This window comes from Cetorhinus maximus, chromosome 3 (assembly GCF_964194155.1).
Source record: "Cetorhinus maximus chromosome 3, sCetMax3.hap1.1, whole genome shotgun sequence".
Taxonomy (NCBI): Eukaryota; Metazoa; Chordata; class Chondrichthyes; order Lamniformes; family Cetorhinidae; genus Cetorhinus; species Cetorhinus maximus.
The window spans coordinates 210,565,526-210,637,614 of record NC_135881.1 but is presented as its reverse complement, the minus strand read 5'-3'; positions in this window follow the sequence as shown (position 1 = coordinate 210,637,614).

The following is a 72,089-nucleotide window of genomic DNA, read 5'->3' as shown; positions in this document are numbered from 1 at the left end:
AGTCACAGTGTGACAGTGCGTACTGCAGTCACAGCGTGACAGTGCTTACTGCAGTCACAGCGTGGCAGTGCTTACTGCAGTCACAGTGTGCAGTGTGTACTGCAGTCACAGTGTGGCAGTGCGTACTGCAGTCACAGTGTGACAGTGCGTACTGCAGTCACAGTGTGGCAGTGCTTAATGCAGTCACAGTGTGACAGTGCGTAATGCAGTCACAGTGTGACAGTGTGTACTGCAGTCACAGTGTGACAGTGCGTACTGCAGTCACAGTGTGACAGTGCGCACTGCAGTCAGAGTGTGACAGTGTGTACTGCAGTCACAGTGTGACAGTGTGTACTGCAGTCACAGTGTGACAGTGCGTACTGCAGTCACAGCGTGGCAGTGCTTACTGCAGTCACAGCGTGGCAGTGCTTACTGCAGTCACAGTGTGCAGTGTGTACTGCAGTCACAGTGTGGCAGTGCGTACTGCAGTCACAGTGTGACAGTGCGTACTGCAGTCACAGTGTGGCAGTGCTTAATGCAGTCACAGTGTGACAGTGTGTACTGCAGTCACAGTCTGACAGTGCGTAATGCAGTCACAGTGTGACAGTGTGTACTGCAGTCACAGTGTGACAGTGCGTACTGCAGTCACAGTGTGACAGTGTTTACTGCAGTCACAGTGTGACAGTGCGTACTGCAGTCACAGTGTGACAGTGCGTACTGCAGTCACAGTGTGACAGTGTGTACTGCAGTCACAGTGTGACAGTGTGTACTGCAGTCACAGTGTGACAGTGTGTACTGCAGTAACAGTGTGACAGTGCGCACTGCAGTCACAGCGTGACAGTGCTTACTGCAGTCACAGCGTGGCAGTGCTTACTGCAGTCACAGTGTGACAGTGTGTACTGCAGTCACAGTGTGGCAGTGCATACTGCAGTCACAGTGTGACAGTGCGTACTGAAGTCACAGTGTGACAGTGCGTAATGCAGTCACAGTGTGACAGTGCGCACTGCAGTCACAGTGTGACAGTGCGTAATGCAGTCACAGTGTGACAGTGTGTACTGCAGTCACAGCGTGGCAGTGCTTACTGCAGTCACAGTGTGACAGTGCGTACTGCAGTCACAGCGTGACAGTGCTTACTGCAGTCACAGCGTGGCAGTGCTTACTGCAGTCACAGTGTGACAGTGCGTACTGCAGTCACAGCGTGACAGTGCTTACTGCAGTCACAGCGTGGCAGTGCTTACTGCAGTCACAGTGTGACAGTGTGTACTGCAGTCACAGTGTGGCAGTGCTTACTGCAGTCACAGTGTGACAGTGTGTACTGCAGTCACAGTGTGACAGTGCGTACTGAAGTCACAGCGTGGCAGTGCTTACTGCAGTCACAGCGTGACAGTGTGTACTGCAGTTACAGCGTGACAGTGCGCACTGCAGTCACAGCGTGACAGTGCGTACTGCAGTCACAGTGTGACAGTGTGTACTGCAGTCACAGCGTGGCAGTGCTTACTGCAGTCACAGCGTGACAGTGTGTACTGCAGTCACAGCGTGGCATTGCTTACTGCAGTCACAGCGTGACAGTGTGTACTGCAGTCACAGCGTGACAGTGCGCACTGCAGTCACAGTGTGGCAGTGCTTCCTGTAGTCATAGTGTGACAGTGCTTCCTGTAGTCAGAGTGTGACAGTGCGTACTGAAGTCACAGTGTGACAGTGTGTACTGCAGTCACAGTGTGACAGTGCTTCCTGTAGTCAGAGTGTGACAGTGCGTACTGAAGTCACAGTGTGACAGTGCGCACTGCAGTCACAGGGTGGCAGTGCTTCCTGTAGTCATAGTGTGACAGTGCTTCCTGTAGTCAGAGTGTGACAGTGCGTACTGAAGTCACAGTGTGACAGTGTGTACTGCAGTCACAGCGTGACAGTGTGTACTGCAGTCACAGTGTGGCAGTGCTTCCTGTAGTCATAGTGTGACAGTGCTTCCTGTAGTCAGAGTGTGACAGTGCATAATGCAGTCACAGTGTGACAGTGCGTACTGCAGTCACAGCGTGACAGTATTTACTGCACTCACAGCATGTCAGTGTTTACTGCAGTCACAGCGTGACAGTATTTACTGCAGTCACATCATGTCAGTATTTACTGCAGTCACAGCGTGACAGTATTTACTGCAGTCACAGCATGACAGTATTTACTGCAGTCGCAGTGTGACAGTGCTTCCTGTAGTCAGAGTGTGACAGTGCTTCCTGTAGTCAGAGTGTGACAGTGCGTACTGCAGTCACAGTGTGACAGTGCTTACTGCAGTCACAGCGTGACAGTGCTTCCTGTAGTCAGAGTGTGACAGTGCGTACTGCAGTCACAGTGTGACAGTGCTTACTGCAGTCACAGCGTGACAGTGCTTCCTGTAGTCAGAGTGTGACAGTGCGTACTGCAGTCACAGTGTGACAGTGTGTACTGCAGTCACAGTGTGAAATTGCGTTCTGCAGTCAGAGTGTGACAGTGCTTCCTGTAGTCAGAGTGTGACAGTGCATTCTGCAGTCACAGTGTGCCAGTGCGTACAGAAGGCACGGTGTGACAGTGCGTACTGCAGTCACAGTGTGACAGTGCTTCCTGTAGGCACAGTGTGACAGTGTGTACTGCAGTCACAGCGTGACAGTGCGTACTGCAGTCACAGCGTGACAGTGCGTACTGCAGTCACAGCGTGACAGTGCGTACTGCAGTCACAGTATGACAGTGCGTACTGCAGTCACAGTGTGACATTGTTTACCGCAGTCACAGTGTGACAGTGCGTACTGCAGTCACAGCATGACATTGTTTACTGCAGTCACAGTGTGACAGTGCGTACTGCACTCACAGCATGACAGTGTTTACTGCAGTCACAGTGTGACAGTGTGTACTGCAGTCACAGCATGACAGTGTTTACTGCAGTCACAGTGTGACAGTGCTCTTCCTGTAGTCGCAGCGTGACAGTGCTTACCGCAGTCACAGTGTGACAGTGCGTACTGAAGTCACAGTGTGACAGTGCGTAATGCAGTCACAGTGTGACAGTGCGTACTGCAGTCATAGCATGACAGTGCTTCCTGTAGTCATAAAGTGACAGTGCATCCTGTAGTCACAGTGTGACAGTGCTTACTGCAGTCACAGTGTGACAGTGCACACTGCAGTCACAGCGTGACAGTGCTTCCTGTAGTCAGAGTGTGACAGTGCACACTGCAGTCACAGTGTGACAGTGCATAATGCAGTCACAGTGTGACAGTTCTTACTGCAGTCACAGCGTGACAGTGTTTACTGCAGTCATAGCATGACAGTGCTTCCTGTAGTCATAGTGTGACAGTGCACACTGATGTCACAGTGTGACAGTGCACACTGATGTCACAGTGTGACAGTGCTTACTGCAGTCACAGTGTGACAGTGCACACTGCAGTCACAGCGTGACAGTGCTTCCTGTAGTCAGAGTGTGACAGTGCACACTGCAGTCACAGTGTGACAGTGCTTACTGCAGTCATAGTGTGACAGTGCTTACTGCAGTCACAGTGTAACTGTGCGTACTGCAGTCACAGTGTGACAGTGCGTACTGCAGTCACAGCGTGACAGTGCGTACTGCAGTCACAGTATGACAGTGCGTACTGCAGTCACAGTGTGACAGTGCGTAATGCAGGCACAGTGTGACAGTGCGTACTGAAGTCACAGCGTGGCAGTGCTTACTGCAGTCACAGCGTGACAGTGTGTACTGCAGTTACAGCGTGACAGTGCGCACTGCAGTCACAGCGTGACAGTGCGTACTGCAGTCACAGTGTGACAGTGTGTACTGCAGTCACAGCGTGACAGTGTGTACTGCAGTCACAGTGTGGCAGTGCTTCCTGTAGTCATAGTGTGACAGTGCTTCCTGTAGTCAGAGTGTGACAGTGCGTACTGAAGTCACAGTGTGACAGTGCGTACTGAAGTCACAGTGTGACAGTGCATAATGCAGTCACAGTGTGACAGTGCGTACTGCAGTCACAGCGTGACAGTGCGTACTGCAGTCACAGCATGTCAGTATTTACTGCAGTCACAGCATGACAGTATTTACTGCAGTCACAGTGTGACAGTGCTTCCTGTAGTCACAGTGTGACAGTGCTTCCTGTAGTCAGAGTGTGACAGTGCTTCCTGTAGTCAGAGTGTGACAGTGCGTACTGCAGTCACAGTGTGACAGTGCTTACTGCAGTCACAGCGTGACAGTGCTTCCTGTAGTCACAGTGTGACAGTGCGTACTGCAGTCACAGTGTGACAGTGCTTACTGCAGTCACAGCGTGACAGTGCTTCCTGTAGTCAGAGTGTGACAGTGCGTACTGCAGTCACAGTGTGACAGTGCTTACTGCAGTCACAGTGTGACAGTGCTTACTGCAGTCACAGCGTGACAGTGCTTCCTGTAGTCAGAGTGTGACAGTGCGTACTGCAGTCACAGTGTGACAGTGCGTACTGCAGTCACAGTGTGACAGTGCGTACTGCAGTCACAGCATGTCAGTATTTACTGCAGTCACAGCATGACAGTATTTACTGCAGTCACAGTGTGACAGTGCTTCCTGTAGTCACAGTGTGACAGTGCTTCCTGTAGTCAGAGTGTGACAGTGCGTACTGCAGTCACAGTGTGACAGTGCTTACTGCAGTCACAGCGTGACAGTGCTTCCTGTAGTCAGAGTGTGACAGTGCGTACTGCAGTCACAGTGTGACAGTGCTTACTGCAGTCACAGCGTGACAGTGCTTCCTGTAGTCAGAGTGTGACAGTGCGTACTGCAGTCACAGTGTGACAGTGCTTACTGCAGTCACAGTGTGACAGTGCTTACTGCAGTCACAGCGTGACAGTGCTTCCTGTAGTCAGAGTGTGACAGTGCGTACTGCAGTCACAGTGTGACAGTGCGTACTGCAGTCACAGTGTGACAGTGTGTACTGCAGTCACAGTGTGAAATTGCGTTCTGCAGTCACAGTGTGACAGTGCTTCCTGTAGTCAGAGTGTGACAGTGCATTCTGCAGTCACAGCGTGACAGTGCTTCCTGTAGTCAGAGTGTGACAGAGCGTACTGCAGTCACAGTGTGACAGTGCGTACAGAAGGCACGGTGTGACAGTGCGTACTGAAGGCACGGTGTGACAGGGCGTACTGCAGTCACAGTGTGACAGTGCATACTGCAGTCACAGTGTGACAGTGCGTACTGAAGTCATGGTGTGACAGTGTGTACTGCAGTCACAGTGTGACAGTGCTTCCTGTAGGCACAGTGTGACAGTGTGTACTGCAGTCACAGCGTGACAGTGCGTACTGCAGTCACAGCGTGACTGTGCGTACTGCAGTCACAGCGTGACAGTGCGTACTGCAGTCACAGTATGACAGTGCGTACTGCAGTCACAGTGTGACATTGTTTACCGCAGTCACAGTGTGACAGTGCGTACTGCACTCACAGCATGACAGTGTTTACTGCAGTCACAGTGTGACAGTGTGTACTGAAGTCACAGTGTGACAGTGCGTAATGCAGTCACAGTGTGACAGTGCGTACTGCAGTCATAGCATGACAGTGCTTCCTGTAGTCATAAAGTGACAGTGCTTCCTGTAGTCACAGTGTGACAGTGCTTACTGCAGTCACAGTGTGACAGTGCACACTGCAGTCACAGCGTGACAGTGCTTCCTGTTGTCAGAGTGTGACAGTGCACACTGCAGTCACAGTGTGACAGTGCATAATGCAGTCACAGTGTGACAGTTCTTACTGCAGTCACAGCGTGACAGTGTTTACTGCAGTCATAGCATGACAGTGCTTCCTGTAGTCATAGTGTGACAGTGCACACTGATGTCACAGTGTGACAGTGCTTACTGCAGTCACAGTGTGACAGTGCACACTGCAGTCACAGCGTGACAGTGCTTCCTGTAGTCAGAGTGTGACAGTGCACACTGCAGTCACAGTGTGACAGTGCTTACTGCAGTCATAGTGTGACAGTGCTTACTGCAGTCACAGTGTAACTGTGCGTACTGCAGTCACAGTGTGACAGTGCGTACTGCAGTCACAGCGTGACAGTGCGTACTGCAGTCACAGTATGACAGTGCGTACTGCAGTCACAGTGTGACAGTGCGTAATGCAGGCACAGTGTGACAGTGCGTACTGAAGTCACAGCGTGGCAGTGCTTACTGCAGTCACAGCGTGACAGTGTGTACTGCAGTTACAGCGTGACAGTGCGCACTGCAGTCACAGCGTGACAGTGCGTACTGCAGTCACAGTGTGACAGTGTGTACTGCAGTCACAGCGTGACAGTGTGTACTGCAGTCACAGTGTGGCAGTGCTTCCTGTAGTCATAGTGTGACAGTGCTTCCTGTAGTCAGAGTGTGACAGTGCGTACTGAAGTCACAGTGTGACAGTGCATAATGCAGTCACAGTGTGACAGTGCGTACTGCAGTCACAGCGTGACAGTGCGTACTGCAGTCACAGCATGTCAGTATTTACTGCAGTCACAGCATGACAGTATTTACTGCAGTCACAGTGTGACAGTGCTTCCTGTAGTCACAGTGTGACAGTGCTTCCTGTAGTCAGAGTGTGACAGTGCTTCCTGTAGTCAGAGTGTGACAGTGCGTACTGCAGTCACAGTGTGACAGTGCTTACTGCAGTCACAGCGTGACAGTGCTTCCTGTAGTCAGAGTGTGACAGTGCGTACTGCAGTCACAGTGTGACAGTGCTTACTGCAGTCACAGCGTGACAGTGCTTCCTGTAGTCAGAGTGTGACAGTGCATACTGCAGTCACAGTGTGACAGTGCGTACTGCAGTCACAGTGTGACAGTGTGTACTGCAGTCACAGTGTGAAATTGCGTTCTGCAGTCACAGTGTGACAGTGCTTCCTGTAGTCAGAGTGTGACAGTGCATTCTGCAGTCACAGCGTGACAGTGCTTCCTGTAGTCAGAGTGTGACAGAGCGTACTGCAGTCACAGTGTGACAGTGCGTACAGAAGGCACGGTGTGACAGTGCGTACTGAAGGCACGGTGTGACAGGGCGTACTGCAGTCACAGTGTGACAGTGCATACTGCAGTCACAGTGTGACAGTGCGTACTGAAGTCATGGTGTGACAGTGCGTACTGCAGTCACAGTGTGACAGTGCGTACTCCAGTCACAGCGTGACAGTGCGTACTGCAGTCACAGTATGACAGTGCGTACTGCAGTCACAGTGTGACAGTGCGTAATGCAGGCACAGTGTGACAGTGCGTACTGAAGTCACAGCGTGGCAGTGCTTACTGCAGTCACAGCGTGACAGTGTGTACTGCAGTTACAGCGTGACAGTGCGCACTGCAGTCACAGCGTGACAGTGCGTACTGCAGTCACAGTGTGACAGTGTGTACTGCAGTCACAGCGTGACAGTGTGTACTGCAGTCACAGTGTGGCAGTGCTTCCTGTAGTCATAGTGTGACAGTGCTTCCTGTAGTCAGAGTGTGACAGTGCGTACTGAAGTCACAGTGTGACAGTGCATAATGCAGTCACAGTGTGACAGTGCATACTGCAGTCACAGCGTGACAGTGCGTACTGCAGTCACAGCATGTCAGTATTTACTGCAGTCACAGCATGACAGTATTTACTGCAGTCACAGTGTGACAGTGCTTCCTGTAGTCACAGTGTGACAGTGCTTCCTGTAGTCAGAGTGTGACAGTGCTTCCTGTAGTCAGAGTGTGACAGTGCGTACTGCAGTCACAGTGTGACAGTGCTTACTGCAGTCACAGCGTGACAGTGCTTCCTGTAGTCAGAGTGTGACAGTGCGTACTGCAGTCACAGTGTGACAGTGCTTACTGCAGTCACAGCGTGACAGTGCTTCCTGTAGTCAGAGTGTGACAGTGCGTACTGCAGTCACAGTGTGACAGTGCTTACTGCAGTCACAGTGTGACAGTGCTTACTGCAGTCACAGCGTGACAGTGCTTCCTGTAGTCAGAGTGTGACAGTGCGTACTGCAGTCACAGTGTGACAGTGCGTACTGCAGTCACAGTGTGACAGTGCGTACTGCAGTCACAGCATGTCAGTATTTACTGCAGTCACAGCATGACAGTATTTACTGCAGTCACAGTGTGACAGTGCTTCCTGTAGTCACAGTGTGACAGTGCTTCCTGTAGTCAGAGTGTGACAGTGCGTACTGCAGTCACAGTGTGACAGTGCTTACTGCAGTCACAGCGTGACAGTGCTTCCTGTAGTCAGAGTGTGACAGTGCGTACTGCAGTCACAGTGTGACAGTGCTTACTGCAGTCACAGCGTGACAGTGCTTCCTGTAGTCAGAGTGTGACAGTGCGTACTGCAGTCACAGTGTGACAGTGCTTACTGCAGTCACAGTGTGACAGTGCTTACTGCAGTCACAGCGTGACAGTGCTTCCTGTAGTCAGAGTGTGACAGTGCGTACTGCAGTCACAGTGTGACAGTGCGTACTGCAGTCACAGTGTGACAGTGTGTACTGCAGTCACAGTGTGAAATTGCGTTCTGCAGTCACAGTGTGACAGTGCTTCCTGTAGTCAGAGTGTGACAGTGCATTCTGCAGTCACAGCGTGACAGTGCTTCCTGTAGTCAGAGTGTGACAGAGCGTACTGCAGTCACAGTGTGACAGTGCGTACAGAAGGCACGGTGTGACAGTGCGTACTGAAGGCACGGTGTGACAGGGCGTACTGCAGTCACAGTGTGACAGTGCATACTGCAGTCACAGTGTGACAGTGCGTACTGAAGTCATGGTGTGACAGTGTGCACTGCAGTCACAGTGTGACAGTGCTTCCTGTAGGCACAGTGTGACAGTGTGTACTGCAGTCACAGCGTGACAGTGCGTACTGCAGTCACAGCGTGACAGTGCGTACTGCAGTCACAGCGTGACAGTGCGTACTGCAGTCACAGTATGACAGTGCGTACTGCAGTCACAGTGTGACATTGTTTACCGCAGTCACAGTGTGACAGTGCGTACTGCACTCACAGCATGACAGTGTTTACTGCAGTCACAGTGTGACAGTGCGTACTGCACTCACAGCATGACAGTGTTTACTGCAGTCACAGTGTGACAGTGTGTACTGCAGTCACAGCATGACAGTGTTTACTGCATTCACAGTGTGACAGTGCTCTTCCTGTAGTCGCAGCGTGACAGTGCTTACCGCAGTCACAGTGTGACAGTGCGTACTGAAGTCACAGTGTGACAGTGCGTTATGCAGTCACAGTGTGACAGTGCGTACTGCAGTCATAGCATGACAGTGCTTCCTGTAGTCATAGTGTGACAGTGCTACCTGTAGTCACAGTGTGACAGTGCTTACTGCAGTCACAGTGTGACAGTGCACACTGCAGTCACAGCGTGACAGTGCTTCCTGTAGTCAGAGTGTGACAGTGCACACTGCAGTCACAGTGTGACAGTGCATAATGCAGTCACAGTGTGACAGTTCTTACTGCAGTCACAGCGTGACAGTGTTTACTGCAGTCATAGCATGACAGTGCTTCCTGTAGTCATAGTGTGACAGTGCACACTGATGTCACAGCGTGACAGTGCTTACTGCAGTCACAGTGTGACAGTGCACACTGCAGTCACAGCGTGACAGTGCTTCCTGTAGTCAGAGTGTGACAGTGCACACTGCAGTCACAGTGTGACAGTGCTTACTGCAGTCATAGTGTGACAGTGCATACTGCAGTCACAGTGTAACTGTGCGTACTGCAGTCACAGTGTGACAGTGCGTACTGCAGTCACAGCGTGACAGTGCGTACTGCACTCACAGCATGACAGTGTTTACTGCAGTCACAGTGTGACAGTGTATACTGCAGTCACAGCATGACAGTGTTTACTGCAGTCACAGTGTGACAGTGCTTACTGCAGTCACAGTGTGACAGTGCTCTTCCTGTAGTCGCAGCGTGACAGTGCTTACCGCAGTCACAGTGTGACAGTGCGTACTGAAGTCACAGTGTGACAATGCGTAATGCAGTCACAGTGTGACAGTGCGTACTGCAGTCATAGCATGACAGTGCTTCCTGTAGTCATAGTGTGACAGTGCTTCCTGTAGTCACAGTGTGACAGTGCTTACTGCAGTCACAGTGTGACAGTGCACACTGCAGTCACAGCGTGACAGTGCTTCCTGTAGTCAGAGTGTGACAGTGCACACTGCAGTCACAGTGTGACAGTGCGCACTGCAGTCACAGTGTGACAGTGCGCACTGCAGTCACAGCGTGACAGTGCTTCCTGTAGTCATTGTGTGACACTGCACACTGATGTCACAGTGTGACAGTGCGTACTGCAGTCACAATGTGACAGTGCTTACTGCAGTCACAGTGTGACAGTGCACACTGCAGTCACAGCGTGACAGTGCTTCCTGTAGTCAGAGTGTGACAGTGCACACTGCAGTCACAGTGTGACAGTGCTTACTGCAGTCACAGTGTGACAGTGCACACTGCAGTCACAGTGTGACAGTGCGTACTGCAGTCACAGTGTAACTGTGCATACTGCAGTCAAAGTGTGACAGTGCGTAATGAAGTCACAGCGTGACAGTGCGCACTGCACTCACATCATGACAGTATTTACTGCAGTCACAGCCTGACAGTGCGTACTGCAGTCACAGCGTGACAGTGTTTACTGCAGTCACAGCGTGACAGTGCACACTGCAGTCACAGTGTGACAGTGCTTACTGCAGTCACAGCGTGACAGTGCTTCCTGTAGTCAGAGTGTGACAGTGCGTACTGCAGTCACAGTGTGACAGTGCTTACTGCAGTCACAGTGTGACAGTGCTTACTGCAGTCACAGCGTGACAGTGCTTCCTGTAGTCAGAGTGTGACAGTGCGTACTGCAGTCACAGTGTGACAGTGCGTACTGCAGTCACAGTGTGACAGTGTGTACTGCAGTCACAGTGTGAAATTGCGTTCTGCAGTCACAGTGTGACAGTGCTTCCTGTAGTCAGAGTGTGACAGTGCATTCTGCAGTCACAGCGTGACAGTGCTTCCTGTAGTCAGAGTGTGACAGAGCGTACTGCAGTCACAGTGTGACAGTGCGTACAGAAGGCACGGTGTGACAGTGCGTACTGAAGGCACGGTGTGACAGGGCGTACTGCAGTCACAGTGTGACAGTGCATACTGCAGTCACAGTGTGACAGTGCGTACTGAAGTCATGGTGTGACAGTGTGCACTGCAGTCACAGTGTGACAGTGCTTCCTGTAGGCACAGTGTGACAGTGTGTACTGCAGTCACAGCGTGACAGTGCGTACTGCAGTCACAGCGTGACAGTGCGTACTGCAGTCACAGCGTGACAGTGCGTACTGCAGTCACAGTATGACAGTGCGTACTGCAGTCACAGTGTGACATTGTTTACCGCAGTCACAGTGTGACAGTGCGTACTGCACTCACAGCATGACAGTGTTTACTGCAGTCACAGTGTGACAGTGCGTACTGCACTCACAGCATGACAGTGTTTACTGCAGTCACAGTGTGACAGTGTGTACTGCAGTCACAGCATGACAGTGTTTACTGCATTCACAGTGTGACAGTGCTCTTCCTGTAGTCGCAGCGTGACAGTGCTTACCGCAGTCACAGTGTGACAGTGCGTACTGAAGTCACAGTGTGACAGTGCGTTATGCAGTCACAGTGTGACAGTGCGTACTGCAGTCATAGCATGACAGTGCTTCCTGTAGTCATAGTGTGACAGTGCTTCCTGTAGTCACAGTGTGACAGTGCTTACTGCAGTCACAGTGTGACAGTGCACACTGCAGTCACAGCGTGACAGTGCTTCCTGTAGTCAGAGTGTGACAGTGCACACTGCAGTCACAGTGTGACAGTGCATAATGCAGTCACAGTGTGACAGTTCTTACTGCAGTCACAGCGTGACAGTGTTTACTGCAGTCATAGCATGACAGTGCTTCCTGTAGTCATAGTGTGACAGTGCACACTGATGTCACAGCGTGACAGTGCTTACTGCAGTCACAGTGTGACAGTGCACACTGCAGTCACAGCGTGACAGTGCTTCCTGTAGTCAGAGTGTGACAGTGCACACTGCAGTCACAGTGTGACAGTGCTTACTGCAGTCATAGTGTGACAGTGCATACTGCAGTCACAGTGTAACTGTGCGTACTGCAGTCACAGTGTGACAGTGCGTACTGCAGTCACAGCGTGACAGTGCGTACTGCACTCACAGCATGACAGTGTTTACTGCAGTCACAGTGTGACAGTGTATACTGCAGTCACAGCATGACAGTGTTTACTGCAGTCACAGTGTGACAGTGCTTACTGCAGTCACAGTGTGACAGTGCTCTTCCTGTAGTCGCAGCGTGACAGTGCTTACCGCAGTCACAGTGTGACAGTGCGTACTGAAGTCACAGTGTGACAATGCGTAATGCAGTCACAGTGTGACAGTGCGTACTGCAGTCATAGCATGACAGTGCTTCCTGTAGTCATAGTGTGACAGTGCTTCCTGTAGTCACAGTGTGACAGTGCTTACTGCAGTCACAGTGTGACAGTGCACACTGCAGTCACAGCGTGACAGTGCTTCCTGTAGTCAGAGTGTGACAGTGCACACTGCAGTCACAGTGTGACAGTGCTTACTGCAGTCACAGTGTGACAGTGCGCACTGCAGTCACAGCGTGACAGTGCTTCCTGTAGTCATTGTGTGACACTGCACACTGATGTCACAGTGTGACAGTGCGTACTGCAGTCACAATGTGACAGTGCTTACTGCAGTCACAGTGTGACAGTGCACACTGCAGTCACAGCGTGACAGTGCTTCCTGTAGTCAGAGTGTGACAGTGCACACTGCAGTCACAGTGTGACAGTGCTTACTGCAGTCACAGTGTGACAGTGCACACTGCAGTCACAGTGTGACAGTGCGTACTGCAGTCACAGTGTAACTGTGCATACTGCAGTCAAAGTGTGACAGTGCGTAATGAAGTCACAGCGTGACAGTGCGCACTGCACTCACATCATGACAGTATTTACTGCAGTCACAGCCTGACAGTGCGTACTGCAGTCACAGCGTGACAGTGTTTACTGCAGTCACAGCGTGACAGTGCTTCCTGTAGTCACAGTGTGACACTGCATACTGCAGTCAGAATGTGAAAGTGCTTCCTGTAGTCATAGTGTGACAGTGCGTACTGCAGTCACAGCGTGACAGTATTTACTGCACTCACAGCATGACAGTATTTACTGCAGTCACAGCATGACAGTATTTACTGCAGTCACAGTGTGACAGTGCTTCCTGTAGTCACAGTGTGACAGTGCTTCCTGTAGTCAGAATGTGACAGTGCTTCCTGTAGTCACAGTGTGACAGTGCTTACTGCAGTCACAGTGTGACAGTGCACACTGCAGTCACAGCGTGACAGTGCTTCCTGTAGTCAGAGTGTGACAGTGCACACTGCAGTCACAGTGTGACAGTGCTTACTGAAGTCACAGTGTGACAGTGCGTACTGCAGTCACAATGTGACAGTGCTTACTGCAGTCACAGTGTGACAGTGCACACTGCAGTCACAGCGTGACAGTGCTTCCTGTAGTCATTGTGTGACACTGCACACTGATGTCACAGTGTGACAGTGCGTACTGCAGTCACAATGTGACAGTGCTTACTGCAGTCACAGTGTGACAGTGCACACTGCAGTCACAGCGTGACAGTGCTTCCTGTAGTCAGAGTGTGACAGTGCACACTGCAGTCACAGTGTGACAGTGCTTACTGCAGTCACAGTGTGACAGTGCACACTGCAGTCACAGTGTGACAGTGCGTACTGCAGTCACAGTGTAACTGTGCATACTGCAGTCAAAGTGTGACAGTGCGTACTGAAGTCACAGCGTGACAGTGCGCACTGCACTCACATCATGACAGTATTTACTGCAGTCACAGCCTGACAGTGCGTACTGCAGTCACAGCGTGACAGTGTTTACTGCAGTCACAGCGTGACAGTGCTTCCTGTAGTCACAGTGTGACACTGCATACTGCAGTCAGAATGTGACAGTGCTTCCTGTAGTCATAGTGTGACAGTGCGTACTGCAGTCACAGCGTGACAGTATTTACTGCACTCACAGCATGACAGTATTTACTGCAGTCACAGCATGACAGTATTTACTGCAGTCACAGTGTGACAGTGCTTCCTGTAGTCACAGTGTGACAGTGCTTCCTGTAGTCAGAATGTGACAGTGCTTCCTGCAGTCACAGTGTGACAGTGCGTACTGCAGTCACAGCGTGACAGTATTTACTGCACTCACAGCGTGGCAGTGCTTACTGCAGTCACAGCGTGACAGTGTGTACTGCAGTCACAGCGTGACAGTGCGCACTGCAGTCACAGTGTGGCAGTGCTTCCTGTAGTCATAGTGTGACAGTGCTTCCTGTAGTCAGAGTGTGACAGTGCGTACTGAAGTCACAGTGTGACAGTGTGTACTGCAGTCACAGCGTGACAGTGTGTACTGCAGTCACAGTGTGGCAGTGCTTCCTGTAGTCATAGTGTGACAGTGCTTCCTGTAGTCAGAGTGTGACAGTGCATAATGCAGTCACAGTGTGACAGTGCGTACTGCAGTCACAGCGTGACAGTATTTACTGCACTCACAGCATGTCAGTGTTTACTGCAGTCACAGCGTGACAGTATTTACTGCAGTCACAGCATGTCAGTATTTACTGCAGTCACAGCGTGGCAGTATTTACTGCAGTCACAGCATGACAGTATTTACTGCAGTCACAGTGTGACAGTGCTTCCTGTAGTCAGAGTGTGACAGTGCTTCCTGTAGTCAGAGTGTGACAGTGCGTACTGCAGTCACAGTGTGACAGTGCTTACTGCAGTCACAGCGTGACAGTGCTTCCTGTAGTCAGAGTGTGACAGTGCGTACTGCAGTCACAGTGTGACAGTGCTTACTGCAGTCACAGCGTGACAGTGCTTCCTGTAGTCAGAGTGTGACAGTGCGTACTGCAGTCACAGTGTGACAGTGTGTACTGCAGTCACAGTGTGAAATTGCGTTCTGCAGTCAGAGTGTGACAGTGCTTCCTGTAGTCAGAGTGTGACAGTGCATTCTGCAGTCACAGTGTGACAGTGCGTACAGAAGGCACGGTGTGACAGTGCGTACTGAAGGCACGGTGTGACAGGGCGTACTGCAGTCACAGTGTGACAGTGCATACGGCAGTCACAGTGTGACAGTGCGTACTGAAGTCATGGTGTGACAGTGCGTACTGCAGTCACAGTGTGACAGTGCTTCCTGTAGGCACAGTGTGACAGTGTGTACTGCAGTCACAGCGTGACAGTGCGTACTGCAGTCACAGCGTGACAGTGCGTACTGCAGTCACAGCGTGACAGTGCGTACTGCAGTCACAGTATGACAGTGCGTACTGCAGTCACAGTGTGACATTGTTTACCGCAGTCACAGTGTGACAGTGCGTACTGCACTCACAGCATGACATTGTTTACTGCAGTCACAGTGTGACAGTGCGTACTGCACTCACAGCATGACAGTGTTTACTGCAGTCACAGTGTGACAGTGTGTACTGCAGTCACAGCATGACAGTGTTTACTGCAGTCACAGTGTGACAGTGCTCTTCCTGTAGTCGCAGCGTGACAGTGCATACCGCAGTCACAGTGTGACAGTGCGTACTGAAGTCACAGTGTGACAGTGCGTAATGCAGTCACAGTGTGACAGTGCGTACTGAAGTCACAGTGTGACAGTGCGTTATGCAGTCACAGTGTGACAGTGCGTACTGCAGTCATAGCATGACAGTGCTTCCTGTAGTCATAGTGTGACAGTGCTTCCTGTAGTCACAGTGTGACAGTGCTTACTGCAGTCACAGTGTGACAGTGCACACTGCAGTCACAGCGTGACAGTGCTTCCTGTAGTCAGAGTGTGACAGTGCACACTGCAGTCACAGTGTGACAGTGCATAATGCAGTCACAGTGTGACAGTTCTTACTGCAGTCACAGCGTGACAGTGTTTACTGCAGTCATAGCATGACAGTGCTTCCTGTAGTCATAGTGTGACAGTGCACACTGATGTCACAGTGTGACAGTGCTTACTGCAGTCACAGTGTGACAGTGCACACTGCAGTCACAGCGTGACAGTGCTTCCTGTAGTCAGAGTGTGACAGTGCACACTGCAGGCACAGTGTGACAGTGCTTACTGCAGTCATAGTGTGACAGTGCTTACTGCAGTCACAGTGTAACTGTGCGTACTGCAGTCAAAGTGTGACAGTGCGTACTGCAGTCACAGCGTGACAGTGCGTACTGCAGTCACAGTATGACAGTGCGTACTGCAGTCACAGTGTGACAGTGCGTAATGCAGTCACAGCGTGACAGTGCGCACTGCAGTCACAGTGTGGCAGTGCTTCCTGTAGTCAGAGTGTGACAGTGCTTCCTGTAGTCAGAGTGTGACAGTGCGTACTGAAGTCACAGTGTGACAGTGCGCACTGCAGTCACAGGGTGGCAGTGCTTCCTGTAGTCATAGTGTGACAGTGCTTCCTGTAGTCAGATTGTGACAGTGCGTAATGCAGGCACAGTGTGACAGTGCGTACTGAAGTCACAGCGTGGCAGTGCTTACTGCAGTCACAGCGTGACAGTGTGTACTGCAGTTACAGCGTGACAGTGCGCACTGCAGTCACAGCGTGACAGTGCGTACTGCAGTCACAGTGTGACAGTGTGTACTGCAGTCACAGCGTGGCAGTGCTTACTGCAGTCACAGCGTGACAGTGTGTACTGCAGTCACAGCGTGGCAGTGCTTACTGCAGTCACAGCGTGACAGTGTGTACTGCAGTCACAGCGTGGCAGTGCTAACTGCAGTCACAGCGTGACAGTGCGCACTGCAGTCACAGTGTGGCAGTGCTTCCTGTAGTCATAGTGTGACAGTGCTTCCTGTAGTCAGAGTGTGACAGTGCGTACTGAAGTCACAGTGTGACAGTGCGTAATGCAGTCACAGTGTGACAGTGCGTACTGCAGTCACAGCGTGACAGTGCGTACTGCATTCACAGCATGTCAGTATTTACTGCAGTCACAGCGTGACAGTATTTACTGCAGTCACAGTGTGACAGTGCTTCCTGTAGTCACAGTGTGACAGTGCTTCCTGTAGTCAGAGTGTGACAGTGCTTCCTGTAGTCAGAGTGTGACAGTGCGTACTGCAGTCACAGTGTGACAGTGCTTACTGCAGTCACAGCGTGACAGTGCTTCCTGTAGTCAGAGTGTGACAGTGCGTACTGCAGTCACAGTGTGACAGTGCTTACTGCAGTCACAGCGTGACAGTGCTTCCTGTAGTCAGAGTGTGAGAGTGCGTACTGCAGTCACAGTGTGACAGTGCTTACTGCAGTCACAGTGTGACAGTGCTTACTGCAGTCACAGCGTGACAGTGCTTCCTGTAGTCAGAGTGTGACAGTGCGTACTGCAGTCACAGTGTGACAGTGCGTACTGCAGTCACAGTGTGACAGTGCGTAATGCAGTCAGAGTGTGACAGTGCGTACTGCAGTCATAGCATGACAGTGCTTCCTGTAGTCATAGTGTGACAGTGCTTCCTGTAGTCACAGTGTGACAGTGCTTACTGCAGTAACAGTGTGACAGTGCACACTGCAGTCACAGTGTGACAGTGCACACTGCAGTCACAGCGTGACAGTGCTTCCTGTAGTCAGAGTGTGACAGTGCACACTGCAGTCACAGTGTGACAGTGCATAATGCAGTCACAGTGTGACAGTTCTTACTGCAGTCACAGCGTGACAGTGTTTACTGCAGTCATAGCATGACAGTGCTTCCTGTAGTCATAGTGTGACAGTGCACACTGATGTCACAGTGTGACAGTGCTTACTGCAGTCACAGTGTGACAGTGCTTACTGCAGTCACAGCGTGACAGTGCTTCCTGTAGTCAGAGTGTGACAGTGCGTACTGCAGTCACAGTGTGACAGTGCATAATGCAGTTACAGCGTGACAGTGCTCACTGCAGTCACAGCGTGACAGTGCGTACTGCAGTCACAGTGTGACAGTGCGTACTGAAGTCACAGTGTGACAGTGCATAATGCAGTCACAGTGTGACAGTGCGTACTGCAGTCACAGCGTGACAGTGCGTACTGCAGTCACAGCATGTCAGTATTTACTGCAGTCACAGCATGACAGTATTTACTGCAGTCACAGTGTGACAGTGCTTCCTGTAGTCAGAGTGTGACAGTGCGTACTGCAGTCACAGTGTGACAGTGCTTACTGCAGTCACAGCGTGACAGTGCTTCCTGTAGTCAGAGTGTGACAGTGCGTACTGCAGTCACAGTGTGACAGTGCGTACTGCAGTCACAGTGTGACAGTGCGTACTGCAGTCACAGCATGTCAGTATTTACTGCAGTCACAGCATGACAGTATTTACTACAGTCACAGTGTGACAGTGCTTCCTGTAGTCACAGTGTGACAGTGCTTCCTGTAGTCAGAGTGTGACAGTGCTTCCTGTAGTCAGAGTGTGACAGTGCGTACTGCAGTCACAGTGTGACAGTGCTTACTGCAGTCACAGCGTGACAGTGCTTCCTGTAGTCAGAGTGTGACAGTGCGTACTGCAGTCACAGTGTGACAGTGCTTACTGCAGTCACAGCGTGACAGTGCTTCCTGTAGTCAGAGTGTGACAGTGCGTACTGCAGATACAGTGTGACAGTGCTTACTGCAGTCACAGTGTGACAGTGCATACTGCAGTCACAGCGTGACAGTGCTTCCTGTAGTCAGAGTGTGACAGTGCGTACTGCAGTCACAGTGTGACAGTGCGTACTGCAGTCACAGTGTGACAGTGTGTACTGCAGTCACAGTGTGAAATTGCGTTCTGCAGTCACAGTGTGACAGTGCTTCCTGTAGTCAGAGTGTGACAGTGCATTCTGCAGTCACAGCGTGACAGTGCTTCCTGTAGTCAGAGTGTGACAGAGCGTACTGCAGTCACAGTGTGACAGTGCGTACAGAAGGCACGGTGTGACAGTGCGTACTGAAGGCACGGTGTGACAGGGCGTACTGCAGTCACAGTGTGACAGTGCATACTGCAGTCACAGTGTGACAGTGCGTACTGAAGTCATGGTGTGACAGTGCGTACTGCAGTCACAGTGTGACAGTGCTTCCTGTAGGCACAGTGTGACAGTGTGTACTGCAGTCACAGCGTGACAGTGCGTACTGCAGTCACAGCGTGACAGTGCGTACTGCAGTCACAGCGTGACAGTGCGTACTGCAGTCACAGTATGACAGTGCGTACTGCAGTCACAGTGTGACATTGTTTACCGCAGTCACAGTGTGACAGTGCGTACTGCACTCACAGCATGACAGTGTTTACTGCAGTCACAGTGTGACAGTGCGTACTGCACTCACAGCATGACAGTGTTTACTGCAGTCACAGTGTGACAGTGTGTACTGCAGTCACAGCATGACAGTGTTTACTGCATTCACAGTGTGACAGTGCTCTTCCTGTAGTCGCAGCGTGACAGTGCTTACCGCAGTCACAGTGTGACAGTGCGTACTGAAGTCACAGTGTGACAGTGCGTTATGCAGTCACAGTGTGACAGTGCGTACTGCAGTCATAGCATGACAGTGCTTCCTGTAGTCATAGTGTGACAGTGCTTCCTGTAGTCACAGTGTGACAGTGCTTACTGCAGTCACAGTGTGACAGTGCACACTGCAGTCACAGCGTGACAGTGCTTCCTGTAGTCAGAGTGTGACAGTGCACACTGCAGTCACAGTGTGACAGTGCATAATGCAGTCACAGTGTGACAGTTCTTACTTCAGTCACAGCGTGACAGTGTTTACTGCAGTCATAGCATGACAGTGCTTCCTGTAGTCATAGTGTGACAGTGCACACTGATGTCACAGCGTGACAGTGCTTACTGCAGTCACAGTGTGACAGTGCACACTGCAGTCACAGCGTGACAGTGCTTCCTGTAGTCAGAGTGTGACAGTGCACACTGCAGTCACAGTGTGACAGTGCTTACTGCAGTCATAGTGTGACAGTGCATACTGCAGTCACAGTGTAACTGTGCGTACTGCAGTCACAGTGTGACAGTGCGTACTGCAGTCACAGCGTGACAGTGCGTACTGCAGTCACAGTATGACAGTGCGTACTGCAGTCACAGTGTGACATTGTTTACCGCAGTCACAGTGTGACAGTGCGTACTGCACTCACAGCATGACAGTGTTTACTGCAGTCACAGTGTGACAGTGTGTACTGCAGTCACAGCATGACAGTGTTTACTGCAGTCACAGTGTGACAGTGCTTACTGCAGTCACAGTGTGACAGTGCTCTTCCTGTAGTCGCAGCGTGACAGTGCTTACCGCAGTCACAGTGTGACAGTGCGTACTGAAGTCACAGTGTGACAATGCGTAATGCAGTCACAGTGTGACAGTGCGTACTGCAGTCATAGCATGACAGTGCTTCCTGTAGTCATAGTGTGACAGTGCTTCCTGTAGTCACAGTGTGACAGTGCTTACTGCAGTCACAGTGTGACAGTGCACACTGCAGTCACAGCGTGACAGTGCTTCCTGTAGTCAGAGTGTGACAGTGCACACTGCAGTCACAGTGTGACAGTGCTTACTGAAGTCACAGTGTGACAGTGCGTACTGCAGTCACAATGTGACAGTGCTTACTGCAGTCACAGTGTGACAGTGCGCACTGCAGTCACAGCGTGACAGTGCTTCCTGTAGTCATCGTGTGACAGTGCACACTGATGTCACAGTGTGACAGTGCGTACTGCAGTCACAATGTGACAGTGCTTACTGCAGTCACAGTGTGACAGTGCACACTGCAGTCACAGCGTGACAGTGCTTCCTGTAGTCAGAGTGTGACAGTGCACACTGCAGTCACAGTGTGACAGTGCTTACTGCAGTCACAGTGTGACAGTGCACACTGCAGTCACAGTGTAACTGTGCATACTGCAGTCAAAGTGTGACAGTGCGTACTGAAGTCACAGCGTGACAGTGCGCACTGCACTCACATCATGACAGTATTTACTGCAGTCACAGCCTGACAGTGCGTACTGCAGTCACAGCGTGACAGTGTTTACTGCAGTCACAGCGTGACAGTGCTTCCTGTAGTCACAGTGTGACACTGCATACTGCAGTCAGAATGTGACAGTGCTTCCTGTAGTCATAGTGTGACAGTGCGTACTGCAGTCACAGCGTGACAGTATTTACTGCACTCACAGCATGACAGTATTTACTGCAGTCACAGCATGACAGTATTTACTGCAGTCACAGTGTGACAGTGCTTCCTGTAGTCACAGTGTGACAGTGCTTCCTGTAGTCAGAATGTGACAGTGCTTCCTGCAGTCACAGTGTGACAGTGCATAATGCAGTCACAGTGTGACAGTGCGTACTGCAGTCACAGCGTGACAGTATTTACTGCACTCACAGCATGACAGTATTTACTGCAGTCACAGCATGACAGTATTTACTGCAGTCACAGTGTGACAGTGCTTCCTGTAGTCACAGTGTGACAGTGCTTCCTGTAGTCAGAGTGTGACAGTGCTTCCTGTAGTCAGAGTATGACAGTGCGTACTGCAGTCACAGTGTGACAGTGCTTACTGCAGTCACAGCGTGACAGTGCTTCCTGTAGTCAGAGTGTGACAGTGCGTACCGCAGTCACAGTGTGACAGTGCTTACTGCAGTCACAGCGTGACAGTGCTTCCTGTAGTCACAGTGTGACAGTGCGTACTGCAGTCACAGTGTGACAGTGCGTTCTGCAGTCACAGTGTGGCAGTGCTTCCTGTAGTCATAGTGTGACAGTGCTTCCTGTAGTCAGAGTGTGACAGTGCGTACTGAAGTCACAGTGTGACAGTGCATAATGCAGTCACAGTGTGACAGTGCGTACTGCAGTCACAGCGTGACAGTGCGTACTGCAGTCACAGCATGTCAGTATTTACTGCAGTCACAGCATGACAGTATTTACTACAGTCACAGTGTGACAGTGCTTCCTGTAGTCACAGTGTGACAGTGCTTCCTGTAGTCAGAGTGTGACAGTGCTTCCTGTAGTCAGAGTGTGACAGTGCGTACTGCAGTCACAGTGTGACAGTGCTTACTGCAGTCACAGCGTGACAGTGCTTCCTGTAGTCAGAGTGTGACAGTGCGTACTGCAGTCACAGTGTGACAGTGCTTACTGCAGTCACAGCGTGACAGTGCTTCCTGTAGTCAGAGTGTGACAGTGCGTACTGCAGTCACAGTGTGACAGTGCTTACTGCAGTCACAGTGTGACAGTGCTTACTGCAGTCACAGCGTGACAGTGCTTCCTGTAGTCAGAGTGTGACAGTGCGTACTGCAGTCACAGTGTGACAGTGCGTACTGCAGTCACAGTGTGACAGTGCGTACTGCAGTCACAGCATGTCAGTATTTACTGCAGTCACAGCATGACAGTATTTACTGCAGTCAGAGTGTGACAGTGTTTCCTGTAGTCACAGTGTGACAGTGCTTCCTGTAGTCAGAGTGTGACAGTGTGTACTGCAGTCACCGCGTGACAGTGCGTACTGCAGTCACAGTGTGACAGTGCTTCCTGTAGTCAGAGTGTGACAGTGCTTCCTGTAGTCAGAGTGTGACAGTGCGTACTGCAGTCACAGTGTGACAGTGCTTACTGCAGTCACAGCGTGACAGTGCTTCCTGTAGTCAGAGTGTGACAGTGCGTACTGCAGTCACAGTGTGACAGTGCTTACTGCAGTCACAGCGTGACAGTGCTTCCTGTAGTCAGAGTGTGACAGTGCGTACTGCAGTCACAGTGTGACAGTGCTTACTGCAGTCACAGTGTGACAGTGCTTACTGCAGTCACAGCGTGACAGTGCTTCCTGTAGTCAGAGTGTGACAGTGCGTACTGCAGTCACAGTGTGACAGTGCGTACTGCAGTCACAGTGTGACAGTGTGTACTGCAGTCACAGTGTGAAATTGCGTTCTGCAGTCACAGCGTGACAGTGCTTCCTGTAGTCAGAGTGTGACAGAGCGTACTGCAGTCACAGTGTGACAGTGCGTACAGAAGGCACGGTGTGACAGTGCGTACTGAAGGCACGGTGTGACAGGGCGTACTGCAGTCACAGTGTGACAGTGCATACTGCAGTCACAGTGTGACAGTGCGTACTGAAGTCATGGTGTGACAGTGCGTACTGCAGTCACAGTGTGACAGTGTTTCCTGTAGGCACAGTGTGACAGTGTGTACTGCAGTCACAGCGTGACAGTGCGTACTGCAGTCACAGCGTGACAGTGCGTACTGCAGTCACAGCGTGACAGTGCGTACTGCAGTCACAGTATGACAGTGCGTACTGCAGTCACAGTGTGACATTGTTTACCGCAGTCACAGTGTGACAGTGCGTACTGCACTCACAGCATGACAGTGTTTACTGCAGTCACAGTGTGACAGTATGTACTGCAGTCACAGCATGACAGTGTTTACTGTAGTCGCAGCGTGACAGTGCTTACCGCAGTCACAGTGTGACAGTGCGTACTGAAGTCACAGTGTGACAGTGCGTTATGCAGTCACAGTGTGACAGTGCGTACTGCAGTCATAGCATGACAGTGCTTCCTGTAGTCATAGTGTGACAGTGCTTCCTGTAGTCACAGTGTGACAGTGCTTACTGCAGTCACAGTGTGACAGTGCACACTGCAGTCACAGCGTGACAGTGCTTCCTGTAGTCAGAGTATGACAGTGCACACTGCAGTCACAGTGTGACAGTGCATAATGCAGTCACAGTGTGACAGTTCTTACTGCAGTCACAGCGTGACAGTGTTTACTGCAGTCATAGCATGACAGTGCTTCCTGTAGTCATAGTGTGACAGTGCACACTGCAGTCACAGTGTGACAGTGCTTACTGCAGTCATAGTGTGACAGTGCATACTGCAGTCACAGTGTAACTGTGCGTACTGCAGTCACAGTGTGACAGTGCGTACTGCAGTCACAGCGTGACAGTGCGTACTGCAGTCACAGCGTGACAGTGCGTACTGCAGTCACAGTATGACAGTGCTTACTGCAGTCACAGTGTGACAGTGCGCACTGCAGTCACAGCGTGACAGTGCTTCCTGTAGTCACAGTGTGACAGTGCACACTGCAGTCACAGTGTGACAGTGCACACTGCAGTCACAGTGTGACAGTGCACACTGCAGTCACAGTGTGACAGTGCATACTGCAGTCACAGTGTAACTGTGCATACTGCAGTCAAAGTGTGACAGTGCGCACTGAAGTCACAGCATGACAGTGCGCACTGCACTCACATCATGACAGTATTTACTGCAGTCACAGCCTGACAGTGCGTACTGCAGTCACAGCGTGACAGTGTTTACTGCAGTCACAGCGTGACAGTGCTTCCTGTAGTCACAGTGTGACACTGCATACTGCAGTCAGAATGTGACAGTGCTTCCTGTAGTCATAGTGTGACAGTGCGTACTGCAGTCACAGCGTGACAGTATTTACTGCACTCACAGCATGACAGTATTTACTGCAGTCACAGCATGACAGTATTTACTGCAGTCACAGTGTGACAGTGCTTCCTGTAGTCACAGTGTGACAGTGCTTCCTGTAGTCAGAATGTGACAGTGCTTCCTGCAGTCACAGTGTGACAGTGCATAATGCAGTCACAGTGTGACAGTGCGTACAGCAGTCACAACGTGACAGTATTTACTGCACTCACAGCATGACAGTATTTACTGCAGTCACAGCATGACAGTATATTCTGCAGTCACAGTGTGACAGTGCTTCCTGTAGTCACAGTGTGACAGTGCTTCCTGTAGTCAGAGTGTGACAGTGCTTCCTGTAGTCAGAGTATGACAGTGCGTACTGCAGTCACAGTGTGACAGTGCTTACTGCAGTCACAGCGTGACAGTGCTTCCTGTAGTCAGAGTGTGACAGTGCGTACCGCAGTCACAGTGTGACAGTGCTTACTGCAGTCACAGCATGACAGTGCTTCCTGTAGTCAGAGTGTGACAGTGCGTACTGCAGTCACAGTGTGACAGTGCGTTCTGCAGTCACAGCGTGACAGTGCTTCCTGTAGTCAGAGTGTGACAGTGCGTACTGCAGTCACAGTGTGACAGTGCGTACTGCAGTCACAGTGTGAAATTGCGTTCTGCAGTCACAGTGTGACAGTGCTTCCTGTAGTCAGAGTGTGACAGTGCATTCTGCAGTCACAGCGTGACAGTGTGTACTGCAGTCACAGCGTGACAGTGCGCACTGCAGTCACAGTGTGGCAGTGCTTCCTGTAGTCATAGTGTGACAGTGCTTCCTGTAGTCAGAGTGTGACAGTGCGTACTGAAGTCACAGTGTGACAGTGCATAATGCAGTCACAGTGTGACAGTGCGTACTGCAGTCACAGCGTGACAGTGCGTACTGCAGTCACAGCATGTCAGTATTTACTGCAGTCACAGCATGACAGTATTTACTGCAGTCACAGTGTGACAGTGCTTCCTGTAGTCACAGTGTGACAGTGCTTCCTGTAGTCAGAGTGTGACAGTGCTTCCTGTAGTCAGAGTGTGACAGTGCGTACTGCAGTCACAGTGTGACAGTGCTTACTGCAGTCACAGCGTGACAGTGCTTCCTGTAGTCAGAGTGTGACAGTGCGTACTGCAGTCACAGTGTGACAGTGCTTACTGCAGTCACAGCGTGACAGTGCTTCCTGTAGTCAGAGTGTGACAGTGCGTACTGCAGTCACAGTGTGACAGTGCTTACTGCAGTCACAGTGTGACAGTGCTTACTGCAGTCACAGCGTGACAGTGCTTCCTGTAGTCAGAGTGTGACAGTGCGTACTGCAGTCACAGTGTGACAGTGCGTACTGCAGTCACAGTGTGACAGTGCGTACTGCAGTCACAGCATGTCAGTATTTACTGCAGTCACAGCATGACAGTATTTACTGCAGTCACAGTGTGACAGTGCTTCCTGTAGTCACAGTGTGACAGTGCTTCCTGTAGTCAGAGTGTGACAGTGTGTTCTGCAGTCACAGCGTGACAGTGCGTACTGCAGTCACAGTGTGACAGTGCTTCCTGTAGTCAGAGTGTGACAGTGCTTCCTGTAGTCAGAGTGTGACAGTGCGTACTGCAGTCACAGTGTGACAGTGCTTACTGCAGTCACAGCGTGACAGAGCTTCCTGTAGTCAGAGTGTGACAGTGCGTACTGAAGTCACAGTGTGACAGTGCTTACTGCAGTCACAGCGTGACAGTGCTTCCTGTAGTCAGAGTGTGACAGTGCGTACTGCAGTCACAGTGTGACAGTGCTTACTGCAGTCACAGTGTGACAGTGCTTACTGCAGTCACAGCGTGACAGTGCTTCCTGTAGTCAGAGTGTGACAGTGCGTACTGCAGTCACAGTGTGACAGTGCGTACTGCAGTCACAGTGTGACAGTGTGTACTGCAGTCACAGTGTGAAATTGCGTTCTGCAGTCACAGTGTGACAGTGCTTCCTGTAGTCAGAGTGTGACAGTGCATTCTGCAGTCACAGCGTGACAGTGCTTCCTGTAGTCAGAGTGTGACAGAGCGTACTGCAGTCACAGTGTGACAGTGCGTACAGAAGGCACGGTGTGACAGTGCGTACTGAAGGCACGGTGTGACAGGGCGTACTGCAGTCACAGTGTGACAGTGCATACTGCAGTCACAGTGTGACAGTGCGTACTGAAGTCATGGTGTGACAGTGCGTACTGCAGTCACAGTGTGACAGTGCTTCCTGTAGGCACAGTGTGACAGTGTGTACTGCAGTCACAGCGTGACAGTGCGTACTGCAGTCACAGCGTGACAGTGCGTACTGCAGTCACAGCGTGACAGTGCGTACTGCAGTCACAGTATGACAGTGCGTACTGCAGTCACAGTGTGACATTGTTTACCGCAGTCACAGTGTGACAGTGCGTACTGCACTCACAGCATGACAGTGTTTACTGCAGTCACAGTGTGACAGTGCGTACTGCACTCACAGCATGACAGTGTTTACTGCAGTCACAGTGTGACAGTGTGTACTGCAGTCACAGCATGACAGTGTTTACTGTAGTCGCAGCGTGACAGTGCTTACCGCAGTCACAGTGTGACAGTGCGTACTGAAGTCACAGTGTGACAGTGCGTTATGCAGTCACAGTGTGACAGTGCGTACTGCAGTCATAGCATGACAGTGCTTCCTGTAGTCATAGTGTGACAGTGCTTCCTGTAGTCACAGTGTGACAGTGCTTACTGCAGTCACAGTGTGACAGTGCACACTGCAGTCACAGCGTGACAGTGCTTCCTGTAGTCAGAGTGTGACAGTGCACACTGCAGTCACAGTGTGACAGTGCATAATGCAGTCACAGTGTGACAGTTCTTACTGCAGTCACAGCGTGACAGTGTTTACTGCAGTCATAGCATGACAGTGCTTCCTGTAGTCATAGTGTGACAGTGCACACTGATGTCACAGCGTGACAGTGCTTACTGCAGTCACAGTGTGACAGTGCACACTGCAGTCACAGCGTGACAGTGCTTCCTGTAGTCAGAGTGTGACAGTGCACACTGCAGTCACAGTGTGACAGTGCTTACTGCAGTCATAGTGTGACAGTGCATACTGCAGTCACAGTGTAACTGTGCGTACTGCAGTCACAGTGTGACAGTGCGTACTGCAGTCACAGCGTGACAGTGCGTACTGCAGTCACAGTATGACAGTGCGTACTGCAGTCACAGTGTGACATTGTTTACCGCAGTCACAGTGTGACAGTGCGTACTGCACTCACAGCATGACAGTGTTTACTGCAGTCACAGTGTGACAGTGTGTACTGCAGTCACAGCATGACAGTGTTTACTGCAGTCACAGTGTGACAGTGCTTACTGCAGTCACAGTGTGACAGTGCTCTTCCTGTAGTCGCAGCGTGACATTGCTTACCGCAGTCACAGTGTGACAGTGCGTACTGAAGTCACAGTGTGACAATGCGTAATGCAGTCACAGTGTGACAGTGCGTACTGCAGTCATAGCATGACAGTGCTTCCTGTAGTCATAGTGTGACAGTGCTTCCTGTAGTCACAGTGTGACAGTGCTTACTGTAGTCAGAGTGTGACAGTGCACACTGCAGTCACAGTGTGACAGTGCTTACTGAAGTCACAGTGTGACAGTGCGTACTGCAGTCACAATGTGACAGTGCTTACTGCAGTCACAGTGTGACAGTGCGCACTGCAGTCACAGCGTGACAGTGCTTCCTGTAGTCATCGTGTGACAGTGCACACTGATGTCACAGTGTGACAGTGCGTACTGCAGTCACAATGTGACAGGGCTTACTGCAGTCACAGTGTGACAGTGCACACTGCAGTCACAGCGTGACAGTGCTTCCTGTAGTCAGAGTGTGACAGTGCACACTGCAGTCACAGTGTGACAGTGCTTACTGCAGTCACAGTGTGACAGTGCACACTGCAGTCACAGTGTGACAGTGCATACTGCAGTCACAGTGTAACTGTGCATACTGCAGTCAAAGTGTGACAGTGCGTACTGAAGTCACAGCGTGACAGTGCGCACTGCACTCACATCATGACAGTATTTACTGCAGTCACAGCCTGACAGTGCGTACTGCAGTCACAGCGTGACAGTGTTTACTGCAGTCACAGCGTGACAGTGCTTCCTGTAGTCACAGTGTGACACTGCATACTGCAGTCAGAATGTGACAGTGCTTCCTGTAGTCATAGTGTGACAGTGCATACTGCAGTCACAGCGTGACAGTATTTACTGCACTCACAGCATGACAGTATTTACTGCAGTCACAGCATGACAGTATTTACTGCAGTCACAGTGTGACAGTGCTTCCTGTAGTCACAGTGTGACAGTGCTTCCTGTAGTCAGAATGTGACAGTGCTTCCTGCAGTCACAGTGTGACAGTGCATAATGCAGTCACAGTGTGACAGTGCGTACTGCAGTCACAGCGTGACAGTATTTACTGCACTCACAGCATGACAGTATTTACTGCAGTCACAGTGTGACAGTGCTTCCTGTAGTCACAGTGTGACAGTGCTTCCTGTAGTCAGAGTGTGACAGTGCTTCCTGTAGTCAGAGTATGACAGTGCGTACTGCAGTCACAGTGTGACAGTGCTTACTGCAGTCACAGCGTGACAGTGCTTCCTGTAGTCAGAGTGTGACAGTGCGTACTGCAGTCACAGTGTGACAGTGCTTACTGCAGTCACAGCGTGACAGTGCTTCCTGTAGTCAGAGTGTGACAGTGCGTACTGCAGTCAGAGTGTGACAGTGCGTTCTGCAGTCACAGCGTGACAGTGCTTCCTGTAGTCAGAGTGTGACAGTGCGTACTGCAGTCACAGTGTGACAGTGCGTACTGCAGTCACAGTGTGAAATTGCGTTCTGCAGTCACAGTGTGACAGTGCTTCCTGTAGTCAGAGTGTGACAGTGCATTCTGCAGTCACAGCGTGACAGTGCTTCCTGCAGTCACAGTGTGACAGTGCGTACAGAAGGCACGGTGTGACAGTGCGTACTGAAGGCACGGTGTGACAGTGCGTACTGCAGTCACAGTGTGACAGTGCATACTGCAGTCACAGTGTGACAGTGCGTACTGAAGTCATGGTGTGACAGTGCGTACTGCAGTCACAGTGTGACAGTGCTTCCTGTAGGCACAGTGTGACAGTGTGTACTGCAGTCACAGCGTGACAGTGCGTACTGCAGTCACAGCATGACAGTGCGTACTGCAGTCACAGCGTGACAGTGCGTACTGCAGTCACAGTATGACAGTGCGTACTGCAGTCACAGTGTGACATTGTTTACCGCAGTCACAGTGTGACAGTGCGTACTGCACTCACAGCATGACAGTGTTTACTGCAGTCACAGTGTGACAGTGCGTACTACACTCACAGCATGACAGTGTTTACTGCAGTCACAGTGTGACAGTGTGTACTGCAGTCACAGCATGACAGTGTTTACTGCAGTCACAGTGTGACAGTGCTCTTCCTGTAGTCGCAGCGTGACAGTGCTTACCGCAGTCACAGTGTGACAGTGTGCACTGTCACACTGTGACTACAGTAAGCACTGTCACACTGTGACTGCAGTGTGCACTGTCACACTGTGACTACAGGAAGCACTGTCACATTGTAACAGCAGAACGCACTGTCACACTCTGACTGCAGTATGCAGTGTCACACTGTGACTACAGGAAGCACTGTCACGCTGTGACTGCAGTAAACACTGTCACGCTGTGACTGCAGTACGTACTGTCACGCTGTGACTGCAGTAAACACTGTCACGCTGTGACTGCAGTACGTACTGTCACGCTGTGACTGCAGTGTGCACTGTCACACTGTGACTGCAGTAAACACTGCCACACTGTGACTGCAGTAAACACTGTCACGCTGTGACTGCAGTATGCACTGTCACACTGTGACTGCAGTAAACACTGTCACGCTGTGACTGCAGTACGCACTGTCAGGCTGTGACTGCAGTAAATACTGTCATGATGTGAGTGCAGTACGCACTGTCACACTTTGACTGCATTATGCACGGTCACACTGTGACTTCAGTACGCACTGTCACACTGTGACTGCAGTACGCACAGTTACACTGTGACTGCAGTACGCACTGTCACACTATGACTGCAGTAAGCACTGTCACACTGTGACTGCAGTGTGCACTGTCACACTCTGACTACAGGAAGCACTGTCACGCTGTGACTGCAGTGTGCACTGTCACACTGTGACTGCAGTAAACACTGTCACGCTGTCACTGCAGTGCACACTGTCACGCTGTGACTACAGTACGCACTGTCACGCTGTGACTACAGTACGCACTGTCACGCTGTGACTGCAGTACGCACTGTCACTCTGTGAGTGCAGTAAACACTGTCACGCTGTGACTGCGGTACGTACTGTCACGCTGTGACTGCAGTAAACACTGAAACGCTGTGACTGCAGTAGGCACTGTCACGCTGTGACTGCAGTGCACACTGTCACGCTGTGACTACAGTACGCACTGTCACGCTGTGACTGCAGTACGCACTGTCACTCTGTGAGTGCAGTAAACACTGTCACGCTGTGACTGCAGTACGCACTGTCACACTGTGACTGCAGTACGTACTGTCACACTGTGACTACAGTACGCACTGTCACGCTGTGACTGCAGTGCACACTGTCACGCTGTGACTACAGTACGCACTGTCACGCTGTGACTGCAGTACGCACTGTCACTCTGTGAGTGCAGTAAACACTGTCACGCTGTGACTGCGGTACGTACTGTCACGCTGTGACTGCAGTAAACACTGAAACGCTGTGACTGCAGTAGGCACTGTCACGCTGTGACTGCAGTACGCACTGTCACGCTGTGACTGCAGTGCACACTGTCACGCTGTGACTACAGTACGCACTGTCACGCTGTGACTGCAGTACGCACTGTCACTCTGTGAGTGCAGTAAACACTGTCACGCTGTGACTGCGGTACGTACTGTCACGCTGTGACTGCAGTAAACACTGAAACGCTGTGACTGCAGTAGGCACTGTCACGCTGTGACTGCAGTGCACACTGTCACGCTGTGACTGCAGTACGCACTGTCACTCTGTGAGTGCGGTAAACACTGTCACGCTGTGACTGCAGTACGCACTGTCACACTGTGACTGCAGTACGCACTGTCACACTGTGACTGCAGTAAGCACTGTCACACTGTGACTACAGGAAGCACTGTCACACTATGACTACAGGAAGCACTGTCATGCTTCCTGTAGTCAGAGTGTGACAGTGCACACTGCAGTCACAGTGTGACAGTGCTTACTGCAGTCATAGTGTGACAGTGCATACTGCAGTCACAGTGTAACTGTGCGTACTGCAGTCACAGTGTGACAGTGCGTACTGCAGTCACAGCGTGACAGTGCGTACTGCAGTCACAGTATGACAGTGCGTACTGCAGTCACAGTGAGACATTGTTTACCGCAGTCACAGTGTGACAGTGCGTACTGCACTCACAGCATGACAGTGTTTACTGCAGTCACAGTGTGACAGTGTGTACTGCAGTCACAGCATGACAGTGTTTACTGCAGTCACAGTGTGACAGTGCTTACTGCAGTCACAGTGTGACAGTGCTCTTCCTGTAGTCGCAGCGTGACAGTGCTTACCGCAGTCACAGTGTGACAGTGCGTACTGAAGTCACAGTGTGACAGTGCGTAATGCAGTCACAGTGTGACAGTGCGTACTGCAGTCATAGCATGACAGTGCTTCCTGTAGTCATAGTGTGACAGTGCTTCCTGTAGTCACAGTGTGACAGTGCTTACTGCAGTCACAGTGTGACAGTGCACACTGCAGTCACAGCGTGACAGTGCTTCCTGTAGTCAGAGTGTGACAGTGCACACTGCAGTCACAGTGTGACAGTGCTTACTGAAGTCACAGTGTGACAGTGCGCACTGCAGTCACAGCGTGACAGTGCTTACTGCAGTCACAGTGTGACAGTGCGCACTGCAGTCACAGCGTGACAGTGCTTCCTGTAGTCATAGTGTGACAGTGCACACTGATGTCACAGTGTGACAGTGCGTACTGCAGTCACAATGTGACAGTGCTTACTGCAGTCACAGTGTGACAGTGCACACTGCAGTCACAGCGTGACAGTGCTTCCTGTAGTCAGAGTGTGACAGTGCACACTGCAGTCACAGTGTGACAGTGCTTACTGCAGTCACAGTGTGACAGTGCACACTGCAGTCACAGTGTGACAGTGCATACTGCAGTCACAGTGTAACTGTGCATACTGCAGTCAAAGTGTGACAGTGCGTACTGAAGTCACAGCGTGACAGTGCTCACTGCACTCACATCATGACAGTATTTACTGCAGTCACAGCGTGACAGTGCGTACTGCAGTCACAGCGTGACAGTGTTTACTGCAGTCACAGCGTGACAGTGCTTCCTGTAGTCACAGTGTGACACTGCATACTGCAGTCAGAGTGTGACAGTGCGTTCTGCTGTCACAATGTGACAGTGCTTCCTGTAGTCAGAGTGTGACAGTGCTTCCTGTAGCCAGAGTGTGACAGTGCGTACTGCAGTCACAGTGTGACAGTGCTTCCTGTAGTCACAGTGTGACAGTGCGTACTTCAGTCACAGTGTGACAGTGCGTACTGCAGTCACAGCGTGCCAGTGCGCACTGCAGTCACAGCGTGACAGTGCGTACTGAAGTCACAGTGTGACAGTGCATAATGCAGTCACAGTGTGACAGTGTTTACTGCAGTCATAGCATGACAGTGCTTCCTGTAGTCATAGTGTGACAGTGCACACTGATGTCACAGTGTGACAGTGCTTACTGCAGTCACAGTGTGACAGTGCACACTGCAGTCACAGCGTGACAGTGCTTCCTGTAGTCAGAGTGTGACAGTGCACACTGCAGTCACAGTGTGACAGTGCTTACTGCAGTCATAGTGTGACAGTGCGTACTGCAGTCACAGTGTAACTGTGCGTACTGCAGTCACAGTGTGACAGTGCGTACTGAAGTCACAGTGTGACCATGCATAATGCAGTCAAAGTGTGACAGTGCGTACTGCACTCACATCATGACAGTATTTACTGCAGTCACAGCCTGACAGTGCGTACTGCAGTCACAGCGTGACAGTGTTTACTGCAGTCACAGTGTGACAGTGCATACTGCAGTCACAGCGTGACAGTGTTTACTGCAGTCACAGTGTGGCAGTGTTTACTGCAGTCACAGTGTGACAGTGCATACTGCAGTCACAGCCTGACAGTACGTACTGCAGTCACAGCGTGACAGTGTTTACTGCAGTCACAGCGTGACAGTGCTTCCTGTAGTCACAGTGTGACACTGCATACTGCAGTCAGAGTGTGACAGTGCGTTCTGCTGTTACAATGTGACAGTGCTTCCTGTAGTCAGAGTGTGACAGTGCTTCCTGTAGTCAGAGTGTGACAGTGCGTACTGCAGTCACAGTGTGACAGTGCTTCCTGTAGTCACAGTGTGACAGTGCTTCCTGTAGTCACAGTGTGACAGTGCGTACTGCAGTCACAGTGTGACAGTGCTTACTGCAGTCACAGTGTGACAGTGCTTCCTGTAGTCACAGTGTGACAGTGCTTACTGCAGTCACAGTGTGACAGTGCGTACTGCAGTCACAGCGTGACAGTGTTTACTGCAGTCACAGTGTGACAGTGCTTACTGCAGTCACAGTGTGACAGTGCTTCCTGTAGTCACAGCGTGACAGTGCTTACTGCAGTCACAGCGTGACAGTACGTACTGCAGTCACAGTGTGACAGTGCGTACTGCAGTCACAGCGTGACAGTGTTTACCGCACTCACAGAGTGACAGTGCGTACTGCAGTCACAGCGTGACAGTGTGCACTGCAGTCACAGCGTGACAGTGCCTACTGCAGTCACAGCGTTTCAGTGTTTACTGCAGTCACAGCGTGACAGTACGTACCGCAGTCACAGCGTGACAGTGTTTACTGCACTCACAGAGTGACAGTGCGTACTGCAGTCACAGCGTGACAGTGCGTACTGTAGTCACAGCGTGACAGTGTGCACTGCAGTCACAGCGTGACAGTGCGTACTGTAGTCACAGTGTGACAGTACGTACTGCAGTCACAGTGTGACAGTGCGTACTGCAGTCACAGCGTGACAGTGTTTACTGCACTCACAGAGTGACAGTGCGTACTGCAGTCACAGCGTGACAGTGCGTACTGTAGTCACAGCGTGACAGTGTGCACTGCAGTCACAGCGTGACAGTGCCTACTGCAGTCACAGCGTTTCAGTGTTTACTGCAGTCACAGCGTGACAGTACGTACCGCAGTCACAGCGTGACAGTGTTTACTGCACTCACAGAGTGACAGTGCGTACTGCAGTCACAGCGTGACAGTGCGTACTGTAGTCACAGCGTGACAGTGCGTACTGTAGTCACAGCGTGACAGTGTGCACTGCAGTCACAGCGTGACAGTGTTTACTGCAGTCACAGTGTGACAGTGCACACTGCAGTCACAGCGTGACAGTGCTTCCTGTAGTCAGAGTGTGACAGTGCACACTGCAGTCACAGTGTGACAGTGCTTACTGCAGTCATAGTGTGACAGTGCGTACTGCAGTCACAGTGTAACTGTGCGTACTGCAGTCACAGTGTGACAGTGCGTACTGAAGTCACAGTGTGACCGTGCATAATGCAGTCAAAGTGTGACAGTGCGTACTGCACTCACATCATGACAGTATTTACTGCAGTCACAGCCTGACAGTGCGTACTGCAGTCACAGCGTGACAGTGTTTACTGCAGTCACAGTGTGACAGTGCATACTGCAGTCACAGCGTGACAGTGTTTACTGCAGTCACAGTGTGGCAGTGTTTACTGCAGTCACAGTGTGACAGTGCACACTGCAGTCACAGCGTGACAGTACGTACTGCAGTCACAGCGTGACAGTGTTTACTGCAGTCACAGCGTGACAGTACGTACTGCAGTCACAGCGTGACAGTGTTTACTGCAGTCACAGCGTGACAGTGCTTCCTGTAGTCACAGTGTGACACTGCATACTGCAGTCAGAGTGTGACAGTGCGTTCTGCTGTTACAATGTGACAGTGCTTCCTGTAGTCAGAGTGTGACAGTGCTTCCTGTAGTCAGAGTGTGACAGTGCGTACTGCAGTCACAGTGTGACAGTGCTTCCTGTAGTCACAGTGTGACAGTGCTTCCTGTAGTCACAGTGTGACAGTGCGTACTGCAGTCACAGTGTGACAGTGCTTACTGCAGTCACAGTGTGACAGTGCTTCCTGTAGTCACAGCGTGACAGTGCTTACTGCAGTCACAGTGTGACAGTGCGTACTGCAGTCACAGCGTGACAGTGTTTACTGCAGTCACAGTGTGACAGTGCTTACTGCAGTCACAGTGTGACAGTGCTTCCTGTAGTCACAGCGTGACAGTGCTTACTGCAGTCACAGCGTGACAGTACGTACTGCAGTCACAGTGTGACAGTGCGTACCGCAGTCACAGCGTGACAGTGTTTACTGCACTCACAGAGTGACAGTGCGTACTGCAGTCACAGCGTGACAGTACGTACCGCAGTCACAGCGTGACAGTGTTTACTGCACTCACAGAGTGACAGTGCGTACTGCAGTCACAGCGTGACAGTGCGTACTGTAGTCACAGCGTGACAGTGTGCACTGCAGTCACAGCGTGACAGTGCGTACTGTAGTCACAGTGTGACAGTACGTACTGCAGTCACAGTGTGACAGTGCGTACTGCAGTCACAGCGTGACAGTGTTTACTGCACTCACAGAGTGACAGTGCGTACTGCAGTCACAGCGTGACAGTGCGTACTGTAGTCACAGCGTGACAGTGTGCACTGCAGTCACAGCGTGACAGTGCCTACTGCAGTCACAGCGTTTCAGTGTTTACTGCAGTCACAGCGTGACAGTACGTACCGCAGTCACAGCGTGACAGTGTTTACTGCACTCACAGAGTGACAGTGCGTACTGCAGTCACAGCGTGACAGTGCGTACTGTAGTCACAGCGTGACAGTGCGTACTGTAGTCACAGCGTGACAGTGTGCACTGCAGTCACAGCGTGACAGTGTTTACTGCACTCACAGAGTGACAGTGCGTTCTGCAGTCACAGCGTGACAGTGTGTACTGCAGTCACAGCGTGACAGTGCGTACTGCAGTCACAGTGTGACAGTGCTTACTGCAGTCACAGTGTGACAGTGCTTACTGCAGTCACAGTGTGACAGTGCTTACTGCAGTCACAGTGTGACAGTGCTTACCAGCTTTGACAAACTTTGTAAGATGAACAAAGAGTTTCGGACAGATCAGTGTTAACAGAGTGTCAGGCTCTATCATTGTTTTAACTGAGGATGTTAAGGCAGCAATTATATTACAACAGTCACATAGATTGTTAGACCTTTCATCAAGGGGAGGGCATGCCTGACAAATCTGTTACAATTCTTTGAGGAGGTAATGAGTAGGTTAGACAAAGGAGAGCCAATGGATGTTATCTACTTGGACTTCCAGAAGGCCTTTGACAAGGTGCCGCACAGGTGGCTGCTCAGTAAGATAAGAGCCCATGGTGTTAGAGGCAAGGTACTAGCATGGATAGAAGATTGGCTGTCTGGCAGGAGGCAGAGAGTGGGGATAAGCGGGTCCTTCTTAGGATGGCGGCCGGTGACTAGTGGAGTTCCGCAGGGGTCAGTTTTGGGACCACAACTTTTCACTTTATACATTAATGATCTAGATGAAGGAACTGAGGGCATCCTGGCTAAGTTTGCAGATGATACAAAGATAGGTGGAGGGACAGGTAGTATTGAGGAGGCGGGGAGGCTGCAGAAGGATTTGGACAGGTTAGGAGTATGGGCAAAGAAGTAGCAGATGGAATACAACGTGGGGAAGTGTGAGGTCATGCACTTTGGTCAGAAGAATAGAGGCATAGCCTATTTTCTAAATGGGGAGAGAATTCAGAAATCTGGAGTGCAAAGGGACTTGGGAGTCCTAGTCCAGGATTCTCTTAAGCTTAACTTGCAGGTTGAGTCGGTAGTTAGGAAGGCAAATGCAATGTTGGCATTTATTTCGAAAGGACTAGAATATAAAAGCAGGGATGTGCTGCTGAGGCTTTATAAGGCTCTGGTCAGACCACATTTAGAATATTGTGAGCAATTTTGGGCCCCGTATCTCAGGAAGGATGTGCTGGCCCTTGAGAGGGTCCAGAGGAGGTTCACGAGAATGATCCCAGGAATGAAAGGCTTAACATATGAGGAACGTTTGAGGACTCTGGGTCTATACTCGATGGAGTTTAGAAGGATGAGGGGGGATCTGATTGAAATTGACAGAATACTGAAAGGCCTGGATAGAGTGGACGTGGGAAGATGTTTCCATTAGTAGGACAGACTAGGACCCAAGGGCACAGCCTCAGAGTAAAGGGAAGACCTTTTAGAACAGAGATGAGGAGAAACTTCTTTAGCCAGAGAGTGGTGAATCTATGGAATTCATTGCCACAGAAGGCTGTGGAGGCCAGGTCATTGAGTGTATTTAAGACCGAGATAGATAGGTTCTTGATTGGTAAGGGGATCAAAGGTTACGGGGAGAAGGTGGGAGAATGGGTTTGAGAAACTTATCAGCCATGATTGAATGGCAGAGCAGACTCGATGGGCCGAATGGCCTAATTTCTGCTCCTATGTCTTATGGTCTTATGGTCTTATACCAGGGCAGTTTAGGGTTTGATGTTGATAACTGACTGTTCCCTTGAGCTTGGGATCCAAGTTGAGAATCTGATTTTCTGGAGACTGAAACAGGAGTGGAAAACACCAATTCTCAACGTTCTGTTGTCACTGACCCCAGTAAAAGCAATGAAAAACAAGGTGCATGTAAATATAGTGCATTTAACACAGCAAAACATCTCAAGGCACTTTACAAAAGCATTTTCAAAGACTATTTAACACTAAGTCACAGGAGGAGAAATTAGAGCAGATCCCAAGAGCATGGTCAGAGGTAGATTCTAAAGTCTGCCTGAAAAGAGGGAAGGGAGGTGGAGATGCTGTGCCTAAGTCCCAGACAAATGAGCTGAAGAGTGATTGTTTTTACTTATATGATTATGTCAACAAGTATTAATACTTGTTCACAGTAAACACTGTCATGCAGAATTCACAAGAGATTATTTATAGTGAATTGAGATATTGTAAAACTCCTTGACAGAAAAATACAGATCCCATTCGATGTACTGTGGAAATTATTGAAAAGAGTTTCCATTAGAATTCAACTACCGTTTGCCTGCACTTCAAATCCGATCTTAAACCATTGAGATTGCCAGCTGCTGCATGACGCAAGTGACTTCATAGAGCATTGGATCACCTCGTGTACTCCCAGATATAACCCATTTCATTTTATTGCATTGACAGAATCACTTCATGGGATATTTATTGAAAAAAATCATTGACTGCAGTTAAAGAGACGAATGTGAGCTCTCATTTGAAAACCAGGCCAGAAGCAGAAAGTGAAGAGATGGATCTTATATAAACTTCAGCAGGTTTGAGATGTCAAGAATACAGCAACATTGGCTGAACTTTCCGTGTGTTGGAAAAGTCAGCAATGTGCAGTCAGTTGAGTTTCAAAACATTAACAAATAAGTAATATCTTCAACATTTAGAAAGCTTTCTGCTAAAGCATTTTATCTGTCAAATAAACTGATAGGAATGTTAGAGATTCAGTGGGTTAAACTCCTAATTTGTGAATTCAGTAACCTCGCTCTGTAACAATTGATGCCACCTGCCATTGCACTTAATACCCACGACCAGAACACTCAGCCTTCAGGATGCACAGTTACACCGTGACTGCAGTGTGTACAGTCACACTGTGACTGCAGTGTGTCCAATCAGACTGTGACTGCAGTGTGTCCAATCAGACTGTGACTGCAGTGTGTCCAATCAGACTGTGACTGCAGTGTGTCCAATCACACAATGACTGTAGTGTGTATGGTCACACTGTGACTACAGTGTATGCGATCACGGTGTGACTGCAGTATGTATGGTCACACTGTGACTACAGTGGTTACGGTCACACTGTGACTGCAGTGTGTCCAATAACACAATGACTACAGTGTATACGGTCACACTGTGACTTGTAAGGGAGATATAGTAATTTTCATAATGTTATTGTAATTCATTGTAAAGTAGTGTATTTGTGGGGTCTTGGTGAAACATTTGGAATTTGTTTTCAAAGGGGAAAATATGTTTAAAGGAGAGAAGGCTGTGTGTAAGGGCAGGCATTCTAAGATTTAACTCAATTGTCAAACGCCTCCAGCATCTAAGTCTCAGGTTGTTGTCTACAAGGAACTGAAGCTGAGAAAACTTACTTTGAGTTTGCCTGTCCAGGGTGTGTGCTTTGTCTGTGTCTGTTTAACATCTATGTGTCTTACTGTTGTCTCCACAGAAGTGTATCTGGGGTTTAGATTAATTAGGGGATTTTGAAGTTATCATATTAGTAATTTGTAGTTCTATGTATGTGCTAAAATCATTTCTTCTATCAATAAAGGTTTAATTTAGTTTTGTAAGAAATCTGTGAGACTCGGTGGCCTTATTACTATTGAATTCAAAGTCCTCATCTCGAAATACAAATAGCAAATTGTTGTGGCAGTTACTTCAAGTTTCCCTCTGGATTTTGTGCAGCTCAGCATTTACCATCAGCTGTGCCATAACAAAGCTGGCGGCTTCCCTGTGATTATTTGTAATTCCTTGATTGGTTTGGAGTTGGTAAATCTTAAGGTTATCAGTGCGATAAGCATTTTGAATTCAGGAGTTGGTGTGAGGGGTTTTTTAAAGTAGTGAGACTGCAACATGGCTTTGGCAGTTGCTAAGACTTACCTGGGAGTTGAAGTTATAACTTTGGCTTGCTTTAATTCCCATTCCAGCATTTGAAGAACCTTTCACTAGGGTCATGATTAATTGCGTGGGACCCCCTCCCTAAGACTAAAAGGGAATTCAGTACTTACTGACACTAATGGATGTGTTTACGAAGTTTCCAGAAGTGGTACCCTTGAGAAATATTACAACAAAGAAAATTGTTGAAGAGTTAACTAATTTGTTTTACAAGATATTGTTTACATATAATCAGATCAAGGGTCAAATTTCATGTCACAGCTGTTTAAGGAACAGTTTGGAATAAAACAGTTTAAGTCAACAGCTTATCACCCGGAGTCACAAGGAGCTTTGGAAAGATGGCATCAAACTTTAAAAACTATGATGAGGGAGTGTAGTTAGGATTATCCACAGGATTGGAATGGGGGAATTCCATTCTTGTTATTTGCTGTTAGAGACGCTCCTAATGTATCGACTGGTTTTAGTCCTTTTGAACTACTTTATGGTCATGAGGTAAAAGGACCACTGAAATTGATTTATGAGAAATTGGTGGGTCAAAATTCAGAAATTACTCTCCTGGATTACGTAGAAAATTTCAGAGAGATTGGACAGAGTGTGTGAGTTGGCTAGGGAACATTTAAAGATACCACAGCAAGTGATGAAAGTGAAGGCAGACAGGAAAGTTACAACTCGTACAAAAACAGAAAATGCTGGAAAAACTCAGCAGGTCTAGCAGCACCTGTGGAGAGAGAAACAGAGTTAACCTTCACCTTAGTATAAACCCTCTTTAGAAGGGCCGTACAGACTGGAAATGTTAACTCTGTCTCTCTCTCCACAGATGCTGCCAGACCTGCTGAGTTTTTCCAGCCATTTCTGTTTTTGTTTCAGATTTCCAGCATCTGCAGTATTTTGCTCTTAAGCTCCAGCTCATAGTTTTGCTGCTGAGGAGAAAGTGCTAGTTCTGTTACTAGTACTGGGTGACTCATTAAAGGCAAGGTTTAGTGGGCCTTAAAGGATTGAAAAGAAATTGAGTGAAGTAAATTGTTTAATAAATACTCCCGATAGAGGAAAGGAGCAGGGGGTATATCATATAAATATGCTTAAAAAGTACTTTGACAGAGAAGAGGACCAAAGGGAGGTGTTAGTGGTAATAGGTAATGAGAAAGAGGTAGAAATGCAGGATTGTGAAATTTTCCTCTAATCAAACTGGATAATGAGGGGATACTTGAAAATTTAGATGTAATATTGTGTTACCTTCCAGATAAGTGTCAACGTGATTTGGAGAAGCTATTGCAGTCACACAAATCTATTTGTGGAAATAAGTTGGGAAGAACAAAGTTAGCTATACATGATGTATGTGTAGAAGTTTCATCTTTACTAACGCAACATCCTTATAGATTAAATCTGGAAAAGTTATCACAAGTACAGAAAGAAATCAAATTTATGCTTGAAAATGATATGATTGTGTCCAGTTGCATTAAGTGGAGTTCGCCTATTGTGCTGGTACTGAAACCGGATGGAACATGAAGACTGTGTGCTGATTTACGCTGTTGCACTTGGTTTCAGTATCAATGTTTCATCTGGGATGGCAGAGTCGAGAGACTTTTAATCCTTAAAGAATGACTACAATCTACAATGAATTGTGGGTTAAACATTGCGTAGAATAAAATTGTTTGGAAGAAAATATGTTTTGTAACTTGTTGTATTTTCTGTTCCTTCCTCCTGCAAATCACACAGGCAAAATCACCAATGGGGGAGGGAAATCCTTCTCACAGCCACGTGAAATATCTTAACTCCCCAATCCAGGAAAAACAGCATCTCATTATTATAAAGCAATTACACTAAGATGGAAAATCTTGGCTTTGTCATTTATATCATGATTCAAGACACCCCAGAGCGATTTGCAGACAATTATGCACCATCACTGTTGTAATATTAGACGGCCATTAAGGCAAAGTGCACCCATAGCCACATATATGTGAATACACAAGGACAGGTGCACCCACACAAACTCCAACCATTCACAGCCACACTACACCCATATTAAACAGCATGCCGTTTCAAGAGTCAATTCTTCCTTTATGAAACAAATAGTTTATTCACTGACTAGCACTCATCCCCTGGCTAAATTTTGTAGATTTCAGAAGATTTTTGTTGCTGAGTTGTAAGTTATATATTTATTTAATTGTACAGTGATCAGTTGAGTGCTCACAGAAATTAATTATTTTGATTGTGTAATGCTGATAGATACATCAGAGGCACTGCAACTTATGAATCTTACTTCAAGCCAAATTCTTCCTGTGGATTTCAAAGCTACTAAAGAAAACCAAGATTGTGTTTTGACAAAGGAGCTTAAGAATGGATTTTTCACACCTCATTCTAATCATTATTTCACTTGAAATGTAACTGTGATTTGTACTGAAAGATTTGCATTTAAATTAATGCAATGCATCATTGCCTTTTAAAAGCATTTTTATCTGCGTAACACACCTAATCAATTTGCATGTTAATATAAAGTCTGGTGTGTACCATCACCTAAGTATAAACTCACATGTTTGAGATTAGTTTTCTCATTTTTGTCCCCATTCAGAACCGTGGAATTTGGAAATAACAGGGGGGTCCAGGAGAGTTGAAAACATACAGTGCAACTAATCTCTCCATTCTAGTGCTGAACATAACAAGACAAATATGACACTGCAAATTGCATTTCTGTCAGTAATAACAACGATACAAATGGTTTAAATCAAAGCCATTGTAAGTGAGGAGTTGCATTAACCCACAGCTGTTGTCCCTGCAATAGGAGCGTTTGTGATCTGACTTGGTCCAACTTTCCAATTTACACTCCTTTCATTTAATCAGAATGAGATCTGTGGCCATGGAGAAAACAAAGACAAATGTAATCACTTGTTGCCTGGAGTTTGGATGAGAATAAAGTTCAAAATCATGAAACAAAGTGCCGGAGCAAGTTGCCTATGTTACTTCATGTAAGATAATGCTGTTGATGTGGTGTACATCGACTTCCAAAAGGCATTTGATAAAGTGCCACATAACAGGCTTGCCAGCAAAATTAAAGTCCATGGAATTAAAGTGACAGTGACAGCATGGACATGAAGTTGGATAAATGACTGGAAACTGAGAGTAATGGTGAACAGCTGCTTTTCAGAAAGTGGATTCTCCAGGGGTCAGTCCATTCACCGTGGGCTTAACTCTGGTTGGATCAGCATCAGCGAGGATACACCCACAGAAACCCTGCCCCACCACATGTCTGCTGGCTGGTCACAGGGGTGTATTTTGGGTTGTACAGTGGGGAAAAATTCATTCTAAAAAGGAGAACTGCAGGGATGTTATTATTTCTTTCCCTGAAACCCATGGTTTTTATTGATTCGATTTATTAGCAAGAAGTTAAAACAATGAGTAACCGATTGCAAAACAGGTGTTTGCTTAGTGGCTTTGGATACAACTTGAGTTGAAATAAGTACAGTCTAGTCAGCTGAAGTGAGCGAAATGGAAAACTATTCAGGGATAAAGAACGTTTTATTAATCTGAGCTCATTCTCTAACAATCTAGAAAGCATAAAAACTATTTCTAGGTACAAGCTCAGCATTGACTGTCAGGAACCTGCCATTAAACCAATGAAGAATTATAGGGCTATTCTGGTAATGTGTACACAAAGCTCTTACAGTAACATGTTCTGATTTTAAGGCAGGTTGGACTTACAACAGTAATTCTGACAATAAAGGGCAAAACCACACAAATATTCAGGTAGTATAACAGATGGAGAGAAGTCAAGAACAAAGAACAAAGAACAAAGAAAGGTACAGCACAGGAACAGGCCCTTCGGCCCTCCAAGCCTGCGCCGATCATATTGCTCGTCAACTAAAACATTTTGCACTTCCGGTGTCCGTATCCCTCTATTCCCATCCTATTCATGTATTTGTCAAGCTGCCTCTTAAACACCACTATCGTACCTGCTTCCACCATCTCCTCTGGCAGCGAATTCCTCTGCGTAAAAAACTTGCCCCGCACATCTCCTCTATAGTTTAAAGAACAAAGAAAAAAGAAACAAAGAAAAATAATCCGGGTGATTTAGCAATTCCTCTGGGGAATGTCTCTTGATGGAAATACATCTCGGGAAATCGGTCTGTGATATTTTTCAATAGATTAATCACTGGAATTGCTACAATGAACTTATCATCGACCAGTGAGTGGTGTTCAGTCTAGACACTTTTGTAAGGCTCCATTACTGGTGAAAATCTTCGTTAAATGGGAGTCCGGGATGCAGAGCAACCTGCCCAATTTACACAGGGCTTCGTTTTATAAAGATTCAAAATGAACTATCAGAATTGTTCTCCTTGGGAGCAGAGCTTTTACAGTATCAACCTGCAGATATGAGACAGAAAAAGTGCAACTTTGGAATGGAAGGGACAGAAAAAAGAATGAGAGAACTTGGATTTCAAAGCAGATAACAGAACTGACTAAAAATAGGAAAAAATCAAAGCCAAGACACTCAAGGGTTTAAAAAATGCAAAATACTGAAGATGCTGGAAATCTGCAATAAAAACAAAACAATGCTGGAAATACTCAGCAGCTCAGGCAGCATCCATAGAGAGAATCAAAGGTTCAGGTCAATGACCTTTCATCAGGACAGGGTTCCAATTGTCCTGATGAGAGGCTATTGACCTGAAACAGTAGCTCTCTAGCTCTCTCTCTCTCTCTCTCCACAGTTGCTGCCTGACCTGCTGAGTATTTCCAGCATTTTTTTTATTATTAAAGTGTTTATTTTATTTCGGGTGCTTATTCAAAAGAACAGGAAAATAATGAGGCAATAGTTTAGGCAGTGGAGTGAAAAGTGAATGCGTCAATGCTCAACATGTTCTCAATATATTTGAAGCTTTAACTATTGATTGATGATACTATTAGTGAAGTGTGCACCTGATCACACTGCTGCTGAAACTGGATTCTAATGTTAGCCAAAAGTGAATCTGAACAGAAGTGGATTCTTTCTGGAGCAGCCAGTACCTCCCTGTGACCGGGTGATAGAGGCCTGAGATATACTGGGGCTCTTCCACATCAAACCCCATAAAGAAATGATGTAACTGGCTGAATTGAACCATTTCACTGGGGATTCTGGCATTACAGTGGGACACCAGGAGAATGATTGTGATATTTCAGGGTCAAAAAGGTAATTCGAAGCTTAACAACCTGTTTTTATCAGAATGCATGAGAGGATAATCTCAGTTCTGTTGCCATCATTATTTCACCTCACTGCAATAATCAGGAAGTAACAACTGCAATGGTGTGGGAAACAGGAGAACAGAAAGATTTTGTGAGAATTTAATGTGATTTTCTGGAAAATAACACTGGACCTCAACCTGCAGAGATTACTGTGTACAAGATGCACTGTAGCAACTTGCCAAGGCTCCTTGGACAGCACCTTCCAAACCCGTGACCTCTGCCACCTAGAGAGACAAGGGCAGCAGACACATGGGGCTAAATTTCTCTCTCGTCAGGTGGACGTGCACCTGACCTGGATGAGAGTAAAATAGTGCGTGATGATTACACGCGCGTCTCCCTATGTCATTGCGCACTCTCCCGATATTTCGCTTGGCAGGTGTGAGAGGGGGGCGGCAGTGCGCTTGCCAACAATTAAGTGGCCTATTAAGGCCCTGAATCAATTAATTGATTTGAATTTTTCGCTGCCCGCCCAGCTGTTCGGTTGGTGGGCGGGTGAAAAGGCCAAGCGGCCTTTATGGTTTTGGCAAAACTTCATCCACGGGCAGGGTGAGGTTTCAACCAGTGATTTAAAAAAATACTTTTAAAGCTCATATTTAACATGTCCCTGTTCGTGTGACAGAGTCACGTGAGGGGAGAGGTTTTCATTATTTTTAACATCTTTATTTTTGCAGCTCTGAGCCTCAGGGAGCTTTCATTGTGCACACCCGCGTAACCTTCAGCTCTTGTGCTCCTCCTGCCCCCACACCCATCGCGGGCAGCAGCCGACTTCACACCCACCCCCAGGCCTGTCCACCGCGCCTAGGCCTGTCCACCACCCCCGGGCCTGTCCACTGCCCCCAGGCATGTCCACCGCTCCCAGGCCTGTCCACCGCTCCCAGGCCTGTCCACCGCCCCCGGGCCTGTCCACCGCCCCCAGGCCTGTCCTCCGCCCCTAGGCCTGTCCACCACACTCAGGCCTGTCCACCAACACCAGGCCTGTCCACTGCGCCCACCCCCAGGCCTGTCCACTGCCCCCAGGCCTGTCCACCGCCCCCAGGCCTGTCCACCGCCCCTACCCCCAGGCCTGTCAACCACCCCCAGGCCTGTCCACCACCCCCAGACCTGTCCTCCACCCCCGGGCCTGTCCACCGCCCCCAGGCCTGTCCACTGCCCCCACCCCCAGGCCTGTCCACCGCCCCCACCCCCAGGCGTGACCACCACCCCCAGGCCTGTCCACTGCCCCCGCCCCCAGGCCTGTCCACTGCCTCCAGGCCTGTCCACCTCCCCTGGGCCTGTCCACCGCCCTCAGGCCTGTCCACCGCCCCCAGGCTTGTCCACCGCGCCCACCCCCAGGCCTGTCCACCTCCCCTGGGCCTGTCCACTGTGCCCAGGCCTGTTCACTACCTCCAGGCCTGTCCACCTCCCCTGGGCTTGTCCACCGCGCCCCGGCCTGTTCACTGCCTCCAGGCCTGTCCACCTCCCCTGGGCCTGTCCACCGCGCCCAGGCCTGTTCACTGCCCCCAGGCCTGTCCACCGCCCCTGGGCCTGTCCACTACCCCCAGGCCTGTCCACCGGCCCCAGGACTGTGCACCACGCTCAGGCCTGTCCACCACCCCCAGGCCTGTCCACCACCCCCAGGCCTGTCCACCGTCCCCGGGCCTGTCCACCACCCCCAGGCCTGTCCACCGTCCCCAGGCCTGTACACCACCCCCAGGCTGTCCACCATCCCCAGGCCTGTCCACCGTCCCCGGGCCTGTCCACCGTCCCCGGGCCTGTCCACCGTCCCTGGGCCTGTCCACCATCCCCAGGCCTGTCCATTGCGCCCACCCCCAGGCCTGTCCACTGCGCCCAGGCTTGTCCACCGCGCCCACCCCCAGGCCTGTCCACCATCCCTGGGCCTGTCCACCGCGCCCAGGTCTGTCCACTGCGCCCTGGCCTGTCCACCACCCCCGCCCCCAGGCCTGTCCACCACCCCCAGGCCTGTCCACCATCCCTGCCCCCAGGCCTGCCCACCACAGCCCCCAGGCCTGCCCACCACAGCCCCCAGGCCTGTCCACCACCCCCAGGCCTGTCCACCCTCCCCAGGCCTGTCCACCACCCCCAGGCCTGTCCACCACCCCCGGGCCTGTCCACCACACCCAGGCCTGTCCACCACCCCCAGGCCTGTCCACCGCCCCCAGACCTATCCACCACCCCTAGGCCTGTCCACCGCCCCCAGGCCTGTCCACCACCCCCAGGCCTGTCCACCGCCCCCAGGCCTGTCCACCGTCCCCGCGTCTGTCCACCGTCCCCAGGCCTGTCCACCGCGCCCACCCCCAGGCCTGTCCACCGCCCCCAGGCCTGTCCACCGCCCCCGGCCTGTCCATTGCGCCCGGGCCTGACCACTGCGCCCACCCATAAAGGGCAAAATTCTGCCCATGAGAATACCACCACCTGGGCAACCAAGGGCAGCAGATAAATAGGAATGTCACCACCTGGAAGTTCCCCTCCGAGTCACTCACCATTCTGACATGGAAATATATCACCGTTCCTTCACTGTCGCTGGGTCAAAATCCTGGAACTCCCTCCCTAACAGCACAGTGGGTGTACCTACACCACATGGACTGCAGTGTCTGAAGGAAGCAGCTCACTATCACAATGACAATTAGGGATCAGTAATAAATGCTGGCTTTACCAATGATACCCACATCTGATGAATGAAAACATTTCTTTAAAAAAATACAAACCGTTGTCCATTTTGTGACTATATAGACAGTGACTTGTATCTCATACATTGTGTGGATCCTTTTGTTGTACCCTCCTGACGTGGCCACTTATTCCATGCACCATCCCACAGTGAGAAACACAGTAGAATGGATTTGCGGCTTGTTTGTCCGTGATTTCCGACATCAGTGATAATCTGTGTTCAGGCAGCAGAAATCTCAGCTCCAGTCAGGGGACCCAACGTGACAACTTTCTCATCTGACACCAGATCTTCCAGATCAATGAGATAATTGTGTGAGTGAGCCATCCGAGACTGGCCTATCTCCTCGCAGAGTGACTGACAGAGTGTCTGTCACTGTCACTTACATGGCTGAGAACATCGCTCTGCAACCTCTGATCATCCAGCTCCTTTTTCATGAAGTGTTCTGGCACATTACACTTCAGCTGCTCAAACCTGAGCATCAACATTTACATTATTTCTGGACAGCTCAACACACAATTTAATCTTTCAATTTAATAACTCCATTACACAAACCGTCAATAGTCCAAACAATCTATACTGTGCCATAGCCAGAGAGAACTGTTACTCTGCTCAGGTGGCCTTGAGGTAATCATGAGCAGTAAACCTGGATTCAGGTTCTGTATGTCCTAAAGTCAGATGAAAGATGGTCACATTTGAATATTACCATCAAGCCAGGGGAACGACCCTGATTCAATAAAGAGTGCAGGAGGGCATGCCAGGAGCAGCACCAGGTATACCTAAAAATGAGGTGTCAACCTGGTGAAGCTAGAACACAGGACTACTTGTGTGCCAAACAGTATAACCAGCAAGTGATAGACAGAGCTAAGAGATCCCACAACCAACGGATCAGATCTAAGCTCTATAGTCCTGCCACATCCAGCCATGAATGGTGGTGGACAATTAAACAACTCAATGGAGGAGGAGGATCCACAAATATCCCCATCCTCAATGATGGAGGAGCCCAGCACATCACTGCAAAAGATAAGGCTGAAGAATTTGCTACAATCTTCAGCCAGAAGTGCCGAGTGGATGATCCATCTCGGCCTCTTCCTGAGGTCCCCAGCATCACAGATGCCAGTCTTCAGCCAATTCGATTCACTCCACGTGATATCAGGAAACAGCTGAAGGCCCTGGATACGCAAAGGCTATGGGCCCTGACAATATTCCAGCAATAGTACTGAAGACTCTCCGTCATCAGTAAAGTAATGGAAGGGGTCATCAACAGTGCTAACAAGCGGCACTCGCTTAGCAATAACCTGCTCACTGATGCCCAGTTTAGGTTCTGCCAGGGCTACTCAACTCCTGACCTCATTACAGCCTTGGTTCAAACATGGACAAAAGAGCTGAACACCAGGAGCAGGATTTTATGTTTCACGGACAGGTGTGCGCCTAACCCGATCAGGCATAAAACCGCGCATGATGATGTCGGGCGAGTGTCCCAACGTCATCGCGCACTTACGCAATATTTCGCTTGGTGGGTGCATGCAAAAGCCAGAATAGTGCCCGCCCATATTTAAGAGGGAAATTAAGCCCATTAATGGTGCAATTGTCTCCGAATTTCCGTGACCCGTCCAACCTTGCGGTTGGTGGACGGGCGAATCGGCCAGGCGGCTTTTACATTTTTCATCAAACCTCATCCAAGGGCGGCTTGAAATCTCCTTTAGGAAATAAAATAAAAATAAATATCTGTGGACAGTATTTTTATGAGGTATATTTTCAGGGGCTTGGTTGTGATGCATGGATTTTTTTTGCATCTTTTAAAACATTTATTTAATCATTTGAAAGTCTGTAGCTCCTTGAGGCAGCTGTCCTGCCTTCAGAGATCTCTCTCTGTCAGCGCTCACCCTCGCCCACAGTGTCCTCATCACCCACCCCGGCAGCGCTGAGCTTTTCAGTGCGAGTTTCACACTGGCTGGCCGTTCATTAGCCAGAGAGCGTGAAATCGCGGTTGGCGGTCCGTTTCCTGGCCGATCCTGGGCCCATCAATCGTACCCGCTCACCAGAGGTAAAATTCAGGCCCAGAGGTGAGGTGAAAGTGACTGCCCTTGACATCGAGGCAGCATTTGACCGAGTGTGGTATCAAGGAGCCCTAGAAAAACTGGAGTCAATGGGAATCAGGGGGAAAACTCTCTGCTGGTTGGGGTCATACCTAGCACAAAGGAAGATGGTTGTGGTTGTTGGAGGTCAGTCATCTCAGCTCCAGGACATCACTGCAGGAGTTCCTCAGGGTAGTGTCCCAGGCCCAACCATCTTCAGCTGCTTCATCAATGACCTTCCTTCCATCATAAGGTCAGAAGTGGGGATGTTCGCTGATGATTGCACAATGTTCAGCACCATTCGCGACTCCTCAGATACTGAAGCAGTCCATGTCCAAATGCAGCAAGACCTGGACAATATCCAGACTTGGGCTGACATATGGCAGGTAACATTCATGCCACATTACAATAATGGTCTTATTTAAAGAAAGTTGTAAATGTGTCAGAGAACATATCTGTGTTCAGTATTGGTCTCCTTAATTAAGGAAGGATGTAAATATGTTGGAAGCAGCTCAGAGAAGGTTTACTAAACTAATGCCAGGAATGGGCGGGTTGTCCTATGAGGAAAGGCTGGACAGGTTAGGCTTGTATCCACTGGAGTTTAGAAGAGTAAGAGGTGACTTAATTGAAACCTTTAAGATCCTGAGGGGTCTTGACAGGGTGGATTTGGAGAGGATGTTTCCTCTTGTGGGAGAATCTAGAACTAAGGGTCACTGTTTAAAAATTAAGGGGGCACTGATTTAAGACAGAGATGAGGAGAATTTTTTTCTCTCAGAGGATCGAGGGCCTTGGGAACTCTCTTCCTCAAAAGGTGGTGGAAGCAGAGTCTTTGAATATTTTTAAGGCAGAACTAGTTAGATTCTTGATTAACAAGGGGGGTGAAAGGTTATCAGGGATAGGCAGGAATGTGGATTTGAGGTTATATTCATATCAGCCATGATCTTTTTGAATGGCGGAGAAGGCCCGAGGGGCTGAGTGGCCTCCTCCTGCTCCTAACTCATATGTTCGTGTGTTCACACAAGTGCCAGGCATTGACAATCTCCAACAAGAGAGAATCTATCCATCGCCCCTTGACATTCAATGACATTACCATCGCTGAATTCCACATTATCAATATCCTGGGGGTTACTATTGGCCTGAACTGGACTAGCCATATAAATACTGCAGCTACAAGAGCAGGTCAGAGGCTAGAAATCCTGTGGCGAGTAACTCACCTTCTGACTCCCCATAGCCTGTCCACCATCCACAAGGCACAAGTCAGGAGTGTGATGGAATACTCTCCACTTGCCTGGATGAGTACAGCTCCTACAACACTCAAGAAGCCTGACACCGTCCAGGACATAGCAGCCCACTTGATTGGCACCACATCCACAAACATTCACTCCCTCCACCACCGACGCACAGTAGCAGCAGTGTGTGTACCATCTACAAGATGCACTGCAAGAACTCACCAAGGCTCCTTCGACAGCACCTTCCAAACCCACGACCACTACCATCGAGAAGGACAAGGGCAGCAGATACATGGGAACACCACCACCTGGAAGTTCTCCTCCAAGTCACTCACCATCCTGACTTCGAAATATATCACCGTTCCTTCACTGTCGCTGGGTCAAAATCCTGGAACTCCCTCCCTAACAGCACTGTGGGTGTACCTACACCACAGGGACTGCAGCGGTTCAAGAAGGCAGCTCACCACCACCTTCTCAAGGGCAATTAGGGTTGGGCAATAAATATTAGCCTAGCCTGTGAAGCCCATATCCCTTTAATTAAAAAAAATTATTATAGCTAAGCTACTAAAAAAGGACTGACAACATATCAAAGCTTGTCTCCATGAAAGGCAACTAGACCCATTAATCAGCCATTTCCTTTCACAGTGCAGAGCATCTACCCTATCATTTGGTTTGCGACAATATAAAGGATAGCTTATGAATTTTTCGCCGGGGTTTCTGATGATCTTCTGCTGATGTTATAGCAGAACCAATGTAGAATTTACTTTATTTGGAAAATGGACAGAATCATCTTACATAATGCTGGCAAAGCAATTTATATTCAGTGTGAATGTTTCTAGATGAAAAATAAAACTGTTACATTTTCATTTTGAAACTCAGGCCAGGATTTTCTGGCCATCAGGTGGGTTTGGTGTGGGCGAGTGGGAGCGGCCGCGAATCGGACAGTGACCCGCCATTTCTCACTGGCCGGCCAATTAACGGCCATCCAACGTGAACCGCGCGCTGCAGTGCTCAGTGCTGCCTGTGTGGCCGGGGAGGGGGGGGTGGGGGGTGAGTGCGGAAGTTGGCGCATGTGGGGATGGCACAGTAAAAACTCCCTGAGGCACAGAGCCGACTCAGGGAGCTGAAGGTTTTTGAACATAAAAAATAAAGAATTTAAAAATGTTAATAACATGTCCCCGTCATGTGACTGCCACATGAGCAGGGACATGTTCGAAATTAGTTTGGAAAATTTTTATTTTTAAAAAATCGCTGATTGACACCTCATCTCGCCCGTGGATGAGGTTTCACACAAAACACAAAGGCCGCTTGGCCTTTTCGCCTGCCTGTCACCCGCAAGGCTGGATGGGCAGTGAAAACTTTCTTTTACTTTGAACTTTAATGGCTTCAATAGGCCTGTTTATTGTTAGTGGGTGTGCTGCAAGAACTCACCCGCGTGCCCGCTGACTGAAATATCGTGCGCGGGCGCGATGATGTTGGGATGCTCGCCCGATTTCATCACGCGTCATTTTACACCCATTCGGGTCGGGTGTGTGCCGGCCGACAAGCGCAATATTCTGCCCTCAATGGCAATTGGGATTCAGAGAATCCTTGACACAAAATGCCTTTAGACTAACCCTAACCCTAACCCCATCAATGCTGCACTTGTTGCTAGCCTCGTAGTTAATGTCTTATCCTGATCTGTGCTCTTCTCACTCATTTTTATATCAGGGAATTTGAAAGATCCTGATGAACAATTCCTGCTATTTCTATGGAAAGTATCATCACTGACAATGGACCAGTTATCAGTTTTCAGGAGGGTTTTTGCCTCTGGCATTTGGATTTATTTCTTGCTGATTCTTGGCCTGGATGGATGTTGATTAGCTGCCGTAGGTAGAGAAAATAATGTTTCTTTGCTTCTTTCTAGTTGCCATTTGGACCACAATGGGCTGAATGGCTTCCTCCTGCACTCTAACAATTCTCCAATTCAGTGATTCTGTGTTAACATGGAACATGGCTGTTACCACCAGATGAAATGTAGAACCAAATTCATGCTTCATTGATCAATAAAAATTATATTTAGAATTGCAGTGATTGTTCCCCCAATGCTTTTAGGCAGAAATGTGTTCTCATTACATTTCAGACTTGCTTTTATCACTGAAAATTAATGGATTCTCCTCTGAAACTAAGTTGAAAGCAGGTCCCTTTTGAGAAAACTGTCTGAACCTTGAAGCTGGCTAACCAGACCGCAAAGGATTCAAACTACAGGTCAGTGAGAATCTTTCGTTTTGGGTGTTGTCCGGGAGCTGCGGCCAAGTTGGTTGAGAAAAGTTAATTTTGAAAATGGTTGTGAAAAGATTGAGATGGCTGATGGCATTAGTCAACCCTAGAGCTGCCAAGTAACCAAAAATTGTGCAGAATAGCAGCTTTGTTTGCAGATAGTTAGCAGTGGAAGTGGCTGGCCAATAGCAAATTAATTCTGGGATTTATAGTATCAGGGCTGCACTCGCACAATATTTCGGTCGGTGCGTGAGCACATGAATGGGCAACACGCCCGCCGACAATTAAAAGGCCATTAGGGCCATTAACAATCTAATCAAAATAAACTTTTCACTGTCTGTCCAACCTTACGGTTGGCGGGCGGGGAGACGAAAAGGCCAAGCAGCCTTTGCATTTTTTGCAAAACCTCATCCATGGGCGGGATGAGGTTTCGACCTGTCATTAAAGAAGAAACAAAATATTTTCATCCTAATTTCTAACATGTCCCTGCTCGTGTGATAGAGTCACATGAGGGGGCTTTTCCTTATTAATTTATGGGGTGTGTGTATCACTGGCTAGGCCAGCATTTATTGCCCATCTGTAATTGCCCTTGTTCGGAGGGCATTTAAGAGTTAACCTCATTACTGTGGGTCTGGAGTCACATGTAGGCCAGACCAGGTAAGGACGGCAGATTTCCTCCCCTAAAGGGCATTAGTGAACCAGATGGGTTTTTACTACAATCGACAATGGTTTCATGGTCATCATCAGACTTATTAATTCCAGATTTTTATTAATTTCAATCCCACCATCTGCTGTGGCTGGATTCGAATCTGAGTCCCCAGAGTTTTTTAACATCTTAAACTGTTTTATTTTTATTTTTTTATATCTGTATCTCCCTGGGGGAAGCTCTGGGCCTCAGGGAGTTTTTCCTGCACATACCCGTGTGCCTGAGCGACCTGTACACTCGCCCTCCTCCCCCACACAGACAGCGCCGAGCACGGCCGCGGGCATTTCACACTGGGCAGGACTTCACTGGCCCACCAGCCAATCACAGTCCGGCCCCGATTGTGGGCGACAGTTCGCTTCCCAACCGCTCCCGCCCACCCCCCCCGCCGAGCCCCCCCCGCCGAGGCCCCCCCTGGCCGAGCCCCCCCCCGCCGAGGCCCCCCCCGCCGAGCCCCCCCCTGGCCGAGCCCCCCCACTCCGAGCCCCCCCTGGCTGAGCCCCCCCGACAGGGACAGTATCCGGCCCTTCCAGCTTCTAACACAGGGAAAGCTGAAAAAACCCAACATCAGCACAGAATCAGGAACGATCGAACTGCCTCACAGGCTAATGCACGAGGCAGGTTATCAGAACCCAGCCCATTGTATCAAACAGAGTGAAATCAGGTTAGGGAAGGAAGTTGAAAGCAAGAAACAAAGTAATTCTAACAAGAAATTGGCCTAGATTTCAGCAAACTGGACAGGAAAGAAAATTAACAAGAGAAATGGGCCCAGATCTTCCGATGTCCTGGTGTTTGCACCCAGTAGGTAGCCCACAAAATGCACTCGGGGCCCCTCAGGAGTCTCTACCCACACCCGAGGAGTGTGGGCTTCCAATGGGCAACTCCCTCAACCTGACTACACCCCCACCCAATTACCCCCCAAACCCTCACCAACCACCCAACACAACTACCCTTCCAACCTCTGACTAATCCCCAACCTGACTAACCCCCCCTGACCAGACTACCCTCCAACCCCCAAACTGACCAATCCCTGACCCCTCACCAACCCCCCGACCCCACTACACCAACCACCTGACCACATGACTACCTCTGCTGACCCTCCCCACCACCCAACCCCGGCTACCCTCCACAACCCGACTACCCCAGACCCCTGACTCCCCAACCACGCTATCACCACTAACCTACGATTCTACCCCCTCACCCATTTACCTACCACTCTAAACCCTCACCCACTTACCGACCATTCTACCCCCTCACCCATTTAGCTACCACTCTACCCTCTCAACCACTTACCTACCTTTCTACCCCCTCACCCACTTACCGACCATTCTACCCCCTCACCCACTTACCTAATGCTCTAACCCCTCACCCACTTACCAACCACTCTACCCCCTCACCCACTTACCTACCATTCTACCCCCTCACCAACTTACCTACCGCTCTACCCCCTCACCCACTTACCTACCATTCTACCCCCTCACCCACTTACCTAATGCTCTAACCCCTCACCCACTTACCAACCACTCTACCCCCTCACCCACTTACCTACCATTCTAACCCCTCACCAACTTACCTACCGCTCTACCCCCTCACCCACTTACCTACCATTCTACCACCTCACCCATTAACCTACCGCTCTACCCCCTCACCCACTTACCTACAATTCTACCACCTCACCTATTAACCTACCACTCTACCCCCTCACCCATTTACCTACCGCTCTACCCCCTCACCCACTTACCTACCATTCTACCCCCTCACCCACTTACCTACCGCTCTACCCCCTCACCCACTTACCTACCATTATACCCCCTCCCCAACTTACCTACCGTTCTACCCCATTACCCACTTACCTACCACACTACCCCCACACCCACTTAACTACCATTCTACCCCCTCACCCACTTACCTATTACTCTACCCCCACACACACTTAACTACCATTCTACCCCCTCACCCACTTACCTACCATTCTACCCCCTCACCCACTTACTTACCATTCTACCCCCTCACCCACTTACCTACCGCTCTACCCCCTCACCCACTTACCTACCACTCTACCCCCTCACCAACTTACCTACCGCTCTACCCCCTCACCCACTTACCTACCATTCTACCCCCTCACCCACTAACCTACCATTCTACCCCCTCACCAACTTACCTACCGCACAACCCCCTCACCCACTTACCTAGCATTCTACCCCCACACCCACTTAACTACTATTCTACCCCCTCACCCACTTACCTATTACTCTACCCCCACACCCAGTTAACTACCATTCTACCCCCTCACCCACTTACCTACCACTCTACGCCCTCACCAACTTACCTACCGCTGTACCCCCTCACCCACTTACCTACCATTCTACCCCCTCACCCACTTACCTACCATTCTACCCCCTCACTCACTTACCTACCGCTCTACCCCCTCACCCACTTACCTACCATTTTACCCCCTCACCAACTTACCTACCGCTCCACCCCCTCACCCACTTACCTACCATTCTACCCCCACACCCACTTACCTACCACTCTACCCCCTCATCCACTTACCTACCACTCTACCCCCTCAGCCACTTACCTACCGTTCTACCCCCTCAGCCACTTACATAGCACTCTACCCCCACACCCACTTACCTACCACTCTACCCCCTCATCCACTTACCTACCACTCTACCCCCTCACCCACTTACCTACCATTCTACCCTCTCACCCACTTACCTACCATTCTACCCCCTCACCCACTTACCTAATGCTATACCCCCTCACCCACTTACCTACCACTCTACCCCCTCACCAACTTACCTACCACTCTACCCCCTCACCCACTTACCTACCATTCTTCCCCCTCACCCATTTGCCTACTATTCTACCCCCTCACCCACTTACCTACCATTCTACCCCCTCACCCACTTATCTACCACTCTAACCCCTCACCCACTTACCTACCATTCTACCCCCTCACCCACTTACCTACCATTCTACCCCCTCACCCACTTATCTAGCACTCTACCCCCTCACCCACTTACCTACTATTCTACCCCCTCACCCACTTACCTACCATTCTACCCCCTCACCCACTTATCTACCACTCTACCCCCTCACCCACTTACCTATCATTCTACCCCCTCACCCACTTACCTACCATTCTTCCCCCTCACCCACTTATCTACCACTCTACTCCCTCACCCACTTATCTACCACTCTACCCCCTCACCCACTTACCTACCACTCTACCCCCTCACCCACTTACCTACCACTCTAACCCCTCACCCACTTACCTACCATTCTACCCCCTCACCCACTTACCTACCATTCTACCCCCTCACCCACTTACCTACCATTCAACCCCCTCACCCACTTACCTACCACTCTAACCCATCACCCACTTACCTACCATTCTACCCGCTCACCCACTTACCTACCACTCTAACCCCTCACCCACTTACCTACCATTCTACCCCCTCACCCACTTACCTACCATTCTACCCCCTCACCCACTTACCTACCATTCTACCCCCTCACCCACTTACCTACCATTCTACCCGCTCACCCACTTACCTACCACTCTAACCCCTCACCCACTTACCTACCATTCTACCCCCTCACCCACTTACCTACCATTCTACCCCCTCACCCACTTACCTACCATTCTACCCCCTCACCCACTTACCTACCATTCTACCCCCTCACCCACTTACCTACCATTCTACCCCCTCACCCACTTACCTACCATTCTACCCCCTCACCCACTTACCTACCATTCTACCCCCTCACCCACTTACCTACCATTCTACCCCCTCACCCACTTACCTACCATTCTACCCCCTCACCCACTTACCTACCATTCTACCCCTTCACCCATTAACCTTGCACACTTACCTTCTCTCTGTAGCTTCTCAAAGTGGTTTTGGAATATTTAAATTTACCAGAATATGGAAGCTAGTGCCGTGAAAGGGCGGGGGGCAGGCTGGGGGCTGGTGGGGTGTCTTGGGGTTCTCTGCCACTCCTGCTCTATGAGGGAGCACTCCCAAAACAGGAATGCTCCATGTTACTGAGAGATCAGTTCGAAAGTCCAGGTGAGGAATGTGGGTGTCCGGTACGAGGTAAGGAGACAGGAGTGGAGTGGGAATCCGATGCTGGTAACCCCCCACGGAAGATTCAGCCCAAACTCTCACAGCGCAACTTGTGACTTGGTTCCCAGAAAGGGGATCATAATTAGCGCAGCAATGAGTTTTCAAAGCAAAAAATTGGACCTGTCACCACAATCTGTGTTGCTTCCGCCAAGGAATGTATAAATGTATTTAAACATGAAATATAAAATCCATTTACTATGAAACGCAAGCGAACTGACATATTTATTCATGTTATATTTGTGAAGACAGCAGAGAGAGTTTATTCACAATGGAGTATAAATGCTGCAATTATTGTGAAAGTTGTTTCTCTGCTCCCAGAGTCCACAGCGTTACTGATCATTCTTTAACTTTGCTAATCAAAATATTGCATAGAGGGAGTGAAGCCAAATACAACCTTCCTATGTTCACCTCTAGTGACGTCTACATGATGTAAATTGCAAAGCAATGTTGACAGAAGCAGAAAGTAAGATGACCGCGTGTTGTAATTTTAATTGTTCCTCACACCCATCATACACATTGCACCCTAAGCATCATAAATTTAGAAATGGGTCTGTGGTTTCAACTTCCACATTTCATTGCCCCATTACTCACTATAAAAACCAGGAATAGGGGCACAGCCAGAGAGACTCAGGAATAGGGCCCAAGACTGGAGCAAAGTGACAAGCAGACAGAAAGCATCCGGCAACCAATAGAATTATTAGTGCAGTTGCATCGGAGACCAGAAACAGATGACAGATTTCACACTGTTGTTGAAGCCAGGGACACAACCAGACAAGAAACACTGAATGTGCCAAAGATAATGTGCACCCCAAGCTGGAGGGATGAAAAAGACTGAGGCCAAAGTAAAAGGCAGCAAGAATGTGCAAGATTAAAAAACTCTTTCAATTGCTTTCCTTGGCAGAGAAGCTGAAGTTGTTGTGTACTGGGGGAGTCAGAGGGCTACAAGTTCACTCAGTGCTACAAACTGACTCCCAAGTGTGACACGGAACTGAACTGACAGAGCACAGTGATCAAATTACCCTGGGAAAGCAGGTTAACATGCTGCTTACAGATACAAGAAGAAACTGAAAACTCCGAACATTGTAATGTTCAAATATTATAGGTAAACCTTACAAGCAAATTTCAATGGAGCATGTGAGCCATATAAGAATACAAGTAGGTTATAAATCAACAGCACTGTGGGTGTACCTACACCACATGGACTGCAGTGGTTCAAGGAGGCAGCTCACCACCACCTTCTCAAGGGCAATTAGGGATGGGCAATAAATGCTGGCCCAGACAGCAATGCCCACATTCCGTGAATGAATAAAAATAAATGAATTGGTGTCAAGTAGAGTTTTAATGTTCCCTACATTACAACAGTGATGACACTTCACAGGGGCTTCATTGGAAATAAAGTGCTTTGAGATAACTTGAGGTCATGAAAGAGGTTGTATAAATACAAAGTTTTGATATGTCTTATTGAAGAATGAGATGGCAGAGAGGATAACACATGCCACAACTTATAATTCCCCAGCTGCATGATCCACTGATGCCGTTGAGATTTTCCCTGGCCTCGACCTCCACCATTCATCCCTCCTAAACCGTCACTCCTTCTCAACACAGCACTTCATCACTGATTCCCAGATGGTTACTGTCTCAAACTCAAACTCCAGAATGCATCAGCTCACCTCACTCTGTTTCAGCTAAACTGTTAATCACCTTAGACTGTGGAATTCAAATTTATTGCTTTATCTTTTCAGATGTTTCTCTATTTTGAACTAAAGTTCCTGGCCTTTTATTCCGAGTACCATTAAACACACATTTGCTGTTTCGACTAAATACACTTTATTCCATCTCTGAAAAATCAACTCAATTAAAACAAAATTAACCTTAACTTTGCAAGCAGTGAGACAGGTGCAGTGAATTATGGGCAGACATTTTCGCTTGGTGGTCAGACACATACCCGACCCCCTCGAGCGGGAAATGATGCACATTGAACATCAGCCGAGCGAGCGATTAAGGGACTGTTAAGGCCATTAAGTTATCAATTGATGGAAAGTTTTCGCTGCCTGTCCAACCGACCGGTTGGTGGGCAGGCGAAAAGCCCAAGCAGCCTTCACATTTTTTGGAAATCTCATCCACAGGCGGGATGAGGTTTCCCAAAGCTAATGTAAATAACGAAAAATTAAAGTATTTATTTTTATGTCCCTGCTCATGTGACACAGTTACATCTCCCTCAGGCAGGTCCGAGCCACAGGGAGATTATCAATCGCTCACTCACGCGCATGTGTGAAGTTCACACTCAGCTCGCTCACACTCTACCCCGCCCCCGACACCCACCCCCATCCCCACCCCCACCCCCACCCCCACCCCTGTCCCCAGCCCCATACCCGGCCCCGACCCACCCCACCCCCGCTCAACCTCTACTCTCACCCCCGACCCCACCCCCACCCTCGACCCCACCCCCACCCCCACCCCCGCTCACCCTCTACCCCCGACACCACTCCCACCCCCACCCCCACCCCCACCCCCGTCCCCACCCCCACCCCCACCCCCGTCCCCAGCCCCATCCCCACCCCCGACCCCACCCCCACCCCCACCCCCGTCCCCAGCCCCATCCCTGGCCCCGACCCACCCCACCCCCACTCGCCCTCTTTCCCCACCCCCACCCCCACCCCCGACCCCAGCCACGCCCCCGGCCCCGACCCCACCCCCACCCCAGCTTGCCCTCTTCCCAGCCCCCGACTCCACCCGCACCCTCGTTGGCCCTCTTCCCTCACCCCCGACCCCACCCCCACCCCCGCTTGCCCTCTCCCCCGCCCCCAACCCCAACCCCACCACCGCTCGCCCTTTTCCCCCGGCCCCGCCCCCACCCCCGCCTGCCCCCGCCCCCACTGAGCACACCTGCCAAGTGCAAAATTCTGCCCTATGTGGAGACACTGACTGAGCTACTTCAGAAATAATCCATCTGAAGTAATTGGAAATCCTACAAACTGCTCGAGAACAACACAACCAGTCTGACCATCTGGACCATCATCATGCTCATGATTTATATACTTATTTTGTTTCTTGTTAATGCCCCCCTTTTCATTCTCTACTCAATGGGAATTCATAAAAGCAAACACAGCTGAGGTGATAGTGACTGCCCTTGATATCAAGGCCGCATTTGATCGAGTGTGGCATCATGGAGTCCTAGCAAAACTGGAGTCAATGGGAATCAGGGGGAAAACTCTCCACTGGTTAGAGTCATACCTAGCACAAAGGAAGATGGTTGTGGTTGTTGGAGGTCAGTCATCTCAGCTCCAGGACATCACTGCAGGAGTTCCTCAGTGTAGTGTCCTCAGCCCAACCATCTTCAGCTGCTTCATCAATGACCTTCCTTCCATCATAAGGTCAGAAGTGGGGATGTTCGTTGATGATTGTACAATGTTCAGCACCATTCACAACTCCTCAGATACTGAAGCAGTCTATGTCCAAATGCAGCAAGACCTGGATAATATCCAGGCTTGGGCTGACAAGTGGCAAGTAACATTCACACCACACAAGTGTCAGGCAATGACCATCTCCAACAAGAGAGAATCTAACCATCGCCCCTTGACGTTCAATGGCATTACCATCACTGAATCCCCCACTATCAACATCCTGGGGGTTACCATTGACCAGAAACTGAACTGGAGTAGCTATATAAACACTGTGGCTACAAGAGCAGGTCAGAGGCTAGGATTCCTACAGAGAGCAACTCACCTCCTGACCCCCCAAAGCCTGTCCACCATCTACAAGGCACAAGTCAGGAGTGTGATGGAATACTCCCCACTTGCCTGGATGACTGCAGCTCCTACAACACTCAAGAAGCTGGACACTGTCCAGGACAAAGCAGCCCACTTGATTGGCACCACAACCACAAACATTCACTTCCTCCACTACCGACGCACAGTAGCAGCAGTGTGTACCATCTGCAAGATGCACTGCAGGAAATCGCCAAGACTCCTTATATAGCACCTTCCAAACCCATGACCATTAATATCTAGAAGGGCAAGGGCAGCAGGCACATGGGAACACTGCCACCTGGAAGTTCCCCTCCAAGTTGCTCACCATCCTGACTTGGAAATATATCCCCGTTCCTTCACTGCCGCTGGGCCAAAATCCTGGAACTCCTTCCCTAGCAGCACTGTGGGTGTACCTACACCACATGGACTGCAGCGGTTCAAGAAGGCAGCTCACCACCTGTCATGAAAATGTAGTAATTTTCATAATATTATTGTGATTTATTGTAAAGGTAGGTTAATAGTGGAGTTTGGATTAGTTGCTCTGTGTGGATGTGTGTGTGTGTTAGTGGAGGGGGGGTGGGGGGTGGGATTTAATTGAATTGGAAGCAGCTGGTCTGGAGCTTTTGAGTGATCGAAAGGGAAGCTACATTTGAAATGCTAAACATGTAAACACGGCTGAAGTTTTAGGATGTGAGGTGGGAGGAACATTCGCATTTTTAGATAAACCAGTATAGTTTTCATTTCAAAGAAATGGGAAGATGTTACACCTAGCCATAAAAAGTTAATCCAAACAGTGTGTTTATTTTCCCCAAAGATTACTGATAATATGAGTACTATGGAAGATTTCTATTGTGGAAAAAGTTAAGTTCCAAAGACATATTGGAACAATAGAGGTTACATTAAAAAGGGAGAAACCTGTATAAAGGAGATGATGTGTGTAAGGGGAAGACATTCTAAGATCTAACAAGTGTGAAAAGCCTTCAGCCTCTTAGCATCAAGCTGCTGTCTACAGGAACCAAAGCTAAGAAAACTCACTGTGAATATCCCTGTCCCGGGGATTGTGTGCTTTCCCTGGGTCTATTGAAACCTATTTTTGTTTTACTGTTGCTTTAACAGAAGTGTAACTGGGAGCTAGATTAATTAGGAGAGTTCGGATTATTATAGTGGTAATTTGTAGACCTATGTATGTGCTCAAAATAATTCCTTCTATTAATAAATGTTTAATTTAGTTTTGTAAAAATCCTCTAAGTCTCGGTGGACTTATTACTACTGAACTCAAGGCATGTATCTCAAAATAAAATACAAATTGCAAAACAGTTGTGGTAGCTGTTTCAAGTTTCTCTCTGGGATTTGAGCAGCTCAGCATTTACCATCCGCTGTGTCATAACACCACCACCTTCTCAAGGGCAGTTAGGATTTGGCAATAAATGCTGGCCTAGCCAGCGATGCCCACATCCCATAAATGAATTTTAAAAATCATTCATTTTGCACATTGAACTGTAGTAATGGAACTGTTTCAAAATGGAATCTGTTATAAATACAGTTACCTTAGCCTTTCTCTAGATTGATAAATTTTACCTTTCAATATCTGTCTGAAAACATTCTCGTTTGAAATATATATTCACCTGTTTCACGTTGATTGGTCAAATGCAGTTGGGATTCTCATATATTATAATTCTTCTATATTATAATTTTAATCAAATATTTATCTGGATTCTTTAATTTATGTGGATTGATAAAAATGCTGTAACAGCAACTGGCACATGTATATCTTGTGAAGAGCTCCCAACCTGAAAAGTTTGACATCATTTGCGTTCAACAGTGTTCATCTGCACTCATGTGATATCAATTATACTCAAAAACAACCATTTAGCTATCATTTCACATTACAAGCACCGTAACTGACAACAATGTCATCAATTGCCCCACAGCACAACGCTCAAACCTTTGCAATTAACAACATCACTTAAACAATCGGACACCAAAAAGAATCATCGAGTTTATTTTCCACAGTTCTGAATTTCAATAGCTTCAAACATTATAAAGCCCAAGCTAACGTTAGGAAAAGCAAAACCCATTTTTGATGAGGTACTTTTATGTTTTTCTGTCTAATCTAAAACTAAGATCTTTCAGTCCTTTGCATTTACCCTGATAATTGTAAATATTCAAATGAGAAGGAACACCCAATTCCTACCCCCTAGACAGCAGCAGTTCACTTCCTCCCTCCCCAACCCCTGTATCCCTCGATCTCTCCTCTTTCTCATTCCTCTCTCTCCTCTCCCTCACCCCATTCCCCTTACCCCCTCCCCTTGACCCAACCCCTGCTTATCCCCATCCCCCACCCCTCTTATTCCTCCCACCCTTCTCCCTTCCCTTTTTATCCCCTTCTCCCTCTTTCCCTCCCCCTCCCTCCCTCTTTGCCCCATCCCCTCTCCACCATCGCCCCTTCGCTCTTCCTCACCCCTTTCGCCCGCTTCCACCTCCACCCTTTCCCTCCCACCCCCTCCTCTCCCACGCCACCCTCACGCCCCTTCTCATTCACTCCCCTCACCCTCTTCCGCCTATTGCCCCCGATCCCCCTCGCCCCGACCCCTTCACCTCCCCTCACCCCCTTCCTCTTCGCCTCCCCCTCTCTCCCACTTCACTTTCCCCTCCCCTTCCACAGACGAACATATAAACATGCGAAATAGCAGCAGGAGTAGGCCATTCGGCCCTTCGAGTCTGCTCCACCATTCAATAAGATCATGGCTGATCTGTTTGTGTTTCAAATTCCACATTCCAATCTGCCCCCGATAACCTTTGATTCCCTTGCCTAACAGGAATCTATCTACCTCTGCCTTAAAAATATTCAATGACCCCCCACCTCCACCACCTCCTGAGACAGAGAGTTCCAAAGTCACACAACCCTCTGAGAGAAAAATTTCTCCTCATCTCTGTCCTAAAAGGGTGACCCCTAATTTTAAAACAGTGCCCCCTAATTCTGGACTCACTCACAAGAGGAAACATCCTTTTCACGTCTATCTTGTCAAGACCGTTCAGAATCTTGTACAACTCATTGAAATCACCCCTCACTTTTCTAAACTCCAGTGGAAACAAGCCCAGTCTGTCCAACCTTTCCTCATAAGACAACCCACTCATTCCAGGTATCAGTCTAGTAAACCTCCTCTGAACCGCCTCCAATGCATTTACATCCTTCCTTAAATAAGGAGACCAAAACTGCACACAGTATTCGAGATGTGGTCTCACCAACACCCTGCATAACTGAAGCCTGCTTTGCTCCTCTCTCCCCCTTCACCCACCCACCTCCCTCACCCTTCGCCCCCTCCCTCTTGCCCCCTACCCATCCCCCTTTGCCCCCTCCCCTTCAAATTCTCACCCCTCACTCCTCTCCCTTTGCCCTGCCCTTCTCCCATTGCCTCAGCCCCCTTCTCTCCCCTCACCCCACCCTCCCATTTCAACCTCCTCCCCCTTACCCTCCCCTCTTTTCCTTTCCTACCCCCATTTCCCTCCCCACCCCCTCACCTTTTCCCCTCCCGCTCCTCATATTTTCCACCTCCTCCTCCCTTTTCCCTCCCTCACCACCTCTTCTTTTCTCACTACCCCACTCCTACCAACCGGGACAGAGAGGAAGAGGGGAGGAAGAAGTCAAGAGAGGGCAGAGCAAGGAGGCCCTGTGAGATCGGAGTGAAGCTTTGGAACTCGGCAGCATTGGCAGGGCCCAAGGCCTGGACACTGGAGGCTGCGAGGAGAGAGGAGTAGAGTTTGGAGGCTGGGGGGAGAGCTGGGGAGAGTTTGGAAGCTGGGGGGAAAGACGGGGCGTTTGGGGGCCAGAGGGAGAGAGGGGGAGAGTTTGGGGGCCGGAGGGACAGAGGGGGAGAGTTTGGGGGCCGGAGGGAGAGAGGGGGAGAGTTTGGGTGCTGGAGGGAGAGGGGGAGAGTTTGAGGGCCGGAGGGAGAAAGTGGGAGAGTTTGGGGGCCGGAGGGAGAAAGTGGGAGAGTTTGGGTGCTGGAGGGAGAGAGGGGGAGAGTTTGGGGGCCAGAGGGAGAGAGTGGGAGAGTTTTGGTGCTGGAGGGAGAGAGGGGGCAGAGTTTGGAGGATGGAGTGGGGGTTGGGAGTTGTGGAGAAAAATTTTAGACCTTGAGACCTGGAGGGTGGGTAGATGGAAAGTATAGGCCCTGAGATTATAATGAATTAAGAACTGACGGGGACCCAGTTGTGCTCTCAAGCCTGGAGTGTATAGCAGAATGATCGTTCTGGACTAAATATAAAACTGAATAAATTCAGACATTATTTAAGTAATTGATTTCCTCGTATTTTTCAGTACAGATTGTTGAGCATGTTTGATAACTTTGAGCTCATTGGGTATAGGTTTGAGTACACTGGGTATCTTTGAGTGCAGTATCAAATTTGATGTCAAATCCATTCCATGTCAGAATTTTTGATGTCAAATTGTGATTGAGCACATTGAGTGCACTTAAACACAAACATGCTGTGAGCTTTTTTAGGTGGGGTACATTGTACCAAAGCCAGCCATGGGCTGTTGGGCAGTGGGAAAGTAATTGCTGATGGGCCCAATAAATGAATATGGCCCTGAAACTCCAATCAATACGCAAACTATTCTCATTCATTCACCCTGTTCTTGATGTACTGAACAAACAGACATTAATGAACTTAATCAGATAACTAATTTGAAACTACTTTCACTGATACTTGCAAATTGAAAAAAGCCCATTGGAAACTGCAGCTGTAAAACTAGATGGAAGAACATTTATAAAACTCTCAGTTTCTGCACAGCCCTGCAGGATTTAGTAAATTTTGAAGAGTGTTTTTTGAAGGTGGATGTTACATCTGCTAAGTTACAAATCATCAGGACCAACGTATGATGCCATAGACTACAAGTCCCAATCTCATACTGAGTTCCCAATCTCCAACAACACTCAAGAAGCTCAACACTGTCCAGAACAAAGCTGCTTGCACTCAATCAACCAGCTTAAATATTCACTCCCTCCACCAGCAGCCCACTGTCACTGTTGTGTGTACCATCACAAGATGCACTGTAATATTTCTTTGGCAGCTCCTCCAAACCCCTGACCCAGATGAACTAGGGCAGCAGAAGCATGGGAATACCACCACCTCCAGGTCACTCAGGATTTCCTTTTTTATTCACTCACCAGCATTTATTGCCCATTCCTAGTTGCCCTTCTCAATAAATGCTGGCCAAGCCAGTGAAGCCCACAACCTGTGAATGAACAAAGAAAAAAGAATATCCTGAACTATATCACCATTCCTTCACTGTCGCTGGGTCACAATCCTGGAACTCCCTCCCTAACAGCACAGTGGATGTACCTACACCACATGGACTGCAGCAGTTCAAGAAGGCAGCTCACCACCACCTTCTCAAGGGCAACTAGGGATGGGGCAATAAATGCTGGCCCAGCCAGCGAAGCCCACATTCAGTAAATTAATACCTTAAAAAAAGATTAAAATTGTGGTTTTGAAAACCCAGAAATCATTGAATATAACAATGCACAATTTTGGTCAAACATACGTAGGACACAAATGTTCAAAATAAAAGAAAATGAAATACTTTCAGACATTTGGAATAATGTTTGTTTTAATTCCTTGCAAGAGAGAATAAAAAACTTGTAAATCTGAAGGACTCTTGCTTTCTCTTCTTTGATGCTTTTTATCCATAATAGGCTGTCAGGAATGATCTATGGCTGCACTGATAAGGCAGCATAACTGGTCAACGGGAGTAGAGCACTCATTATCCTGTGAATGTCCCAGATAACATACAAAATAGAGCTGAAGTGTTTTTTTGATGATAAAATTATTTTTGCCATTTTTCCTGATACTCTTTGTTGCTGCCACAATTGCCCTGAGCACAATTGTCATTGTTTGGATAAGGTCGGCCTGATAGTCTTCTTTGCCCTAGTTTTTCTATTGAGACTCTTTCCTCATGAAGAAAGTAGCTTGTGTTTCAGGCCTGGGCCCCAAGGCATCTTTAACCTTCTGGCAATTAGCTCTGTGATCCCTCTCCAGGTGTGCCTCACAGTGGTGACTGTCGGTAATTGGCGGAGAAGGGCCATGGGTGACAGTAACATGGTTCCGCCCAATCGGACAACTCAGCTGTTTCCAACAGGAAGTGATCGAGATAATAATCGGGGGTAGTTACCCTGACAGACTCTTCCCCTCCTCCCTTCCCTAGACTGAGATAATTGGAACTGTTGTAGCACTCTCACTATCACCCCTTGCACTCTCACTATCACCCCTTGCACTCTCACTACCACCCCTTGCACTCTCACTACCACCACTTGCACACTCACTATCACCCCTTGCACTCTCACTATCACCCCTTGCACTCTCACTACCACCCCTTACACTCTCACTACCACCACTTGCACTCTCACTACCACCCCTTGCACTCTCACTATCATCCCTTACACTCTCACTATCACCCCTTGCACTCTCACTACCACCCCTTAAACTCTCACTACCACCCCTTAAACTCTCACTACCACCCCTTGCACTCTCACTATCACCCCTTGCACTCTCACTACCACCCCTTGCACTCTCACTATCACCCCTTGCACTCTCACTATCACCCCTTGCACTCTCACTACCACCCCTTGCACTCTCACTATCACCCCTTACACTCTCACTACCACCCCTTGCACTCTCACTACCAGCCCCTGCACTCACACTACCACCCCTTGCACACTCACTACCACCCCTTGCACTCTCACTACCACACTTTGCACTCTCACTACCACCCCTTACACTCTCACTACCAGCCCTTACACGCTCACTACCATCCCTTGCACTCTCACTACCAGCCCTTGCACTCTCACTACCACACCTTGCACTCTCACTAACACCCCTTAAACTCTCACTACCACCTCTTGCACTCTCACTACCAGCCCTTGCACTCTCACTACCACCCCTTACACTCTCACTACCACCCCTTACACTCTCACTACCACCCCTTACACTCTCACTACCACCCCTTGCACTCTCATTACCAACCCTTGCAGTCTCACTACCACCCCGTACACTATCACTACCACCCCTTGCACTCTCACTACCACCCCTTACACTCTCACTACCACCCCTTGCACTCTCACTACCACCCCTTACACTCTCACTACCACCCCTTGCACTCTCACTACCACACCCTTACACTCTCAGTACCACCCCTTGCACTCTCATTACCACCCCTTACACTCTCACTACCACCCCTTGCACTCTCACTACCACCCCTTACACTCTCACTACCACCCCTTACACTCTCACTACCACCCCTTGCACTCTCATTACCAACCCTTGCAGTCTCACTACCACCCCATACACTATCACTACCACCCCTTGCACTCTCACTACCACCCCTTACACTCTCACTACCACCCCTTGCACTCTCACTACCACCCCTTACACTCTCACTACCACCCCTTGCACTCTCACTACCACACCCTTACACTCTCAGTACCACCCCTTGCACTCTCATTACCACCCCTTACACTCTCACTACCACCCCTTACACTCTCATTACCACCCCTTACTCTCTCACTACCACCCCTTGCACTCTCACTACCACCCCTTGCACTGTCACTACCACCCCTTACACTCTGACTACCACCCCTTACACTCTCACTACCACCCCCTGCACTCTCACTAACACCCCTTACACTCTCACTACCACCCATTGCACTCTCACTACCACCCCTTGCACTCTCACTACCACCCCTTACACTCTCACTACCACCACTTGCACTCTCACTACCACCCCTTGCACTCTCACTACCACCCCTTACACTCTCACTACCCCCACTTGCACTCTCATTACCACCCCTTGCAGTCTCACTCGGTGATCCTGCTGTTTTCACTCAGTGATCCTGCTGTTTTCACTCAGTGATCCTGTTGTTTTCACTCAGTGATCCTGCTGTTTTCACTCAGTGATCCTGCTGTTTTCACTCAGTGATCCTGTTGTTTTCACTCAGTGATCCTGCTGTTTTCACTCAGTGATCCTGCTGTTTTCACTCAGTGATCCTGTTGTTTTCACTCAGTGATCCTGCTGTTTTCACTCAGTGATCCTGTTGTTTTCACTCAGTGATCCTGCTGTTTTCACTCAGTGATCCTGCTGTTTTCACTCGGTGATCCTGCTGTTTTCACTCAGTGATCCTGTTGTTTTCACTCAGTGATCCTGCTGTTTTCACTCAGTGATCCTGCTGTTTTCACTCAGTGATCCTGTTGTTTTCACTCAGTGATCCTGCTGTTTTCACTCAGTGATCCTGTTGTTTTCACTCAGTGATCCTGCTGTTTTCACTCAGTGATCCTGCTGTTTTCACTCAGTGATCCTGCTGTTTTCACTCGGTGATCCTGCTGTTTTCACTCAGTGATCCTGCTGTTTTCACTCAGTGATCCTGTTGTTTTCACTCAGTGATCCTGCTGTTTTCACTCAGTGATCCTGTTGTTTTCACTCAGTGATCCTGCTGTTTTCACTCAGTGATCCTGCTGTTTTCACTCAGTGATCCTGTTGTTTTCACTCAGTGATCCTGCTGTTTTCACTCAGTGATCCTGTTGTTTTCACTCAGTGATCCTGCTGTTTTCACTCAGTGATCGTGTTGTTTTCACTCGGTGATCCTCTTGTTTTCACTCGGTGATCCTGTTGTTTTCACTCAGTGATCCTGTTGTTTTCACTCGGTGATCCTGTTGTTTTCACTCAGTGATCCTGCTGTTTTCACTCAGTGATCGTGTTGTTTTCACTCAGTGATCCTCTTGTTTTCACTCGGTGATCCTGTTCTTTTCACTAGGTGATCCTGCTGTTTTCACTCAGTGATCCTATATATATTCACTCAGCGATCCTGTTGTTTTCACTCAGTGATCCTGCTGTTTTCACTCGGTGATCCTGCTGTTTTCACTCGGTGATCCTGTTGTTTTCACTCAGTGATCCTGCTGTTTTCACTCGGTGATCCTGTTGTTTTCACTCAGTGATCCAGTTGTTTTTCACTCAGTGATCCTGCTGTTTTCACTCTGTGATCCTGCTGTTTTTTTTCTCTGTGATCCTGCTGTTTTCACTCAGTGATCCTGTTGTTTTTACTCAGTGATCCTGCTGTTTTCACTCAGTGATCCTGTTGTTTTCAGGATTGAGTTAGTTAAAAGAGGCAAATGGATGGTTTTTCTGTTCTTCTGAAGATTTGAGCTACTGGTTGGGTTATTTTAAAATTTGTGACCACAGTACTTGGATAGTCAATAACAGCAGACAGGGTTCAAATTGCAATTCAGATGGAGAGAAAGAGAGAGAGATTGATAAGTAACCCATTCAGAGCTCTGTTCTTTCAGTGCCGCATTTGCTTGTCCAGTTCTGCAGAAAGAAACAATTTCTTAAACACACAAAGCGTTAGCTTGACCCCCTCTCTTCAACTACCCAATGATCCAAATATGGTCATGGCTAGTGTATTCCCGTTGTTACTTGAATAGATCATAGCTGGGAATTCCTCTGTCAGTCAGGTCCCATTGTCTATGTGATTCTATCTCATCATTTGTCTCCACCCAGTTGAATACCCAGCTGATTGTCTAGATGCCTTGCTAATGGAACAGGAGGTGGTCCCCATTCATACTCCTTTAAAGCCATTGTTCCTGGTGTAATTTTGCAGTCAGCTTGTCTCCATTTCAATGATTTTGGAATGTAGAAGATGCAGTGATGAAAATATGCAGACATCTTCGACAGTGATCTCAAGCCTCAGGATTGTGACCTTAGTCTTTTTTAAAAAAATTCACATAGGGGTTTTCAGTTAGTAAAATCAAAAATCACCTTTGATATAAAGCATGGTTTCAAAACAATATTAAAGTCACTATCTAAATATTGACACTTCAGTGATCACTGTCAGAGGAGACATCTTACAAATCAATTGTTGAATCGAATCACCCTCTCCTTTGCTCGCTTGTGTCACAGATCCCAGGACATCACTTTAGAGGAGT